The sequence below is a fragment of the Gossypium raimondii genome, chromosome 7, assembly GCF_025698545.1.
Source record: "Gossypium raimondii isolate GPD5lz chromosome 7, ASM2569854v1, whole genome shotgun sequence".
Taxonomy (NCBI): Eukaryota; Viridiplantae; Streptophyta; class Magnoliopsida; order Malvales; family Malvaceae; genus Gossypium; species Gossypium raimondii.
In genome coordinates, this window is record NC_068571.1 from 12303636 (window position 1) to 12375724 (window position 72089).

At 31.4% G+C, this 72089-nt stretch overlaps 3 protein-coding genes and 1 long non-coding RNA gene across 4 annotated transcripts in view; 3 read left to right on the forward strand and 1 right to left on the reverse strand.

The window, feature by feature from the left end:
- LOC105801171 (uncharacterized) overlaps positions 1-2427 on the forward strand; it is a 3168-nt gene extending 741 nt beyond the window's left edge. The window contains exons 2-9 of the mRNA XM_012632506.2: positions 120-240; positions 369-469; positions 713-838; positions 919-1039; positions 1137-1221; positions 1631-1744; positions 1841-1880; positions 2068-2427. Of these exons, the coding sequence (XP_012487960.1) occupies positions 120-240; positions 369-469; positions 713-838; positions 919-1039; positions 1137-1221; positions 1631-1744; positions 1841-1880; positions 2068-2220 (861 nt within the window). The 3' untranslated portion in view covers positions 2221-2427. The remainder of the gene's footprint in view (positions 1-119; positions 241-368; positions 470-712; positions 839-918; positions 1040-1136; positions 1222-1630; positions 1745-1840; positions 1881-2067) is intronic.
- Positions 2428-27324: 24897 nt separating this feature from the next.
- LOC105771403 (uncharacterized) lies at positions 27325-28176 on the forward strand. The gene is made up of 2 exons (XR_001126491.2): positions 27325-27510; positions 27740-28176. It is a non-coding gene; the product is annotated as an uncharacterized LOC105771403 (long non-coding RNA).
- A 15728-nt stretch (positions 28177-43904) lies between these two features.
- On the forward strand, positions 43905-46988 carry LOC105801157 (receptor-like protein 7). Its single transcript, XM_012632493.2, has one exon. The coding sequence runs from the start codon at positions 43905-43907 to the stop codon at positions 46986-46988; it is 3084 nt and encodes a 1027-aa protein (XP_012487947.2).
- A 179-nt stretch (positions 46989-47167) lies between these two features.
- On the reverse strand, positions 47168-50127 carry LOC105801163 (glutamine synthetase cytosolic isozyme 1). The gene is made up of 12 exons (XM_012632498.2): positions 49963-50127; positions 49613-49652; positions 49415-49518; positions 49292-49340; positions 49077-49183; positions 48916-49003; positions 48446-48574; positions 48293-48367; positions 48066-48119; positions 47928-47965; positions 47665-47824; positions 47168-47585 (listed from the first exon to the last, which is right to left on the reverse strand). Exons 1-12 carry the CDS (start codon positions 50034-50036, stop codon positions 47433-47435), a joined length of 1071 nt encoding a protein of 356 aa, XP_012487952.1. The 5' UTR covers positions 50037-50127; the 3' UTR covers positions 47168-47432.
- Positions 50128-72089: the final 21962 nt, after the last annotated feature.

A 72089-nucleotide genomic window follows, 5' to 3' on the forward strand; every position in this document is an offset into this window, starting at 1 on the left:
ATTATGTACACTTACAGCTGCTTAATGTCTATCACACTTTAATATGTTTCTCTTTCAACATCTTCTAGTAACATGTTCAATCTATATCTGAAGATTTATGTAACATGTTTCTTGAACAGGATCATGATCTTGTGGTAGAGTCCATGCCATCAAACAAACCATCGCAATCGGCAAAGTCTTCTGCTTCATCCTCAACTTCATCGTCAGCAGTAAATGATGAGGTTCGACCTCGCAATGCAGGTAAAAGATCACTGCTAATGCAACTGAGGCTGGAAAAAGAAACTAAATATTGTAGACCATTTTTCTATTTGCTCTTCCTTATTAAGGAGATGTTTCCTTCATTGAACTCAACTAAAATTTTCGTGTAGGTTCGGCCTCTAGAAGTTCAGGGGCATCAGCAGCTGCTGGTTCAAATAGAACTTCTATGCATTGGGATCGACAAACACTACAGTTTTCTGTCAATGCTTGGGTATAAAGTGATTCTTGATTTCTAATCATGTTTCTTAAATGAGAAAGATGTGTATTTTATGTCCTTTATTCTTGCATTCTGCCTGATAGATACAAGAGTTGAGGGGCTGATTGACTGTTAATGTCTAATTAATAAATTACATTATGAAATATTTTATCAGTTGCAACATCTAGCAACTTAGGTCAATCTTACATTTCCTGCCTATATTTTTGTTAGGTTATTTGCTTATGTTATTTCTTGCAGGTTTTTATTGTTGCTGTGCTAGCCATCTTTCCACTTGTTCCTAGAAGTCTTTCGTACAGGGCTTACCGGCTGTCATTTGTGGGCACTGCTTGTTCCTCTCTATACTCTTTGTATGCACTATATGGGGTAAACCTTATTCCACTTATCATCCATTTGACTTAATATACCGGGGTTCTTTTGTTGAATCTGTTCTATGTGTTATGCAGAGACCAAGGGCGTGGAATTTGCAGGCACTTCAAGTGTATTTTCAGTCAATTATTGCAACTAAAGATTTTATATACTTAATCTACTGCCTTACATTTGTCACTTCACATCTTTTCCTTAAATGTGAGCATTTGTTTCCGCCCCTAATATTTTTAACCATTTTGTTACTAAATTCTTTTTACTATGTAGTACGATGATCTGATTTGGATCTTCATTGTAGTTGCTTTGATTCCTGTTTTATGCCGAACACTTGAGCACATCGCGAAGTTCTTGAGGCGTAATTTCAATCATTCCACCTTGTATAGGTAGATCCTTACTGAGATATATAAACCATCAGCTTTACTACAATGAGCGAGTTCAGTTTTAAATTTACTTAATTGGCATGGTTGTCTGTGGCTTTTCTTTTGAATTAGTTATACCATCAGACCATTAATGTTCGCTAAAAGAAAGTCAGTTAATATGAAATGGCTTAAACCTTCCGGTCTCTTTGTGAATGTTAATAATTAACGATAGGTAATATTCATACTTACCCTGTTCTTCTTTCATCTTAATCAATTTCTAGAAACACAGTAGTTCAATTTGATCTACAACGTTCTTTGATGTCACCTCAAACCTGGGTGATGAAATTCTTGTTTGCATATGCATTTAGATGGCGATGCTTGAAGGTCTATTCATCCCTTCCCTGTTAATACTAACTCCCTTTGTTCTATACAGGAAGTATTTGGAAGATCCTTGTGTGTGGGTAGAGTCAAACACGACTACCATTAACATACTCTCTTCGCATGCTGAGATTGGACTCGGCTTCCTTCTAATTGTTTCCTTGTTCTCGTCAGTTGCTAACTAATATAATTCTCCTATTTTGGTTTATTTTCCTCGCCAGTCCGGCCTTTTTAATTTGCTGAAATTTGGTATCAACTTTTGTAGGTGGCAACGCAATATCATACAAACTTTCATGTACTGGCAGGTCTGTGATGCTTCTTTCTCCCATTATTTTTCTTTCATTAATTAGTTTTTTGTTCAGCAGTCATCTGGAAGTTACTGACAAGCTGATACAGAACTATTTATACAGTTTACATATTTACAAAACAAAAACAAAAACAAAAGAAAACAAGTGGTGAAAAATCCTTCTCTGTTTTTCCCTTTTGTGGCAGCTATTGAAGCTAATGTACCATGCTCCGGTTAGTGCCGGTTACCACCAAAGTGTTTGGGTGAAGATTGGGAGGACAGTTAATCCTCTTGTCCAGCGTTATGCACCATTTTTGAACACTCCGGTTTCTGCAATTCAACGATGGTGGTTCAGATAGTAGTAAAAACATATAGATCATAAACATGAATCAATAGTTGAGATAGTAGTAAAAAATGGATGATATATAGATCATAAACATGAATCATTCTACATTTGCTTTTGTTAAAGAAGACTACTGATTCGGGATATAGATGAAGTAACCGTCTTGAGTGTGGATGGATGGATACATTAATTCAACTAATTAGTCTTTTCTCATTCTTCTCAACTCCACCTTATACGGAAATTTTCATTTCTGTTTTTCTTTTGCCGGGGACGCGGGGGGGCATCTCAAATATTGAAATATATTATTTTTGTGATTAATGGGTATTATTTAATATTTTAAATATTTTCATTTTATTAAAAATTGAAATAATTTAGGTTTTTTTCAAAAAATGAGGTATTTAAATTATCATATTTATTTTTATCAAAAATTATCTAAAATGATATAAAATATTATATTAATAAGATTAAAATTAAAAAATAAACAATCTTTTAAAAGTTAATATTTACTTTTATAAAAAAAACATAAATAGGGTAAACTACCCAATTGGTCACTCAACTATTAGAGCAGTTTCCTTTTTGCCACCCAAAAAGAAATTCTTATAATTTCATCACTCAACATTTAGGGCATTTTCATTTTAATCACTCAAGCATTAAATCTTTAATAGAGGCTAATTATTCACGCCAAATCATGTCCACATCACGTTTACACTTTCATTTTGGTCACAAGAAAAAAATTTAAATCTTGATTCGAGTAAAAAAACTAAGGATTAAAGTGAAAAGATGTAACAACTAAAATAATGCATTAAAATTTGTCAAATTGTACTTGTTTATCTATTGCAAAACTCTAAATTTCTTTTCTTTTTCGATCCTGAAATTTTAAATTTCAAAACATCGAAATCAATTAAATAAATTTTAAAATTTTATAGCTTGATAATATCAACCACTTTTTTATTATAATATTAAAATTAATTTAATTAATTTAAGCTCCTAAATTTTAAAATTTTATTTTATGTTTCCAAAATATTAAAGACAAAATTAATTCAAATAACTCTTATAATGAAAAGAAATTTGGGTTTCATAGATAATTTTTAAAGATGATTTGATTTTAATTTAGAAACATAAAATAAAATTATAAATTTTAAAACGAGATTAAATTAATTAATTCCAATATTATAGTAACAAATCGGTTGACACTATCAAGGATAATTTTTTTTACAATTTATTTAATAGATTTTGAAGTTTTGAAATGTAAAATTTCAATATTGAAAAAGAAAAGAAATTTTGACCCCTAACCCGCCTCTGTTATTGGATTAGGGTCACGAGCATTACTAACCAATCAGAACATTTAATTACAACATAAGCAAAGATGTAAGTTGACTATTAGCATCATATTATATATAGAGCAAAACAAGCTAATTTAATGTTTCCGTATTATTATCTTGAACAGCCGAATGATGAGATATGCTATGCAATGCTAAACTTGATCTTCCACTGTTTACACTTTTATCACCATTTATCCCCTCTTAAAAGTTAGAAGTTGGATACATAACAAGACTATTCCAATTATTAACGTCAGAGTATTGAACTATACTCTGACTACTACCTTCGATGATCTTAGTAGAATGACCTACTTCACCCAATATATGTTCGCCACTTCATTTAAAATTAGTGTAGAAATACTCTTACAGTCCTCAATACGAGTTTATGGGACCCTGAATATAATAAAAAAACAAACAGGGACTAATTTGAAACAATTCAAAAGGGTTTGGAGAAATATTTCAAAAACTTAGAAACAGGGGTCACACGGTCGTGTGGCTTTCGAAGTTAGAACACACGACCGTGTCCCAGCTCGTGTCTCTGCCCGTGTAACTCACTGGCTTGAGACACATGGCTGTGTCCCAGCTCGTGTCTCTGCCTGTGTAACTCTCTGACCTGGGTCACACAGCTGTGTGCTAGACCGTGTTGAAACATGCACTTAAATTAACAAGACGCACGACTGTGTGGTCAGGCCGTGTGTGTCACACGGTCGTGTAACAGACCGTGTCTCAGGCCATGTGTGCCTAAATGTACCTTAAAACTCAAGTTTACCAAATCATGCTTACTAGAACACTAAACAACTCATTTACCAACCATTTAACATACTCAAAACACATTTAAGCATGCTTAAAACATGTCAAAACATCTATCTTAAGTGCCTAACCAATGTACCCTCATTGGTACCACGTTTTATATTTCCAAACACATCAATAAGACATCAACCATCCAAAACATTCATTCATACCAAATGACCATAGTTGAACTAATGTTTAGCTATTTAGGCTACCAAGCTTAAAACTAAAAAACATGCAAAACATTAAGCTTGACTAACATACCAAAACATAGATTTAACCACAACTATATGAACACATAAATACCATTACTCATGGAACTCAAAATAACATCAACCAAAAGACCTCCTAGGTACATACCATTACAAAATAAAACATCCCTACACTTGAGTAACGTTGTTAGATACTGAGCTGATGATACACTGAAAAGTACTTAACTTGTGCATGGAAAATAAAACTGTACGCTGAGTATAACTCAATGGTATTTCTATAATTTGAATATTAAGACAAGATATAAATAAATGAAATGCTCAAACTAAAATTCACTATAAGTTTGAATTATGCAATTTTCATGGCAATACTACTTTACACATTTTGCAACATTAATACATGGCATTTTCAATTATACAAATACCCAATTTCCATTTTGGTTTGTAGTATGCATTTCATTTCTCAAGTCTTGTTATATCAATAGCATCTCATATATCATTCAATATTTAATCATGAAATGACACCATCCTAACCACATTATTGATCCATATTCCAATTGAATATAGTCAATCTACGTTCATGGCTCAACCCAAAATTTCATTCCATTCCAATCCATTTCACATATTACATTTCCATTTCACATATTTAAATTTCATAATTCATATTCATTTCCCTATTGACACGATTCGGACTTGGACGGATACGCGGATCCAACCAACACACCAGTTTGACACCTAGTGCCTCATTGGATAAATCCAAAGTAATACTACGCCCGGCGCTACATAAATTGACACCCAATGTCTCATCAATTAAACCGAAGTACATTGGCACCTAGTGCCTCATCAACTCAAAACTGAAATAATCCCTGAACTCTTCCTATCATATGGCATGCCATCTATATCTAACTTAGCCTGAAACAGTTAATAGGGTTTCATTTTACTTTTCAATACAACCAATGTTTCAATTTCATAAATGTATATTACCACATAAAAGCATATATTCAATTTGATAGCAAATACAATTTCTCAATACATATATTTAATTCAATAGTCACAAAAATACCACATTTCTCGATATCTATAATTGGATAATTTTAATCATCATTTAGTTCAATTCAGTCCAAATGTACAAGAGTTCTCACCTCAAATACTTACCATACACAATCAATTCAATATGCATTAATTCATAATTTAGTTCAGATTATAGAAACACAAACCGTATATTTCGAGCTACTCGACGTTGACCTTGTCTTTCCCCTTCTTACTCGAGGATTACGGATCGACGTTTGCTATGGAATAAAATAATTAAAATAGATTAATAATACACAACTCAATTCTCATTAAATTTCAAATTTTATGCTGCATTTTGTTTAATCTTCAGTTTAGTCCCTAAATCGAGACTAATTTAATCTCCACAATTAACCTTAAATTTTTATACTAATTTCACTCTAAGCTAATTTAGCTCTTTATTTTCAATTCTACCCCTTAATTTCAAATTTTTCAAAATTTAATTCGTACTACTCAAAATCAACAATTATCTTCACTATTTAATCCTTTTCCACTTCTAACTTAAAAATCTATCAATTTAATTTCAAAACTCTAACTAATCAACAATGGTAGTATCTTCAATCTCAACAATACTAAAAATTATAACATGGGTCGGCTAATTCTACGTACCGAAATTCCAAAAACGTAAAAATTACAAGAAAAAGACTAAATTGTACTAACCAATTTTAGTTTTGAACTCCAAACCGTGCGTCACCCTTGCTATGTTCTTTCTTCTTTCTTTTAAGGTTTGCATGTAAAAATAAAAAGAAAGAAATGGCTTTTGTTGCTTATTACCACTATATATTATTATAACTTATATTTTATAATTTAGTTAATAAATATTATGAAAATCAATCCCACCACCGTCCATCACATTTAATTAGTGGTGTACCTTTGTCCCCTTAATTAATATCAATCTATAATTCAACTTTTAACCTTTACGTGATTTAGTTACTTTACCTTAATAGCTCTTAATTTCATAAAAATTACTTATCCAAAATTTAATCCACTACTAAAATAACTCCGTAAATATTTAATAAAAATATATACGGGTTCGGTTTACGAAAACGGAGTTCCAAAACTACACTTTCCGTCACCCCTAACTATCGGGTCATTACATTTAGAACTTTCGGTAAAAGGATAAACAAGTACAATATAACAAAAACCCATTATTTTAGTTTTTACCGATTTTTCACTTTAATATTTATTTATTTTTACCCAAATCAATACTTCGAAAAAATATTTTTTAAGTGATCAAAATGAAAGTGACCTAGAAGTTGGGAGGTCAAAATAAATGTTGAAACATGATGTTGCATATATAGTCAACCGCTATTAGAGATTTGATACTTGGGTGGCTAAAATAAAAATACCCTAAAAATTGAGTGATGAAATTGTAAGAATTTTTTTTTGAATGATCAAAATGAATATTCCCCCAAAAGTTGGGTGATCCTAACTATGTAGTTTACCCTTTTAAATATTTGCTTCGGTTGGATGAGACCATCATGGGTTGAGTTGCAGCCTGTGTTTAACCCAGTCTAGCCCATTGGCTTGTGTTGGGGATCGACCCGATTAAGTAACGAACAAGTAAAAATAGCGGAAGAAATTGAGAAATTGAATACACAAATTTAACGTGAAAAGACCCTCCAAAGAGGATAAGAAACCACGGGTAAAGATAATTTTACTAAAATGGCAAAAGAACGAAGAGTACAAAAGATGGAGATAAAAACTAAACCCCGAAACCTGAAAATAAAGAATCTTTAAAATGTAAACACAAAATTTTCCAAAAGTGTTATGAGTTCTAATCTTTTAATGGGTGTGTTTTCTAAGGTTGTAAAAAACTTATTGATAGGCTAAATTCGTAGGTCAAATAAATTATGTTAATAAATTCTAAATAAATTATACTAATAAATACTAAATCTTCTCAAAAGAAAATATAATTTGTTTAAAGACTTGCAAGCAATCTCTTAAAATTCAGGTCACACAACTCTAATAACTTTAATTTAATATCCACTTATATTAAAATAAAAAATTGTGAATGTATAAATTGAATTCAAAATGAATTGATAATGTCGAAACCACTTTTTGAAAACAAAAATTTGGTTGTCGACTTTAAAAACAAAATAAAACTGGAGTCGCCACCGATCCTTTATTAAGGTGTGACCGGCCCACCTTAAAAATTATTTTGGTCTGCGAATTTTGAAAAGCAGTTCGAGTCGATTCACATACGAGGAAGGGTTAGCACCCTCGAAACGCCCAAAATCGGTACCAAATTGATTATTTGATGTCTTTTGTGTCGAAAGTTAAAAAGATTTTAAAATAAGCTTGAATGATGAAATTTGCAAAAGGATATCCAATTGTTCAAGTCATGTACAGAAATCGAGTCCCAATACGTTAGGGTACAATTCCTCATAATTCCCCAAACTTGAATATCACTTTTATTTTACGAAAATCTTCATTTCGAGAAAGTAACATGCCACACCCAATACGTTAGGGCACAACAAGTTAAGTTCCCAAAAATGATTTTTATGCATTTTGAATAAAAATGTTCTCAGTCATTTAAGATTGACAAAGAAAATCAGAACCCAATACGTTAGGGCTCAATTTTCCTCGAAAATCCCAAACTCCCAAAAATACTTTTATTCAAAAACCCTTTAAATTAAGAAAATAATTTTGATGAATGGTAAAACCAAAATATTTTCAAAAGGGTATGTTAAAAGTTAGTGTATAATATGAGACAAAAACTTTAACCTAAAGCATATATGAATATATATTTACAAAAAAAAATGTATAGGTATATGTACATGGTAAATTGTAAAAAATACGTATATGAATATTGAAACACCTATATATATGTAAAATATGTATATAAATAATAGAGTATACATAGAATAATAAAAATGTTTATAATAACTCGGCAATATAAAAAAATGTATATATATAATATAAAAATGTGTATTTTGAATTATAAAATGTAAATATATATATATAAATGTGTGTACAAAAGTCACGAAAATAAAATATAAAGTATAAATATAAAATAAGTATAATACATTAATAGATTACGGTATATATATATGTGTATATAAAAATGTGAAAATAGAATAAAGCAAAAAAATATAATATATATGTATTTAAAACGTGTAAAATATATATATTGTACATATGCATAATATGAGTATAATAATAATAAATAATAATGTACAACAATAGAAATAATAATAATAATAAATATAACATAATTAATAAAAATAAAACAACGAATTAAGGATTAAATTGAAAATAAACAAATTTTTGAAGCTAAATTTAAAGATGAAAAAAAACCAAATTAAGATGCGCATAATGCAGTTGGAGGATCGAAGGGTAATTTACCCAATTTCCCAAGCGTTATGCAACAAAGATGGACCAAATTAAAACAAGAATAAAACATACGACCAGATTTTAAAGAAATAAAAGATCGATTTAAACACCCTCGTAAAATAGAGGACCAAATGAGCAATTGGCCCATTTAAAAAAAGTGCGCGATCACTGGGATGGTCGGGTCATCACATGGGTCATGGCCCCCATACGGCGTCGTTTTGCAAGTGTTATTTAAAAGGAAAAAACCTAAAGAAAACGTTTGCGGTCCTTAAAAAAACAACAGAGGCCACCCTTTTCTTCTGCTAGGGTTTGACCTAGCCCCTTTTCTTGCCGTTCAAGCGATCCAATCGGTCCAAATCCGGCGCCGATCCCGATCCCGACTCGTAAGTTTTATTTTCTTTCTCCTTTTGTATTTTAAATGAAAATAAATGGAAAAATAAAAAAATGAAAAACTAAAAGCGATTCACCTTGAAAAACTTTTTCAAGATATTTTCTCTTTATCTTTTCTTTACACCGACTTCTCCCCACATTTACTGATTTTTAAAGGCTTTTATAGCCCGAAAAAGAAAAAATATATCAAATATAATGCTATTTCTTTGCTATTTTTCTCCTTGGATTCTTTGAGTCCGTATTCGCAGTGAAAATGGAGAGTTTGGCTCGCGTAGAGGCCAAACGTCTGGCGATCGAGGCGTTAGGCGCGGCGTGAAATGCTCTTGGCTTAAGGCGATCTGCTAGGGTTTTCCTCTTTTGTTTTTGTGTTTTGCTGTATTGATTATTGGGTTTGGGCTGCTTTGTTGGGCTTGTAGAAAACTGGGTTGTGCCCCATTGTTTATTTCACACGGGCCCGGGCTAATTTGGGCCTACTACAGCTGCCCCTCTTTGCTCGTTGTCGTGTAATGGGAACAGAGCAAAGACTACAAGGCCCAATTGTGCCCGGCCCTACTAAGCCTCGATTTCTTCAGTGCTTCTCTTTTTTAGGCAGCCACGTTCCTTCCTGCTGCATCTTCAGAGGTATAGGAACTAGTGCTTCAATCCACTCCACTGCAATGTCAGGGAGATAGGCTTACTGGCTTCAATGTACTCCACTGCAACTTCAGGGAGGTAAAATCTGCCATCCTTGATCTGCTCCACTACTGCTTAGGGAGATAAAATTTGTAATCTTCAATCTATTCCACTGTTGCCCAGGGAGATAGAATTATTGGCTTCAATATACTCCACTGCAACCTCAGGGAGGTAAAATTTGCCATCTTCGATCTGCTTCGCTGTCTATGCAGGAAGGCAAGATCTGCAATCTATAATCTATTCCACTGTTGTCCAGGGAAGTAGAATTACTGGCTTCAATGTACTCCACTGTAACCACGAGGAGGTAAAATTCACCATCTTTGATCTGCTCCGCTGTCTATGCAGGAAGGCAAGATCTGAAATCTTTAATCTATTCCACTCACGACCGGGAAGTAGAATTTACGCTTCAATGTACTCCACTGCAACCTCAGGGAGGTAAAATTCACCATCTTTGATCTGCTCCGCTGTTTATGCAGGAAGGCAAGATCTGAAATCTTTAATTTATTCCACTGCTGCCCAGGGAAGTAGAATTACTGGCTTCAATGTACTCCACTGCAACTTCAGGGAGGTAAAATCTGCCATCTTCGACCTGCCCCACTACTGCTTAGGGAGGCAAGATCTAAAATCTTCAATCTATTCCGCTGCTGCCCAGGGAAGTAGAATTACTGGCGTCAATGTACTCCACTGCAACTTCAGAGAGGTAAAATCCGCCATCTTCGATCTGCTCCACTACTGCTTAGGGAGGCAAGATCTGAAATCTTCACTGATCTGTTCTCTGGGGAATATGACCTGTATAATGAACCTAATTATGTCTAATTATTAGGATGGCATGATCAAAATGAATCAAATGCTCCTAACTAGGCATGTATGAATGACATTTGAATGAATGCAGAATGTCATGAAAATGATATTTTAACGTTTGGGTTATTATTACTCCAAGTTTATTAAGGTTTCATCACTAATGTGTTATAACACCTTCTTGCTCAGTTGGCGTCTCCAAAGAAACACTTAGTCAGATTGCCCCACTGTAACCTTCAAAGTTTAATCCACTGGGATGTAAAAATTTGTACCATCTTTCTCCCGTTGCAAACCAAGATGTGAAAGATTTGGCCTTTTTCTCAATCCTCTGCTATCATAATTCAAGGATACAGGATGTGAAACTCTTTAGTCTCTTACACCATTCCCAAGGTGTTGTACCAAATGCTCAAGCACAAATGAAGAAATTTTCTCCAAGAACAACTTATTCTTGTTATTCGGTGATCATTGCTTGCTTGTTCATTGAAGCTTTGTCACCAACACGACATCTTGCCATTTTGATCAATCGATGTTTTAGACAGCAAAAACTCAAAGGGATAGTCTTTAATTTAGACTCTTCTTTATCAGATTTCCAACTTGGTGCGTTCTGAACAATAGTCCTGTTTAAGGTTCCTATATTATTCAGAGACTTCTAGAGTAATATGCAAAACTTCCCTTGTGAAAATTTTATTAGTCCATTAATCATTGTTCTAATGCAATATGCTTGCAAAAAAGATCATAACAATGGGTAGGAATAGAATTGATTTAGAGCATGGCTCTGAAATGAATAGATTCTCGAAGATAATAAAGATGGATAACAAAGAAAATGATTTAGGAATGCATATCTTGGTAATGAATGAAGTGTTCCAAGAATAACAAAAATGGTATAAGGATTGGGTGCCCCAGATAACGTAGCTTGAACTTCTCTGTACAAACTTGCTGAAGACCTTTCTGGGTTTGACATGTGTTTAGGAGATCTACCATACTCTATAGATGCCCCAAGATGTCACATACCCTTTCCTGCTGATTCTGGTATAGCAAGACCACTGTATATCCCATTTTGATCAGTATTTGAGCTACTCTGATTACTTCATGCCCCATTCTGATCAATATTTGAGCCGCCCTTTTCGAGTTTTCAACTCAAATCCCCTTTGGTCTAAGGCGCCCTTTGCGAGTTTTCACCTTAGCCTCTCCTTTTTTTTTTGACTCAAAGAGCCCCTTTGTAGAGTTTCACCTTGGCCCTTTTTTTTTGACTCAAAGCGCCCTTTGTAGGCTTTCACCTTGGTCCCACCTTTTTTAAGCAGGGTATTTCCTGACTGAATCTGAGTTTACAGGACTTTGTAAATTTTTATCATCCATCTCACTCAAGATCAAAGCTTCTCCAGAAAAGGCTTTCTTTATAACATATGGACCCTTCTAATTTGGCCTCTATCTTCCTCTAAAATCCCTTTTGTATAGGAAGGATCTTTTTCAACACTAGTTCCCTCTTGTGAAATTCTTTGGGACGAACCTTTGGGTCTTCCTCTTAGGATAAAATGTAGAGAAATGACAATTCGACTTCAATGAGTAAAGCTATGATAAGCCAAAGAGGAGGATATTGCCCCAGCAAAGAAAGTTTACTGCATCGTTCATAGCATCGATGTTGAACCTACTGCCCATTTCTGACATCATGTTGTTATTCAGATTACAATCTGGTGCTTAACCCGAGCATATCTGGGTATGACCATGTGAAGACATCATTAAATTCTTGGGGCAGCTCTATAAGGTCCCACCTCGTCTTTGTGGTCATGTCTGTTTTCTCAAGATCGCAGTCTCTACTGTCTCATTTGTTTCTCTTATTGCTTTACCAGCCTCAACAAGTCAGGAGATAAGCTACAATCTATGACATCTTCAAAACCATGAGATCCCTCTAAACACATGTCTCACTCAAAAGGCGATTTTAAGTCTGTAGTAGCGTCACTCATGCCATTGATATTTGGGGACCCATTGTGGGTACCAAAGAATATACAAAAGAATGTATGAGTAATATGAATAAATGAATGAATAATTTGGCAGAAAAAATCTAAAAGAATGAAAAAAACGTAAAGAATGAAAGAACATTTGCTCAAAGATGATTGCAATAATGTATTCATTAAAATAATAATATTCAGACGTGAGCCTATTTCACAAAGAAATTCTTATTGCTTCTAGGCTGAAAACAACAAGTGTGTTTTGAACATTACTCTAATAGACTCTAAATACTTTAGGGGTTTCCTCTGCAGTCCCATTATTTAGAATACTTCTAAGGCGAATATCTAACCATGACCCTTTTAGTTGTGTCTGCTCATATGGCGTCAATGTGAAAATCTCGCCACTTCTCTATACATTGCATTCCCTCCATTATCAATCATGATTGGGTAGCGGATTTCCTGCACTAGACGAGTCACCAAACTTGACAATACCCATGTTGATAAGTCTTTCAACTTGCTTTTTGAAGGCAATGCAATTCTCAATCGAGTGCCCTGTAATTCCTGCGTGGTAGTCACATTGCGCGGTCGCATCATACCACTTAGGATACGGAGGTTGTGGAGGTTTTAAGTAATGGGGAGCAACAATATGCGCATCAAACAAGCTTTGGTACAAATCCTTACATGACATCGGAATTGGTGTGAACTGGAGCTTCTCAGTGCCTGGTTTCACTCCAGATTCCTGTCTCAATGAACTTTGTTGGTTAATAGCCACCTTTCCTGGCTGACTCACAGTAACTGGTTTAGAGTAACTCGTGTTGTTCACCTCATTTTCTCTTCACCTTGAGACTGACCTCTTGTTACTCTCCTCTGCATCAATTTTCCCACTCCTGATGGCATTCTCAATCATCTCGCCATTCATGATTATGTCAGGAAAGCTTTTTGTGGCACTTCCTAGCATATGTGTAATGAACGATGCCTTTAGGGTGTTAATGAACAACATGGTCATTTCCTTTTCCAGGAGCGGTGGCTGAACTTGGACCGCAACATCTCTCCATCTTTGTGCGTACTGCCTGAAGCTTTCACTCGGCTTCTTCTCCATGTTTTGAAGGGTGATTCTGTCAGGAACCATGTCAGTCACATGACTATATTGTTTCATGGACGATTGTGCCAAGTCCTTCCATGAACCAACCGTGGCATGACTCAACCGATTGTACCATTTGGATCTTGCCCAGAAGGTCATCTTGGAAACAATGTATCAAGAGTTGGTCGTTGTTAACATAACACGCCATTCGCTGCAGAACATGATGATGTGAGTCAAGGCGCTTGTCCCATTGTACTTTTCAAATTCGGGCATTTTAAACTTATGAGGAGTACTAGATCTGGCACTAAACTCAGCTCTTTCGCATCAATGCCTCGATAACTCTCAGTCACCTCCATCGCCTTGAACTTCTCTTCGAGCCACTTGCATCTTTCTTCTAATTGTTTCGGTAGCTCTTCCTTTATTTTTTTCTTCTTAGCCACTTCATCAAAGTCAGGAATGGCAGAGTTCACAGGGTTGTTTTCGGGATTAAAACCCGGCCCAGTTTGGAGGTTCAAAATACCAGCTCGAAATTGCTGAGGCATGATGGTGACAGTAGATTTGCGCGGGTATTCAGCTTGAGCTCGCTTATGTGGAGGGGTGAAACCTGGAGGATAGAAAAATTCATCATCATTTCCCTCATCGACATCTGCCATGGGGCCCTTTCCTTTGTCACCTCCTTTAGTTATCAGTCGGGTTAACTTTGCCACGATATCCTCTTGAGATTCCCGCATCTTCTCAGTCATTTCTTGCTTCATCTTGTCTAGCCGCTCCTGCATCTGTAGCTGAAGTCGGTCCTGTATCTTCTTTTGACATTGCTCTAGTTTTTCTAATCTCTGATCCATATCTTTTGTCCCTGCTCGAGTGCCATAACGGTGCTTGGTAGGTTGGTTGGTTTCCAGGTTAACTGAGCAATGATTTTAATTAATTAGGATCATTTAGAGGTGTTTAATGCATATGATGCAATGTAATGCAAATGCATGAAATGAATGCCTAAAGAGATGTTAACTTTGATTCAATTACATTCAAAAAACTTTATTAGAAGACAAATTTCTTTACATAAAGTAGATATATATATACGACTTTGCCCTCATATTCCAGTCGAAGACATCTTCTCCTTCTCTATCCGGATGCTAGGATAAACCTTGCGAATTCTTCAAAAGGAACGTCTCTTCTACCTCTTTTTGCTTGATCCTGGTTGATATGCATCATCTGCCCATCTTCATAATGCTCATCGGCTTCTTTAAGGAAGTTAGATTATCGAAAACTCTTGTATAATCAGCCCGAATCCTCGGGCCATGAAGTAAAGTCACGAACACTTCTATCACCCTTCTTGTGTTTCTTGGAATATACTCAGGCAGCCGTATTATTTTCCACTTTATCAAGAAATCCGTATTCCATGACAAGCTTTCTAAGTTAGTAATCGAATGTGAATCAACACCTCTTTTCTAGAATGCAAATGTAATGTGATTATGATGTCATGCAATCAAAACAAAATAAACCCAAGTCAGTATCAGGTATAAACATTAAATCCAATACAATCAAGAAATAATAAAAACTCCTAGTCAGGTATCTACTGAGGTCTAGAGTACTTCTACCTAGGGTAAGTTCCTAAAGCTCACTATATGAGGCTTAGTTTCTAAAGTAAGGGTACCCGAACTAGCAGATTCCTCGATCCTCACCCATTATAGGCTCATGTGGATCGAGTTCAGTTCAGGGGGATACATTTCCCTATGGCTGCACGGAGATGAAAATCTCACGAAGACATAGGTACGGATGTATCCCGGAAGCGGTCCACTACCCTGTACGGAGGTGAAAACCTCACGAAGGACTAGTTTCTTGCTCCCACTTAAAGGGTAAAATGCAAAATGAAAATACAAAGTTGCCAACACCATGATGAGAAATCGATGAGTGTGAAGGGAACTCATGAATTATTTAAAAACTTTTGATTTTCGACACAAAGACAAATATAATCAGTTTATGGCTCGACTCTCAAATTTCCCCAGCGGAGTCGCCAAGCTGTCGAAACCACTTTTTGAAAACAAAAATTTGGTTGTCGACTTTAAAAACAAAATAAAACTGGAGTCGCCACCGATCCTTTATTAAGGTGTGACCGGCCCACCTTAAAAATTATTCTGGTCTGCGAATTTTGAAAACAGTTCGGAGTCGATTCACATACGAGGAAGGGTTAGCACCCTCGAAACGCCCAAAATCGGTACCAAATTGATTATTTGATGTCTTTTGTGTCGAAAGTTAAAAAGATTTTAAAATAAGCTTGAATGATGAAATTTGCAAAAGGATATCCAATTGTTCAAGTCATGTACAGAAATCGAGTCCCAATACGTTAGGGTACAATTCCTCATAATTCCCCAAACTTGAATATCACTTTTATTTTACACGAAAATCTTCATTTCGAGAAAGTAACATGCCACACCCAATACGTTAGGGCACAACAAGTTAAGTTCCCAAAAATGATTTTTATGCATTTTGAATAAAAATGTTCTCAGTCATTTAAGATTGACAAAGAAAATCAGAACCCAATACGTTAGGGCTCAATTTTCCTCGAAAATCCCAAACTCCCAAAAATACTTTTATTCAAAAAACCCTTTAAATTAAGAAAATAATTTTGATGAATGGTAAAAACCAAAATATTTTCAAAAAGGGTATGTTAAAAGTTAGTGTATAATATGAGACAAAAACTTTAACCTAAAGCATATATGAATATATATTTACAAAAAAAAATGTATAGGTATATGTACATGGTAAATTGTAAAAATACGTATATGAATATTGAAACACCTATATATATGTAAAATATGTATATAAATAATAGAGTATACATAGAATAATAAAAATGTTTATAATAACTCGGCAATATAAAAAATGTATATATATAATATAAAAATGTGTATTTTGAATTATAAAATGTAAATATATATATAAATGTGTGTACAAAAGTCACGAAAATAAAATATAAAGTATAAATATAAAATAAGTATAATACATTAATAGATTATGGGTATATATATATGTGTATATAAAAATGTGAAAATAGAATAAAGCAAAAAAAATATAATATATATGTATTTAAAACGTGTAAAATATATATATTGTACATATGCATAATAAGAGTATAATAATAATAAATAATAATGTACAACAATAGAAATAATAATAATAATAATAAATATAACATAATTAATAAAAAATAAAACAACGAATTAAGGATTAAATTGAAAATAAACAAATTTTGAAGCTAAATTTAAAGATGAAAAAAACCAAATTAAGATGCGAGCAACAGTTGGAGGATCGAAGGGTAATTTACCCAATTTCCCAAACGTTATGCAAGAAGAACATGGGCCAAATTAAACAAGAATAAAACATACGACCAGATTTTAAAGAAATAAAAGATCGATTTAAACACCCTCGTAAAACAGAGGACCAAATGAGCAATTGGCCCATTTAAAAAAAGTCTGCGGATCCAGGGACGGGTCGGGTCACCATGGGGTCATGGCCCCCATACGGCGTCGTTTTGCAAGTGTTATTTAAAAGGAAAAACCTAAAGAAAACATTTGCGGGTCCTTAAAAAAAAACAGAGGGCCACCCTTTTCCTCTGCTAGGGTTTCGCCCTAGCCCCTTTTTTTGCCGCCGTTCAAGCGATCCAATCGGTCCGAAATTGGCGCGATCCCGATCCCGACTCGTAAGTTTTATTTTCTTTCTCCTTTTGTATTTTAAATGAAAATAAATGGAAAAATAAAAAAAACGAGAAAAACTAAAAGCGATTCACCTTGAAAAAACTTTTTCAAGATATTTTCTCTTTATCTTTTCTTTACATGACTTCTCCCCACATTTACTGATTTTAAAGGCTTTTATAGCAGAAAAAGAAAAAATATATCAAATATAATGCTATTTCTTTGCTATTTTTCTCCTTGATTCTTTGAGTCCGTATTCGCAGTGAAAGTGGAGAGTTTGACTCGCGGAGGCCAAACGTCGGCGATCGGGCGTTAGGCGTGGCGTAAAATAATTCTATGGCGCTAAAGCGATCTGCTAGGGTTTTCCTCTTTTGTTTTTGTGTTTTGCTATATTGATTATTGGGTTTGGGCTGCTTTGTTGGGCTTGTAGAAAACTGGGTTGTGCCCCATTGTTTATTTCACACGGGCCCGGGCTAATTTGGGCCTACTACAGATAAATGATAATAATTTGGGTGGGATCAAAATCTCAAAAATTGGCCTTTAATCATGGGTGTTCACCTCACAGCCTATATTGTGAGTTTGACTCTCAAGAATTGTTTACTTGTGATGTGTGTGACAATAATTTATTTTTGAGAAATATAAAATAAAAATCCAAATCGAGAGAATCATTGGATTATGGATTTTAGAGAGAATTATAATGTGCAAATTTATCATTGAGTTGAAAATTTCCTTGGAAGATGATTGAGGGGATCACTACACCAAAACAGGCTTTTAGCGGCGTTTTTCGCGGCGTTTGGATACAAAACGCCGCTAAAGATCTATCATTAGTGGCGCATTATGAAAAATGCCGCTGAAAATAAACATTACCGGCGTTTTCGGGAAAGCGCCGCAAAAAATCTAGCGCAACGACGCCGTTTCAAGAGCATTTGGTGATTTAGCGGCGTTTTTAAGTAAGCGCCGCTAATGCTCAGGTTTTTAGCGGCGTTTTTAAGGAAGCGCCGCTAAAAACCTAAGGCCAACCACGCTGTTTTCTAAGCTTTCGGGGATTTAGCGGCGTTTTTATGAAAGCGCCGCTAATGCTCATGTCTTTTAGCGGCGTTTATGGGAAAGCGCCGCAAAAAAATCTAGCGCAACGACGTCGTCTCGCCAGCTTTCAGGGTTTTAGTGGCGCTTTATATAAAGCGCCGCTAATGCTCAGGTTTTTAGCGGCGTTTTTTGTAAAAGTGCCGCTAAAAACCTAAGCCCAACGACATCGTTTTCTTAGCTTTAGGGGTTTTAGCGGCGTTTTTAAAAAAGCGCCGCTAATGCTCAAGGATTTAAAATAATTTAAAATATTTCTTAAAAATTGAAAAATTAAAAAACTATTATTTAAAATATTTTTAAAGTTTTTTGGATACATTACTGATTTGTTAGTTTATATATTAAATAATTTCTTATATAATCGTAAAAGAGGTAGTATTAAATTAATTATCATTATAGTTTATGGTTTAGAGTTTAAGGAGTAGGTCAGGGTATGAATTTATGGTTTGAGATTTAGGGTTTAGGGTTTAGGGTTTATGCTTTTGGGGTTAGGGGGATTTAAGAGTTAGGATTTAGGGGTTTAGGGGTTTAGGGGTTAGGGATTTGGGGTTTAGAGTTTGAACGGTAAAGTTAGAGGTTAAGTTTAGATTAAATATCTTTTATTAATTTTTATATGAAATATGTTATTTAAGTTAATAAGAAATTTAATATATTTAAATTTAATATAGTTTATATTATTTAAGAGATATATAATAGATAGATGATCGATCACTTTATGCGTGTAGATTGATACATGTATCAAATACTTTTAAATATTACATAATATTTTTAAATAATATTTATTTACGTAAAATTTAAATAGTAAAATTATATAATAAATTTTTTAAGGGGTTTTGCTTTAGGGGTTAGGGAGATTTAGGAGTTTAGGGTTTATGCTTTAAGGGTTAAGGGGGATTTAGGGGTTATGGGTTAGGAATTTGGGAATTAGGAGTTATTAATTTTTATATTAAATACTTCTAAATATTACTTAAAATATGAATAATTATTAATGTAAAATTTAAATTAAATATACAATAGATAAATAAATGAATAATTATTAGCAAATGTTTATTGCATTTTTTTGTGGCGTTTTTCAACAAAACGCCGTAAATTATCTTTAAATTGAAAACGGCGCTGTTTCAGTTAATCATTTGTGGCGTTTTTTATGAAAACGCCAGAAAATTTACTTATATTTTAATAAAATGGCACCGTTTGTTTCTGTACATGAAACTTTAGTGGCGTTTTTTGCTAAAACGCCTCAAATATGAACACAATATCTGCAATTACTTATAAATAAATATAAATAATTTAGTGGCGTTTTGTATAAAACGCCTAAATAGTATTTGAAAAATTGAATAAAAGGAGCCGTTTCATGAAATGAAATTTGTAAGATTTGTATGCGTTTTCTTTAAGCGCCGCTACATGAAATGAAATTACACCGCATATCTCCATCAACCCAATTTAACTTAAAATATAGCATAAATTTAAAATTGTAATACATTATTTGAATAATATCAATAATTTATAAATTGAATGTTGATAAAGTTTGAATATTTATTTACGTAAATTTTAAATAGTAAAATTGTATAATAAAATTATTTAGGGGTTATGCTTTAGGGTTAGGGAGATTTAGGGGTTTAGGGTTTATGCTTTAAAGGTTAAGGGGGATTTAGGGGTTATGGGGTTATTAATTTTTATATTAAATACTTTTAAATATTACTTAAAATATTAATAACTATTAATGTAAAATTTAAATTAAATATACAAGAGATAAATAAATAAATAATAAAATTTATTCAAATTTTAGCAAATATTTATTGCATTTTTTTGTGGCGTTTTTCTACAAACGCCGTAAATTGTCTTTAACTGAAAACGGCGTTGTTTCAGTTAATCGTTTGTGGCGTTTTTTATGAAAACGGCACCGTTTGTTTTTGTACATGAAATTTTAGTGATGTTTTCTACTAAAACGCCGCAAATATGAATAATATCCGCAATTACTTATAAATAAATATAAATAATTTAGTGGCGTTTTTGTAACAAACGCCGCAAATAATATTTGAAAAATTGAATAAAACAGAGCCGTTTCGTGAAATGAAATTAATTTAGTGGCGTTTTTGTAAAAAACGCCGCAAACAATATTTGGAAAATTGAATAAAACGGAGCCGTTTCATGAAATGAAATTTGTAAGATTTGTGGCGTTTTCTTTAAGCGCCGCTAAATGAAATGAAATTATACTGGCATATCTCCATCAACCCAATTTAACTTAAAAATATAGCATAAATTTAAAATTGTAATACATTATTTGAATAATATCAATAATTTATAAATTCTTGATAAAATTTTAATTATACACCCTTTAAGATTTATAAAATTTATTAAATTTTAACAATTAAAATTAATGTATTAAATATGCAATTTTAAATAATATTAATAAAGTCATAACAATGTACCGCTTAAAAATAATGTGATATGAATGTATCAAATTCATAAATATATATCATATAATTTGAAAACTTATAAACTTATTAATATATATTTTAAAAGTGAATAATTAGTGGCGTTTTCCTGAAAAACGCCACACAATCTAAATATTAGTGTCGTTTTGCCAATAAACGCTGCAGATAATATAATATAAATTGAACGAAACAGCGCCGTTTCACTTAACGAATTAAATATTAGTGGCGTTTATTCTCAAAACGCCGTAAATGTTGTAAAATTAGTGGCGTTTGGTTGTAAGCGCCGGAAAAGTTGGAATTGAAAACGGGGCCGTTTTAAACATATTTCAGTTTTGGACTAAATCCCCGCCCCCAGCACCAAATCCCCAATCAGTCGAAATCCCTAAATCTTTTTTCTATCTGCGATTTCTTCTTCAATTGAAAAGCTTCTTACATCCGATTTCTTACATCCGTTGTTCGGTTTCTTGCAAACTTATAAGGATTATTTAGCTTCATTGTTTCGGTTTCTTGCTAACTCACATAACCCAGACAGAGAAGACGGAGAAGGTGGGCAGACATTCGGATTTTGTCATCGGGGGAATCAGTATTTAAGGTTCGATTTCCCGATTCTGTGCATTTAAACATTGGGTTTTATTGTGTTTGTTAATTTTTTTGTTTGTTATTTGTTGATGACCCTGAAATGTCTTGAAATCGTCTTCTCTGTGTATAGGGTTTTCAATCGTTTCATTTTTCTTCATCGTCGCGAAGGTACACTATAGCTTTCACTTCTTTTATACTGGGAATGATTTCATTGGTTTGGAGTAAATGTTATGTTGTTGGTGATGACGGTTTGGAGTATGCATCAAATGCTTTCATTTCTTTTCTGTTGGTGTCGATGAAATCATGTGGTTGTTTTTTTAGATGAAATTTTGCCCGTGTAATTTAGGTTTTACCGAAATTAATTGATAAAAAAAAGTTGTTACAAGTTTATGAGGGGATGACATTTGCAGGTAATGAATTCGATTTTAATGGACCGGTTTTGAATTATAATTGGTTTTTGCAGCTAAGATGGTACCTTCTACTGGTTTTTGCTGTTAATTAACAAATTCCTAATATGGATTGGTTTTTGCTATAATTATAATTCCAAATTCCCAAACGAGATCCTAAAAAAAATGGACTGGTTTTTGCTGCTAAGATGGTACCGCTTCTATTGATTTCTGCTGCTAAATGGGAAATAGCTCATCCATACCATTTACTTTCTCATCATAATCTGGTTTGCACATTATTCATAATCTGGTTTTCCATATCATTTAAGCATATGAGTGTCTTTAAATCACTATTTTTTAATTTAAGAATGTGAGTTAAAATATAATGTTGGGTTCTTATCTATATTCTGGTTTGTATCTTAAATTATAATGTTCTAACTATGACTCATAACTGGATGTAAACTTATTCATAACCACATTTAGACTTTGCTTAAATCACAATTTCTACCTCATGTGTTCGGTTTTCTTTGTTGAAAATCAATTCTTTTACTTGGTAACCTTTCTTTTAGCTTAGAAAGGATTATGAACACAGAATTTTCCCTTTATCATGTTTTTTCTGCAGCAGCTTCGTGCAAAAAACGCAATCATATAATTATTTGAAAAGAACTATGAGTTTTTTAAAAACATAGGACTATGAGATCTCGGTTTTTATTTCACATATGAAAATAACTAATGTTATAAACAATGGGGTAATTTTTATGTAAAATTTGAAGGTTTTTATTTCACCAAAAGATTGCTATAAATAATTAATTTATTAAAGAGTATACCTTATAATTAATTTTTGTTGTCATGTTATCATAAAAGATAAAATAAAATATAAAAAATATGTGGAATATTAAAATATAAAAAATATTGGCTATTGTGACTTAAGACAACAGTGAGATGTTAGATTGAAGCAAATGATATTAGGCAATGAAATATTCTTAATAATAATATTATATTAAAATTATTATTAAATATTGTTAATAATTATATTAGTAATGTTATTAAATTATATATTATTTTATTTTAACAATAATTATGTTAAAATATAATTAAATTATTTATTTTGTTTTATTATTTATTAAAAATATTTAACAATAATCTTATTAAAATGTAATAACAATAACTGACACTTGCACATTACAAAACTTACATAACCTAAATAACCTACATAACTTAAATCTCTTACACAACTTACATAACCTAAATAACCTACATAACTTAAATCTCTTACACAACTTACATAACCTACATAATACATTTAACTTACATAACTTACATAATACATAATAACTTACAACTTACACAATACATTTAACTTACAACTTACATAATACATAATAACTTACAACTTACATAATACACTTAACTTACAACTTACATAATACATTTAACTTACAACTTACATAATACATAATAACTTACATAATACATTTAACTTACAACTTACATAATACATTTAACTTACATAACTTACATAACTTACATAATACATAATAACTTACAACTTACATTACATACATTACTTTCATAACTTACATAACTTACTTAATACATAACTTACTTAACTTATACACGTACATAACTTACATAATTTACTTAATACATAAACATATATCATATGATATACTCACATAACTTATAAAAAGGCGGAGTACGAAGCGATTGCTTCTAGTGATAGTTCGGTTCATCTTGAAGATATTGATAACCGGATTATTACTGAAGTTTTGGGTCCTGAAAGGTATGGTTGGGTTCGATTTCAAGGATCTTTTGTTAGCCCAACCCAGTATTTTGGATCCAGCTTCCACCAATACATGGCTTCGGGGAGTCAGGCTCAAGCTGAAGTTCAGAGGTTAAAAGACCAGATGGCTCAGATGCAAGCGACTACAATTGAGGTTCAAAGGAAATATGAAGAACTCCAGCTACAACTTAAAGCAGAGGAAGCGAGGAAGCGCCAATTGCAATGAGGAAGCGGAGGTGCAGCGAGAGAAGCGGAGCAGAGCAAAAGTATCTGACGAACTTTAGCAAAGACTTGATTATGATGAAGATGTTTAAGTCTCAACTTCCGCCTTCATAGTGTATGACATAAATATTTTTATCATTTTAACATTTAACATTTTTTGCAAAAATAATATGAATTCACTTTTATTTATTGATATTAATATTATTTTATTCCCTTATGTTGAAATATTATATAAATTTATTGCTATTGGTTGCTTTTGAATTGTTGCTACAGGAGGGCCGAAAAAATGAAAAATTTAATATAAAAAAATCACAAAAATAGTGGCGTTTTTGTATAAAAGCGCCGCTAAAGAACATGTTCTTTAGCGGCGCTTGTAAAAAAAACGCCGCTAAAGAACATGTTCTTTAGCGGCATTTAAAAACGCTAAAGAACATGTTCTTTAGCGCGTTTTGTTTTGTAAACGCTGCAAACGTTTGCGACGTTTTCGTTAGCGGCCTTTTTTGCGGCGCTTGAGAAAGCGCCGCAAATACCTTTAGTGGCGTTAAAAAGCGCCGCTAAAGGCCTAAAAAAACGCCGCTAAAAACCTGTTTTGGTGTAGTGGATATAGGTGTGAGTAAAGAAAGTTGTGCAAAAAGAAGATGCTACGGTGGAGCAGACTGTGATTATACGAAAGCTATTTGGCTGTAATGGGTGTATGGATCACATAACAATATTGTAAAAAGAGTTGTAGGACATAATGGTTTGTTGACATTATTTCTTCTCCTCGTACTTGCATAAAATTAGCTGCGAAATAGGGTTATGTTTGAGGAGAGTCTACCATTCTTGTAACCAAATTATTGCTAGTTTTAAGAATTACACCAAACTACATTTGGGCTCATGGGTGTTGATAGGTTTTGGAGGGTTTACGCTTTTCTTTTATTTTTTTCAAGATTATGCAACCTATTTACAATAACTAGTCTCTTTTCAAGTGTTATATGATTGTAAACAATTTATACATTGGGATTGGCTCAATTAAGACATGCTCAAAGGTTGAGATACTCGTTAATAATAAATCTATTAATCTGGCCAATAGCACCAACAATAACATGTTTGATTTTCAACGTTTATAACTTTTGTTACTTTAATCCTAATTCATTTAACAATTTACTCTTAAACTTGTGCTTATATATACACATTATAGTTAGGGGTGAGTGTTCGATCAAATCAGATGAAAAAAATTTAAGTTAATCGAGTTGACGAATCATATCTTATCATCCTAATTCAATTTAAAATTTTCTCGAATCGAGTCGAGTGAGATGGAATTCGAATCAATATATTTTTTCGAGTTAAATTTAAAAAAATGGCATTGGATCCTTGTAGCCACTACCACCCATCATAATCAAATTTGTTATTAACTTTTATCCTCATAATTTATTTACTAATATTTTATATACGAGTTAGCTTCTTTGCTTACTTAGTTGATTCAGTTATCTTCGATTCTTGTCACCATGTATTTTGAAATTAAAAATATATAAAATGTAAAAAATGTGAATTGTTAATAAAAGTTATTTTAAAGATAAAATGTAAAATTGATACCAACAGAAAATTTTAACATAAATATTTTATGACATAATCAATAATTCAATTTTAACAGAAATTGATAAAGATTCAGCATGATTAAATAATTCAATAATATAAATAGCATAATATGTGAAATTTAATTCAATAATATAAATAGTAGATATAAATTCGAAAAAAAAAATTTGGAGTTTGTGAGGAAGTAAAAATTTTGGGGGAAAGATAAGGAAAAAAGTTTTGGGGGGCTTAGGGGGGTTTGGGGAAATTAAAATTTTTGGGTGAAAGTAAAAGGAAAAAAACTTATGATATTTTTTTGGCTTAAGGGTGCAAAAGACCCTCAAACTTTTTCAAAAAAAGCAATTAAGCCCCTGCTTTTTTTTTTGTACTCAATTGGGTATTTGAACTTTCAAAATGCATCAAAAAAGCCCTCAAACCTTTTAAAAAAAAGCAATTAAGCCCCTACCTTTTTTTATCACTCAATTGGGTACTTGAACTTTCAAAATGTGTCAAAAGACCCTCAAACTTTTTCAAAAAAAGCAATTAAGCCCCTTTCTTTTATTAAAGATTAGAAAAATTAAAATTAAAATCAATAAAAGCTATAAACATTATTAAAATTTAATAAAAATCAAATATTAAAAGTTATTAAAATATAAAAATCGTAAAAATATTTAAAATTTTATAAAAATCATAGAAAATTATAAAATATATAGAAATATAAAAAATATAAAATTTTATAAAGTCGTAAGAAAATTATACAAAATGTAAAGAAATATAAATTTAAGTAAAAAATATTTATAAAATTTTTGTTCCAAAAGAAGCATTTTATAATTTTTCTATAACTTTTATTAATTAATTTTATTTTTTATCATTTTCACCACATGTCACGTTGTGTTGCGACACGTGATGATTTTAATTGAAAAAAACTAGGGTCATTAATTTTTTATGATTTTCATAAAATTTTACAATTTTTTATTTTTATGATTTTTATAAAAATTTCTAATTTTAATAAATTTCTAATTTTTTAAAATTTAAATTTTTAAAATTTTTTTATTTTATAATCTTTTCTAATTTTTAGTAAGAACATGGGCTTAAATGTTTTATTGAAAAATTTTGAGGGTCTTTCTTATGCATTTTGAAAGTTCAAGTACCCAATTGAGTAAAAAAATAGGGGCTTAATTGTTTTCTTTTTTCTGAAGAAGTTTAAGGGCTTTTTTTTTATGCATTTTGGAAGTTTAAGTGCTTAATTGAGTGCAAAAAAAAAGAAGTTGCTTTTTTTAGAAAAAAATTTGAAGACTTTTTACACTTTTAAACCTATTTATTTTATTAAAGTATAGAATGATAAACTAGAAACCTTCGAAGTTTTTTTTTTTTCCCTCCTAGAAAAGAAGTTGTTCCAAAATATCTGAAAAGCACAAAGCAACCACAATTATTCCTAGAGGATTTGTTTCAAAGTTGTATAATTGAGGTGAGCAATTACTTTGAGGTTAAATTTAATGTAGCTGTGCTTGGCAACAGAAGACGACAATAAATCTTTCTGATAACGAAAGCAATGGGGTATACTATTTCCATGACAACACCTAGTCTTTCTAAAAGACTCGTCTTGGTCTCCAAAAGTTATTCACAAGATGAACCCTACAAGTACAATGGACACCGACATGATAATTGAAGGCCAAATTCCTACAGTCCTCTACATTTGACTTGGTCTCCATACAAAAAAAAAAAAAAAAAGATGCATGTTAAGTGTAAGGACTTGAGAATTTTTAACTTATAGTTCCCGAGCCGTATCATCACCGTGTATGATTATAAATAGACATGCGAAGCGGTTGAAGTTCAGCACAGTCTAAAACCATCTCTACTTCTCTTTATCCAACTACTGCTCCAAAATATGAAGACCTTTCTTATTATTTGTGTTTTCTGCTTCTTATTCTCTGCTCTGCCTTTCTCTATAGCTCGACAAGTTCATCGAGGTAACAAATTGCCTTCTATTTTCTTCTTTTTCTTCTTCTTCTTTAAGTGTATCGCTTTTATTTATAAAAGTATGATCTCTACCTCTAATTTTCATCCTGCTTTCTACCTCCTTGTTTTGTTTAATATTCACTATCTCTAACAAATTTAACCATATTTTAAACTCTTACTCCACATTGATTAGAAAACATGCATTATTGTTGTTAATAATTAGTTTAATGGTTGCTGCAGTTGAACACAATGGTTATTATGTACCATTTCCACCAGTAAACAAAGTGCCAAGAACAGGTAGCGTAACTACGAGCTGTGTGGGCGGCAAATATGCAGCATGCACCATACCTATACCACCACCTGGAAAAGGATTTCCTAATAGACGAGGACCCATATGCCCTTGCCGCCATTGATCTCAATTATCACCTTTTTTTAGAAAAGGAAAATATTCATCTTTTCTTTGATCTTAATTCTAGTGTGTTGTGAACGAGTTAGATATACGTTGAATGATGTTGTTTTAGTAGATAGCAGCAGCTTTCCTTTCCTAGCGGGTGGGATTAAGGTTTACATATCTTTTATTTCAATTCTATTGTTTTAAGTGTGATTATTCATAATTATTGATTTTGTTTGTTTGCTTCAATTATTTTTATTATAATAAAAGATTTTGATTGAGTTTATACTATTAAATCATGGCATACTTACAAAGTGGAAGAAAAATGATGTAATAAATTTAAAAGTTTTGATATAACAACTAATTATGACTTTTGTTAAATTAGTACAGCAAAACCATTAACAACCATAATGTTTTAGATACGAATGTCATACGTAAATATTTTTCTAGATTTTATATGAAAAGGTAAAATTATTTTCAAAATAATATTTATTATTTTACAAAAATAAGTGGGTTTTAGTAAATTCTCTACTAAATTGAGACCCGTTGAAGGGTGATACCAACTTCATAAGAATTTAAGTATGAAAAATAAAAATAGCAAGATAATTAAATTAAAATAAAAATATAAATTGAAAAAAATAAAAAGAACTTAACAAAAAACGTGTTATTTAAAATTTAGCATTATAACTTATTTGACCTTCAAATTTTATAAAAAAATCATTGTCTCCCTCTATGTAAATTTTCGTCTCTTTTAGCCTTTAAACTTGCTTTGTTTATCTAATTACCTCAAAATGGATGGTTAACTTTACTGACGTGGCCGTCAAATGTATATGCCATGTTAGCAGTTAATTAATTTTTTAAAATTTAAAATATTATTTTTATATTTTTTTAGTTTTTTAATATTTTAAAAAATAATTAATTGTTGACATGGCTTCCACGTGTATGTCATGCCATCAAAGTTAACATATAATAAATTTTTTATTCATTTTAAGGTGATTTGATAAAGAACACAAATTTAAAGATTAAAAGAGATGAAAAGTTAAATAAAAACTATAATGATTTTTTATAAAATTTAAGGGTCAAATAAATCATATCTTGGAATTTTTATAAAATTATTTATTTCTTAAAAAATATTAACTCACTCCACTAAAACTATTCAGTATGGTAGAACTTGTAACAAACAATCCCATTCTTCTCATAACTATTATTAATTTTTAATATATAAAATAATTTTTTAATTTTTCTTTAAAACGCATATATAGATATTGGCAAGCATAATTGGTTAATAGAAAATGCCATGATTACAAATAGATTTTGCGAAGCATATAGATTTTGGCAAATACACTTCAGGGTTTACGAGAGTCGAGGGCTCATCACACTCGTATCACGGCTGAGCTTCTCTAGCCACGACTTGGATCTGCCATGATGCCTCTTAATCATCATCAACAACCATAGTTAAAAAACAAAACAACAGTAGCAAAACCAACAGACAGCAGACACTTATACCAAATCAAACCTTTTAAAATTTTAAATTAAAGTTCACAAAATCTGTAATTATTGTGTCTTATTTTTAAAAGAAAACATTAATAGGGTATAAGTTTATACATTGTTGTAAACCATATTATCAATAAATTAATAAATAATTTTAAAAATTATTAAAAAATCAACAGCTTAATATGAACTATCAGTGCCCTAACTTTTCCTTTTGGAATTTTTAATGAAAGATAAAAACTATGAAGACTTTTCACGGATGTCTCCTTTGTTACCAAGTATAATAATATATTTATAGTTGAATATAAAATAAAGACTAGTTAATATAAATTTAAACGATGAGTAAAAACTCTTATAAAAAGATAAAATCCCTTTAAATTAAGTGATTTTTTTTATTAAAAATAAATCATAAATAAATAAATAATACTAATTAAATTAATTTATTACTCAAAGTTTTAGAATAATTATTAAAAAGAATAGTCAGCTTCCTCCCATTTTCACGGCAAATTCAAGGGTCCAGGGAAGTCTACTGTACTTGCTTTAGGATTGGGTCCAAGAATCTTTGACGCTATAACCTATAATACATCACATGAATCTGATGATAAACAAGTGTCAAGATTGACGGTTTCAATGCAGCAAAAAGATGTCGGTTCTCAATTATTAATACTTAATATTTAATCAAGTCTGTTAATAAGCGTAGAGACAAAAACTAAATTGATGTAAGAAGTTTAAATCACAAGTTAAAAAGGTAGTATAAATATCAATTTTGAAATTAATTACTATTATATAATTTTAAATTTGAGTGTGGTTTAGAGATTACCATTGAAATTTAATCATTTTACCATATGATGTAAAAAAAAAAAAACAAAATCAAAGTTGACCACGTGTCAACCAAACGCCTAGTCTTTCTAAAAGACGGCCAAAAGACTTTTATTGGTCTTCAACAAAAGATGTTTTATTCATAACATAAAACCTACAAGCTAATGTTTTCCTCCTAAAATCGACACCAAATTCCAAGTCCTCTACATTTGACTTGGTCTCCATCCAAAAAGAACATGCAAGTTAAGTGCAAGTGGTTTAGAATTTTGGGTTAAATATAAAATTAGTATTTAAATTTGTCTACTTATTTCATATTGGTATTTATGGTTTTTTTTTGTTCCAGATTGGTACTCGAACTTTTTTTTCATCCACTATATTGGTACATAAGCCTAACAACATTACTTTTTTATGACATGACAACTTTGGCCAATCTCGCGTTGCTATGCATCACCCTCTTTGACCCGTCCCCTTGAAAAAAAGAAAGACTAAAATCATTTATCTTAAATTAATTAACATCATTTATTAAAATAAAAAAATCAAAATCCATTAAATGTTTTCCACCGATTAGTGAATTGATTGTTGAACAAACCTTACCTCTTCGATTACTAGACCTTTTTTATTATCCTTCAACATCAAAAGCCATCTCTAATTCTTTATTTTATTCACATTGAATCCTTTCACTAGACGTTTCCATCCTTCAACTTTTGTGTAAAAACCCTTTCGATTCCATCCTTCAACCATCTGAGAAACCCTTTCGATTACCCAGTTATCTAAAAAATTCTTCATCATCTCACTGAAAAGGCCTTGTTTCATCATCGATTACTCAGCCTTTCATCTCAGTGAAATGGTATTTGAATCAAGATTACTCTATTTTCATCATTGGTTACTGGTATTTTACTCAGCCTTTTTTAGGTTCTTTTTTATTTCCATTTAAAAAGCATAATTTTTAAAAAAAAATTTATTGGTTTCTCAATGTGCTTTTTATGATGTGTTTTTTATATAAAAAAAATGGAATTTGTTTTTCCACTACTTAGATTTTTATTAGTCCTCAGAAAGTGACAAATTTTTTATTAGGACCATTGGTTTTCTAGTTTAAAGAATGCCTAACAATTTGTAATGGTTTCTTAGTGTTGGTTTAATGTTGAACCAATTTTTAATAGTGCTTAGATTTTTCGTTGTTTAGATATTTTATTTGTATTATAATTTATTTCTATTTTTTTGTTGGTATTATTGTGTATGCAGATAACTCCATATCGAAGGAATTTTTTAAGGTGAAATTGATTGAAATTTGAAAGGTCATCAATTGTATATTATTATGTCTATTATGTATGTATATTAGTATGGATATTTTGTATATTAATGTTTATGTATGTATATTAGTAGGATATTATATATGTTATGTTTATTACTGTTTATATTATGTAACTGACTTTATTATCTAACTGATTTTGCCTATACAGTGTTTTATCATAACTTGGGTTAGTGTTGTAATGAGATTTTGACCTAGATTTTTTGTGTTATTACACTTTGTGTGAGATGGTAGTGGAAAGTTGGGTATAGAGTTATGAAGAACTTTGTATACTGTGAAGGTGGGTTAAATTTTAGTAAGAGACTGAGTGTTTGCTATGATAATTCATTATTCATAGCAATAATTAACCATATTAGAAATATAGGTTTCATACATGTATATGTTGAACACGAGGTAGACACACCTGATGTTATTGGTGATACCATGTTATTGCCTACCACTAATGAAAGGAAATTAAATAGTGGGGTTGAAGAACCAAATTGTAATAAAAAATTAAATTGTAATGAGAGAGTTAATATTAGGGTTAGGGAACCATTTACCGAGTTAGGTGGGGAATCTAATGTAGGACTAGAGTTGGGTGGGAGTAGTGATGCATGTGCTTAGTGGGGAAGAAAGTTCTAAAATAATGGGCGTAGTGATACAGATAGCTCATTGGGCATTGAGGAGTTGTAGGGGAAAATTTTGAGGATGAAGAGGTGAGAAATATCAAATATCAAGGCTTGGTATATAAATTATAAATGAAATAAAAAGAGCCAAACAAAAGCAACAAATAGGGTTAATAGTAAGGGTGTAAATGTAGTGAAAGGAGAGAGAAAAATGATGAAATTTTAGATGAACTGGGTGGGGGAACATATTATGTTGATTCATCATATTTGAGGTATTATAAAAGTGATTCAAATGGTGAGGTAGTATGTAGAAAAAGTTGACATGTATGTTTCGATCCTACTAACCCAATCCTATATTTAGAGCTTGGTATGATGTTTAATGGATTAGAGGAATTCAAGACTGCTTTAGCAAAGTATGCAGTAAGCAAGAAGTTTGATATTGTCTATCTTAGGAATAAAAATGAGAGGATTAGTACTAGATGTACGGAATATGGGTGCCATTTTAGAATATACGATGTTGTAGATAATAGTGATGGGTTTTACAAGATAAAAACCTGTATAGAAACTCATAGAAACCCACGAGTGTTCAATAACTTTTAAAAACAAAAGGGCATTTTATAAGTTTGTTGGAGAACATTTCTTAGGTAAAATCAGAGTGATTCCAAAGGTGAAGTTAATTGAAATGTAGAACCTAGCCAACAGAGAGTTGAAAGTTTATCTATATAGGGGTACATGCAACAGGGCTAGAAGATGGGCACTGGAGGAAATTAATGAAAGAGTAAGCTATAAGTTTAATAGATTATGGGATTATGCAAATGCACTTAGCAAGACAGATTTAGATGACAATATAGAGGTGATGGTAGAAAGAAAAATCTTGTAACACTCAGATTTTTCTTAATTGACCCAAGATTTACAAGAGTTAGGACTAAATTGAAAGAGACTGTAAGCTGACGATCTCTATTGAAAAATCAAGAAAAAATAGTAACTAAACTAGACATGGTTGAAATCTAATTTTGGTTTGGTTAGATTAAAGCCAGGTGATTCTTTAGTGAGAGACAAAATGATTGCTAATGGATGGTTTCTAAACGGTTGAAAATCGTGCGAGAAGGGCTATAAACAGTTGGAAAAATGACTTACTAGTGATGACTCAACTCCATTATGTATCATTTCCCTCTTTTCTTCATCCTTTTCCTTAAAGGCTCCGAGAAGAGATGGTTACAAGAAAGCTTTGTATGAGGCGACGGTCATAAGGTTCAAGTAGAAAAGGAGGATCCAACAAACTGGTAAGATACTAAGACCTTTGGTGGTTGTAAGTTAAGGAATAAAGTTGAGGATTTCCTAAACCATTTTAGGAGTGTTGCATGTTGTTGGAAAATTGGGGTTTAAGTTAAACGTACTAAGTTTAACCCATGATTTTGGTTAAAGATAATGGAAGCTCTAGCGTTCAAAAAAGTTAAGCGGAGGAGGCAAAGAAGTGTCAGGTGAGTTTCTGCACTCTACCCCTGAGACAATAAGCATATGAGAATCCACCACTCTAGTTCAATATGCATAAACTGACTATGAATCAATGACATTCTATTTGTGGAATGCATACATCGCATGTTTAAATAATGGAACATGGAAGAGAATCATTAATGGGATTAGATAAAGTTAGGATGAGAAAAATGGTGATTTTGTTAGATACCACCATAAGGTATTGTTGTGTGCAACTGTGATGGTGAAGCTCTAGGCCTTGCAGAAATGACACTACGGTGTTCAAGCATCAAAAATAGGATGGTGAAATGGAGGAATAGGTGGAGGAATAGGAGAAATCAAAAATTCGTTAACATTCTGTCATCTAGGATTGTTGAGAGCAAACCGTGATATGCGAAGCTCTGAGTAAACATGAGGAATATACGGTTAAGACCATGGTTGGACTATGGCAACCAAGATAGTCTGCCATAACAGTAAACCCGATAAATATACAGTATAATACCATTGTTGGACAATGGCAACCAGGATAGTTCACCGGGACAGTAAACATAATGAATATATGGTGTAAGACTATGGTTGGATTATAGCAACCTGGATAGTTCACCAGGACAGTAAACACGAGGAATATACAGTGTAAGACCATGGTTAGACTATGACAACCAGGATAGTCTGCCAGGACAACAAACAAGGGGAATATACTATGTAAGAACATGGTTGGACTATGAAAACTAGGTTAGTCCACCGAGATAGTAAACATAGGGATTTTGAGGTATAAGACCATGGCTTGGCTATGGCAACTAGGTTAGTTCATCAGGATAGTAAAACAGGGATTTCGAGGTATAAGCCATGGCTCAGCTATGACAACCAATAGAGTCTGCGAAGACAATAAACATGGGATTATACTATGTAAGATCGCAATTTGGCTACGTTAGTATGAATAGTCCACCGAGACATTAAACATGAGAAAATCTGTCAGGATGTGAAGTATAGATTCATAAGGTGTATGACCCTGGTTTGGTCAAAATGGCACAGAGAAGTCCACCAAGATGATAATTACAATGATATATTGAGTAAAACTGTATCTCGTTAAGGTAATGCATGATAAATCGTCAGAACCATAAATACAAAGTAGTCCACTAGGACATCAAAACGAGATAGACTACCAAGAGGTAAGTATGGAAAATTCACGAACACAAAAAAAGGGGGGTTGAGGGAAACGTCAATTTTGGCAATTATAGTTAACAAATGAATTTTAAGGAAATTTGTTAGACAAGGTAAAGGTAGTAGAAATTAGAATAGTCCGCCAAATCAATATTCAGAAAAGCTGTGGGACTTTTGGGAGGTAACCCAACATAATCCAAACATGGGGAAAGAATTGTCAGTAGTGCCTGACGTATAGACAAATAAAGAAGATTTATTTAAGGTCAACATATAATGATCCATCATTATGATCTACCAGAAGGTGATCGGAGGAACTTAGAATGTTAGAGGTATTATTAAGGACGGCATAAGTGACAGATTTGTCTACCAAGACTATTCCTCTTTGAGGAGAAACTATTAAATAAGTATCAGCCACATGGCTAGTATTGTAGGGAACCATCATGTAAGAGAAATCATGAGCTTGGATGGTCGTTCAGACGAAAGTAAGCAAAGTATTGTAGGGCAAGTTATAAGGGGGTAACCCAAACAACATTGCAAACTAGATGTAGGACGAAAAAAGATCTAGTTTGCCAAACAGGGTGGGACTACTTTAGCTAAACCCACTAGCGAAGTGTCAATAAGTCCGTCTAGACTGATGTAAGAAAATAGAGTTTGTCTAGGACGAGCTAGGGAGGTTATGTTTGACAAGAAAGGTTAAAACCGAAAAGGTTATTAAGGTGATAACCAGGATGTCTATCATATAAGCGAAAGAGGGAGGTGGGGAAAATCTTTAAGAATGATCCGGAAAGAAGTTGGATAAAGGAAAGAGACATACGTAAGGAAATGATAGAGTCTGCGGTTATGGCGAGACATCAGAAATGTTGCCGAGACTGTTAAAAAAATGGGTTTGGAAAATGCAACCGAAAATAAATTTAGAGAAAAACTAGATTTTAAATTGTTTTTCCAAAACAAGATCTTGGTTGTGATATTTAAAGTAATAAACAATATTCGTCTAGGATGAGCGCTTTTCGACTAAGTAGTCTTCTCCTCTATCTTCACGCTCACGTCTGTCGAGTGTGGGTTGGCTTCAAATCAGAAAATTTTTCACAAAGATTACTAGTAGGGTAATTTTGTAATTTCTCTAAACTTTTGGGTCAAGTTGTAAATTAGAAAAATAGTTCTAGAAATTTTCTAGAATAATCTCTTTAGAGAATTTTCTCTTTACAAATTTCTCTTAAATTCAAGTGTGTGTTAAAATAATGACCCAAGACTCTCTTTATATAGGAAGAGTTTAGAGAGTTCAACCATGATTAAATTTAATCACTTTAATATTAAATTTAATCGAATATTTATTTTGATAAATATTAGATTAAATTTAATATTTAATCTTAATAAAATAATAGAATGTTTATCTACAAGATAAACATTAAATTAAATTTAATATTAAGATAATCATTTTAATATTAAATTAATAAAATACTATTTAGATAAGTATTAAATTAAACATTAAATTATTAAAATAATATTATTTTTGAAATAATTAATCTGAAATCAAATTCTCTGATGGAATTCTAGTATGAATGTAACTCTTCCACTGCTCAACCACCAACGACCAACCGTCGCCGGCCACCGGGATGCCCTCTTCATAGCCATTGGCACTGCAGTATCTAGTGATGCAGGTGTGACACCTTTACAACACCCCAAGCCGATTCGGCTACTGCCGGTCTGGTCTGGGTCAACGAGGATCCGACCGGTCTAGTCTTGCCACCAGTTGGACCATTGGCCAGTTTCACATACCAAGCCCGGTTCGACCAGTTTTTGGGTTTTGGTCTTTATTTTGGGCTCACAGGCATAATTTACGATGTCAGATCCAACTTTCAAGTTCAATTACACATTGGGCCAGTTGTCTGATTTGAAAATTAAATTCCAAAAATATCATATTAATTTTAATTAATTTGATTAATTTAATTTTACTTGATCAAAATTAATTTTTCTAAAAATTACTTAGATTTTTCAAATTAATTTTTCAAGAAAATTCTTTAACTCTAGTTGAACAATTCTTACGACCACCTAATTTAATTCCACATCGAAAAATCGGCTCAATTAAATTATTCCCAAAGTCGTAGAATTTTCTTATAATTCAAGTGTAGTCCGATTGAGTTTTTGTTGAGCTAGCAGGGGGACTAATCAGACATATACAATTAGTCTTTAGTGATTGCAATTATGTCTAGATGCATCGGTCCAGTAATTTGCAATTAGTTAATCATGGAGTCAATCCAAATTGTAAGAAAAAATAAAACTTTCTTCTCTAACCCTCTCACTCATGTTGGAACATGGAAGGATGATGTTTTCTCTTCATTTTTCCTCCCTTTTTATACTAAAATTTTCATAATAAAATATTACTATTATAATATTTATCTAATTATTTAATTAAAAATATCATTAAAATATCTCTTGTGTCATCATTACACTCTAGAATTCTCTCTCATTCTAATTGATCATTTTGTCCTTTATAATCCTTAAAATTTCATCCTTGAATTATCACTTAATTTGGTAAAATTATGATTTAGTCCCTCATAGTTCTCCATTTATTCAATTTAGTCCTTATTCTTATTTTCTAGACTCTGTCACCTTTAAGATATTTGTATTATTGACCTTTCAACTTTTTCATATCTATAGTTTAACCCTCACATGTTAAATATTTACACTTAGACCACATACCTTGTCATATTTTTATGATTTAGTCTCTAGCTCAAATTAATATTTCACAACATATTTCTTATTTTATTTTTCTCTAACATCCCTTATCATTTACTTTTTATATCTTATTTCACTTAAAATCTATCTCATATTATTTTCGACTAAGGAATTTTGAGGATGTTATAGAAAAGCTATACTTTAGGAATTAAAGTGTGCATTAAACCTAAAAATACAAATAATAATAGTAATAATTTGTTTTATTATATTTTTACGTTCATTTTATGGACTATGTTCAAAGTTAAAGGATTAAGGCTACACCGACAATTTACTCTCTAATATTCAAGCTTATATTTTCTTCTTTAAAATGTAATGCGCTAACATTGCACCCAAGTTCTAACATTACACTAGAGTGATTTTTTTCTTTTCTCACTTTTTGGCAAAAATAAATTAATTTTCTGGACCAAGTCTTTTACTGTTGAAATTGTTAGTAACACCTAGCAAAACAATTTTGAGATGGATCCCAACAATATCTATAACATCTATACAAAATTATGTTTATGTTATAAAATAAAAGATGAAAGTAAAGAACAAAGAAAATAAGAGAGCAAAAGAGAAAGTGTATTTTATTGATCAATTGGAATGTTTACAAAGCTTCTCTAAAGTCTCTATTTATAGGCATAAGAAGTATAAATGAAGTAGAGATCTAATTCTAATGACTATTAGAATTTAAAGTACATAAAAACTTATCTTGATCTTGATTGACATCCACTTAATAAGATATTCATAACACTCCCCCTTGGATGTCCATTGGTAAATAATGTGCCTCGTTGAAACCTTATTAGGAAAAACCCTGTGGATAAAAACCTAATGAAGGAAAAAGAGTATACAATCTTCTATTTCAAATTTCCTCGTTAAGGAAAAAGGGTTACAGCGCGTATTTACTCCCCTTCATGAAAATATAACATAATATCACATATTCTACGTATTCAATCTTGAATACTAGATTTTCAAATTTATATCATCATTCTTTTAAAAGTCATGACTTAGAGAAAATTTGGGGAACATATTTTGATCTTTTCATGAGTTTCAACAATAATTATAGCAAATTATAATCATGATTCTTCTATAAAAACACAAATAGGTATTTTGGATCATTCTATAATCCTCCTTCAACTATTATTCACTAAGTCAAATTTACCACATATGTCCAATTATTTCAATTCATATAAATGAACAATTTCCGATAATATCAATATGCTTCTAGCATTCTAGATCCTTTAAGGATTTTAATGTAAACTTTACTATATAGTGATTCATAAAAGGTTGTAACAACAACCATTAGACATAAATTAATTTTTTATGAACTACCGGTTTAATAATATATCTAAAAGTTATTGCATCCACCATAAAAGAATATTATATCTTTTAATAATCAATGACAAGACTTAGCTAAAACTTCATATTTTTATTCTGTTTTTTGCAAAACTACTTCATTTGTACCCTCACTAGCTTTATACCTTTAGATATTTGGACTGCTGGTCTAAAAACTCCACGAATTTGAGTTGAGTCTTTCTATTTTGACCAATCTATTCCATATCTATATTTCTCAATAGATTTATTCAAGATCCTCCTTTAATTTCATTATTTCATTATTTCAACAATAAAATTACAAGCAAAACCATTGTCGACCATTTTTATTATTGGTTCGACATTTTCTCAAATGACATAACTTATCGAGATATTTTATTTTCACTATTTTAATCTTTAGTTTCAGGTACCTGAATCTTTTCGGAGGTTTTACTTATTAGTTATGTCTTGGGTCTCTTCTGGAGCATCCGTCTTCATTATATGACCATCTAGATTTATTATTTTCTTTTATGAGAATTTTCATATTTGGAACTTGTAATAAGTTATCCTTGTTGAACTTTTGGTTCAAATTACTCTCCCCTAACTCATTACAAGTTATTATTTCTCTCCCCCTAATATCGGGAAAACTATCAAATCAAAATAGTAATCACAAATCATGTCATAATTGAATCTCTAATACATTTAAAACATATAATAATACAAGGAGACTCGTAATTAATATATATTCCCAACTTTCTTTGAGTATTCACTCATCTTTCTTGTGGAAATTAGAACATATACACACATACAAAAATTAAAGATGAGAAATATTTAGCTCTTAACCAAAAATCAATTGTAATGGTGAGTAGTTATAACTCATTGGCTTGATGCATACAGACATAAATTAACATAATCTCATGTTGAAATAAGAAGTTTAGTTCTCATAAGTAATGTTTTAGATATTAATCGAGGTGTTCAATCAATAATTTCTCTAAATCATTATGCACATAAATAACAAACTTTTACAAAAAAAAAACTCAATCAATAAAAGACTGAGATATAAACTCATCAAGTATTAGTAAGATGAATTGTTTTAATTGCATGATATGAAATTAATTATTTAAACAATAAATCTTGCAAATGACAAAGTTACAAGTTAATAACACATATGTGATTAATTTGTAAATGCATCTACCAAAATCATATAATTTTAAAATCATCCACATGGTGGATGAATGGGTCCATATTTAATTCGAAATGTAAGACATTAAATCTCAACCTTAGCTAGTAAGTTTCTAATAAGTAATTTTCATTGAGAACAAGAAACAAATGAAAATTAATTAAATTAAAGAATCTTCGGTTCTTTAATGAATGTCAATATTAATTCTCAATTAATTCTCGCATGTATGATCTAGGATGGTCTAACTGGTCAAGCCAAGTAGTAAATGTATTTGTATCAAGAAACTTCTAGTTTACTTTAACACGCATTTCAATTGTACGAATAGTGTCAATATAAATTGTGACAAATTGATAATTTTATTGACATTTCTTTTACTTTGTATCTACTTATAAGTACTATTGTGACATTTACTATTGGAAATGTCTAAATCAATCTAAAGTCTATCATATCACTAAGTCAATAAAATAAATATAAATTTCAAATAATTATATGCAATATTTGCTTTAGGATTATGCCAAAATCTTTTTTTCTACGTTTAGTCTTGACGATTTTATCAATAAGTAAGCAAATTAAACTCAAGTATTAGACTTTGAATCCAATTAAAATCTATTAATAGGAAACTTTGAGAGTGAATCTTATTTTCCAGGTGTACAATAGATATATAACCAATGACTTTTCATACATAAGTTTTCTCTCTTGCAAGTTCTCATCAATAACAGTTTTCGACGTAATTTTTGTTGAGAACTTATTTTGAATACTGTAGAGTTATACTCATAGTTTTTTTTTTAAAAAATTGCAACTTCAAGTGCATCCAACCATAACGAGCTTTAGATAGAATTATCATATTCTATTACTCATAAGTAGATCTTTCTCATTCAAATATTTTACTTTCAACCCTTAATGGAGATGATGACAAAAGATATCACAAAGATAATCATAATCAATTCAATTTAATAACAAGAGTAATCAATAATTCAATCCTCTTTTGATTCATATGAGATATAATATTTTTCTCATTCACAATCTCAATATGAGATCCATTATGAATATATTTTAAAACCAATGGATTAACCATCACAAGATATTAATATATTAGCTCTTCTAGAGCTTTCAACTAATTTTGTACTACTAAATATTGAAATAATATTGGTTTTTATTTTCTTTTATGATTGTGTTCACTTCGGGGAAAATGCAATAGATTTACTAGGACGAACTTATAAATGTCCCAATGGATTTTTTTTATTTCATAATCACCATCGCTAGGGGTGAGCATTCGATCGAATCGAATTGAATCAAAAATTTTTGAGTTAATCGAGTTTTCGAATCTCATTTTATCATCCTAATTTTATTTGAAGTTTTCTCAAATCGAGTCGAGTGAGATGGAATTCGAATCGAATCGAATCGAATATATTTGTTCGAGTTAAATTTTAAAAAATAATTTTGGGTCCTTGTAACCATTGTCACCCATCGTAATAAAATTTGTCCACCTTAATCAAATTTTTTATTAACTTTCATCACTTCCTAATTTATTTATTAATTTTTTATATATTGGTTAGCTTCTTTGCTTGCTTAGTTGTTTCAATTATCTTGATTCTTGTCACTATGTATTTTAGAATTAAAAATATATTAAGCGTAAAAATATGATTTTTAATAAAAGTTATTTTAAAAATAAAATGTGAAATTGATACCAATTTAAAATTTTAACACGAATATTTTATGGCATAATTAATAATTCAATTTTAATATAAATATTCAATATGACTAAACAATTCAATAATATAAATAATATAAAATGTGAAATTTAATTTAATAATATAAATAGTAGATATAAATAAAATTATTACTATTTATGTTTAGTGATTTTTTTTGGATAATTTTGATTTTTTATTTGAGAGTAAAGGGTGAGAAGTAAAAGTTTAGGGGAAAAATAAAAAGTTTTGGGAATAAAAGTTTGAGGGAAAGTAAATAGGGGGGAGTAAAATTTTGGAGGGAAAATATTAAAAAAAAATTGGAGGGGGAGGGTTTGGGATAGATGGGAGGTGGGATGGGAAGGAAATAAAAGTTTTAGGGGAAAAGTGGGAGACAGTAAAAATTTTGGGGAAAAATAAAACGTTTTGAGGGTTTTTGGGAGTAAAATTTTGAGAAAAAATAAATAGGAGAGTAAAATTTTGGTGGGAAATGGATTTTGGGTAGATTGGGGGGTTGGGAGGGGAGGGGAGTAAAAGTTTTGGGGGGAAAGTGGGAAGGAGTAAAAGTTTTGAGGGAAAAGTAAAAAGGTTTGGGAGTTCGGGGTAAAAATGTAAAATATTATAGTTTGATATTCGAATTATTCGAGTTATTCAAATTCGAAAACTCAACTCGGTTCGAACTCGAAATTCGAAAAAAATATTCGAGTTGATTCGAATAACTCGATTAACTCGAATAACTCGATTCGTTTAACTCGAAATTCGAATTTTTTTTCGATTTTTTCGAGTCGAATCGAGTTTTGCTCACCCCTAACTATCGCAAATATACGTGGATTTCAAATCAGGATTTATCTATTCATGTTGTCATGATTAGTCTCCAAAAATAATAAACATGATATAATAAATAAATCATAGTAAAATATACCTAAAGATATTTAACATTATTGTCATCACCCTGGCTATTATCACTAGCACTGAGTGGTTAAAGGCTCTAATGATTACCCATAGTGCGCAGGCCTTAATTGAACACTAAAATTGTAATAGCTCTAGAAGGTAATTGACAACAACTTGAGCAACATATTTAGAGTGTCCGTATTATAAAATAAAAGAGAATCGTGCTGATAACATGTTCTAAAATAAAAGATGAAAGTAAAGAACAAAGAAAATGGGAGAGAAAAGAGAGAGTATATTTTATTGATCAATCGAATATTTATAAATCTTCTCAAAGTCTCTATTTATAGGCATAAGAAGTATAAATGAAATAGAGATCAACTTCTAATGACTATTAGATTTTAAAGTATATAAAAAATTATCTTTATCTTGATGGGTATCCACTTAATAAGACATTCATAATGTTTAATTATTTGTATTTATTTTTAATTTTTTAAAAGCATATATATTTTGCTAAGCAAAATTCATTAATAGAAAATGACATCATTACAAATAGATTTTGGTAAACAACATTTTTCCTTAAATAACTAAATATTATTAATTAAATTAATTTATTATTAACTCATTAAAGTTTTAGAATAATTATAATAATAATAAAGTAGGCATCTTCCTCCCATTTTCACGGCAAATCCAAGGGTCCACGTAATCTACTGTATTTGCTTCAAGATTGGGTCCAAAGATTCTTTGCCACCATAACCTATAATACATCACAGACAGACACTATATTTAACAAATATAATTTTTACAGATTGATGGTTTCAATACAGCAAAAAGATGTCGGACCTCAATTATTTATACTTAATATTTAATCAAATATGTTTATACATCCACTATACGTGGCAACTTTTTGATATATAATTCTATTTATATCAAATTATATTAAAAATTAATATATATATGTGTAGCATAGAGATTAAAATTAAAATTTAATTATTATTATGTAATTTTAAATTTGGGTGTGGTCTAGAAATTAAAATCGAAATTTGACCAATGCAAAAAAAAAAAAAAAAATTGACTAAGTCTATTGTGGTTAAAATGAATAGTGATCAGCAAAAGTTGTTTAAACGTGTAACATGCTAAAGTGAACAACTTGATTTGAATTGATAGGAATATGATACGATCTTAAGGTGTTTGGTAGGCATGGCAACTACACAGTGTCACAACCTTTTTGGAATTTTGACATGGTCCATCGACAAACAAATTTAAGACTCTAAGCATAGTCTTCACGTATCCAAGTCGTGGAACCAATTCGATTCTCAATAAATAGTCAGTAACCAACTCATTTTCATGGCAAATCCATTCACTTTTTTTACTATGGGCTCAGCTTTTCACCTCATCCTGCTTGCTTTACTCCTATTGTTTTCTCTAGTTTGTTCAGTAAAGCCCTTGTGTCACCCTGATGAGCGCTCAGCTTTGTTGCATTTCAAGCAAAGCTTTATCATCAAACATTCTGCCTCAAGCAGTCCCGATGCCTATCCGAAAACCGAATACTGGAATGTGGAGGACCCAAGTGTTGATTGTTGTTCATGGAATGGGGTGGAGTGCGACAACATCACCGGTCATGTAGTCGTCCTCGAACTTAGTAGCAGTTATCTTTATGGTTCAATCAATTCCAACACCACCCTCTTCCGTCTTCGTCACCTGCAACGCCTTAGTCTTGCTGACAATGTCTTCATTAACTCTGAAATCCCTTCAGGGATCAACAACCTCTCAAACCTGACGTATCTGGACCTTTCTTTCTCCAACTTTTCTGGTCAAGTCCCATTGGAAATCCTAGAGCTATCAAAACTAGAGCTTCTTAGTCTTTCGGGAAACTCATTGAAGCTTTGGAAACCAGGGTTGAGGTCTCTGCTTCACAACTTAACCAATCTCAGACAACTTTATCTCGCTGATGTCACACTTTCTTCCTCAGTACCTAATATGTTAGCAAATTTTTATTCATTGACAGCTTTGATACTATCAAACTGTGACTTGCGTGGTAAGTTTCCCACTGCAGTTTTTGAGTTACCAAATCTTGAGTGTATCAGCCTGGAGTCCAATCAGGAACTTAGTGGATCTTTACCTAATGTTAGGGAAAATCATTCTCTTTTGATATTAAGGTTAGCAAACACGAGGTTTTCAGGACAGCTGCCGGAGTCAATCGGGAACTTCAAGTCCTTGGAATATTTGGACATTAGCCACTGCCATTTTTTTGGGAAGCTACCGTACTCACTTGGTGGCCTTACTCAACTCAAATATCTTGATTTTTCTTATAACAACTTTTCCCAACCTATTCCTTCTTCAATTGGACACCTAAATCAACTGCATACTTTGGATTTGTCTGATAATAAATTTTCGGGGCAGATCCCTTCTTCCTTATCCAACCTTACTCAGCTTTTTTATCTGTCCCTTGCCACCAACAGTTTCGTCCAGGGAAACTTGTCTTGGATTGGTACACAAACCAATCTCACATACTTGGACTTGTCCAAAGCCAATTTAACTGGTCAAATCCCACCGTCTCTCCAAAATTTGACCCAAATCACTTGGTTATATCTTTATGACAATGGACTAGATGGTCAGATCCCACCCTGGATTGGAAGCCTCACCAAGCTAACTAGGATAAAATTCCAGGACAATGATCTGGGTGGTCCCATACCAGAATCAATCTTCAACCTCCAGAATCTTGAGCTTCTTTATCTGCATACAAATCATCTAAATGGAACTCTCAAGTTGCAGTCCTTTCTTGAGCTTAAAGCTCTCACCAGACTCCAACTTTCAGGTAACTACTTGTCCTTGCTCACCAATGTCAGCATCAATGTCGCTCCTCCAAAGTTGAAGCTCCTAGGATTGGCTTCATGCAACTTATCTGAGTTCCCAAGTTTTCTACGTAGTCAAGATGAGTTGGAGGTTTTGGAACTTGCTGAGAACAAAATTCATGGCCAAATCCCAAATTGGTTCTGGGGCGTGGGAAAACAAAATCTCCAGTACTTAAATTTGGGCTTCAATTCTCTGACAGGATATATATTTCAGAAGCTTCCTGCAGTTCTTCCATGGAGTAACTTGAAGGATTTCAACCTTGAATCCAACATGTTGCAAGGATCATTGCCCCATCCACCGCCTTCCATCAGATCCTATAAAGTCTCAAATAACATGCTGTCGGGAGAAATCGAACCAATGTTCTGCAATCTTCCTTCTCTAGTTGTCTTGGATTTGTCCAATAACAATATGACTGGGACTCTGCCGCCATGCTTGGCCAATCTGACTAACTCTCTTGAAGTTCTCAGCCTTCAAAGTAACCACTTCATCAGTGCTATTCCTCCAACATATACCAAGAACTGCAGGTTAAGAATGATGGACTTGAGCCAAAATCAATTGCAAGGGAAAATTCCAAGATCACTAGCCCATTGTACGCAATTAGAGGAACTAATTCTTGGGAACAATCTGATAAATGATAGCTTTCCTCATTGGTTAGGTGGTCTTCCAAAACTCAAGGTTCTCACCTTGAAATCCAACAGATTGCATGGTGTGATAGGGAAACCTCAGACCAAATCAGACTTCTCCAAATTGCAAGTAATTGACCTCTCCAACAATCATTTAAGAGGTAAGTTGCCGTCTGACTACTTCAATATTTGGAATGCCATGAAAGTTCACAGTACCAACTTGTTGTCACCCTACATGTTGGCAAACACAAGCTTCCAGAACAGAGAATATGTGTGGTATGATTATTACAATTACGCAGTTACATTGGCAATGAAAGGCCGGAACCTGAAATATGAGAACGTTCCAGATTCCATCTCAGCTATTGATTTGTCAAGCAACGAGTTGGAAGGTGAAATCCCAGAAGCCATTGGTGAGTTGAAGCTGATTCGTATGCTTAACTTGTCAAACAACAAACTCAGTGGTAGAATTCCATTATCTTTGGGGGAACTTTCGAACCTTGAATCTTTGGACCTTTCTCGAAATAAGCTGTGGGGAAAAATCCCTCCCCAGCTATCCAAACTTAACTTCCTTGTAGTCTTCAACGTGTCTTATAACAAGCTTGAAGGGGCAGTACCTCAAGGAGCACAGTTTAATACATTTAACAACGATTCATATGAAGGAAATTCAGGATTGTGTGGGTACCCTTTGACAGAAACCTGTGGAAATCCTGAGGTTCCAGCATCGACTCATTTGGGTTGGGATGAAGCCGAAGATGAAGGAATGTGGAGCGTGATAAAGTTTGGATGGAAAATAGTATTGACAGGATATGGAGGTGGACTGATACTTGGAATGTCACTAGGATGGAACTTCAACGCATGGAAATACGGCTGGCTCAGGAGGGTGTTGGGGACGTGGGTAGTGAGTAATAGTTGGAATGGATCTAATTGGTACGGCTTCTCCTGGATTTCTGTTTGGAAAAAGGTTCCCTGGAACTATTGAATTTACTACCTCATAGTTCTTCCTTCCTATGCTTTTAACTTCCTTATTTTTCATTTTGGGTTTATACAATTTTATGTTTGTTGAAGATAATTCTTCAAGTTTTATACATTGAAAATTTTATACTTAGTTTTTGTTTCTTAAATTAGTGTAATAAAACAAAGAGAAACAAATAGGTGATATTGAAACTCAAAATCTAGCCCTTCATTAATAATAATAATAATAATAAAAGCATTCTCATTTATTTAACACAAGATTAACCGTAATTGCAAGAAAGCAGTAGAAACAACCCTTTCTACCTCAATTCCAAGCAAGGGCAACCATGACCTGACCTAATTACTAAGTGCAATGAAATGAGTGTATCCTACTGGAGGGGAACAAAACAAACACTTTGGCTCTTTCCTTTCTTTCTACCATGGAAACAGCATCCCAAACATGGGCTTCCCCTCATGGTTTCCACAGGATGGTGGTTTCTGCAATCATGGACGTGACAACATACGGATCCATGTTCGATGCTGGCCTCCTGTCTTCGAAATACCCTTTTCCGGCTTTCTCTGTGTCTCGCCCAACACGAATTGATGCCCCACGGTTTGCAACACCCTATTGGATGTAAACAATCCAGAGAAATCAGATATTATGATGTTATATAGAAGATGTCAAAGGTGTTTCATTTTTTTACCCATAAGAAAGTGTTGATGTCGGCGGTCTCGTGCCGGCCGGTGAGACGACGCTCATTGCCTTCTCCATAGGCAGCAATGTGTTCTTTGTGCCTTAGCCCAAGCTTTTCAATTGCTTTCTTGATAACCTCGTAGCCTCCATCACTTCTCATGGACTTCGTACTAAAACATCATATGAACTTCACAATTAGGAAATAACGATAATAAAAAGTACTTAATTAATCAGTTTCTTCCATGAACTTCTCAAAGTAAATTCAAATGGTACCTGTAATTTGTGTGAGCGCCGGCACCATTCCAGTCTCCCTGGGATCAAACAACATTCAAAAAAAAAAAAAAACTGTAAGACTAAGACCGCTTGTTGATATGGAGCAAAAGAAAAGCTAATGGAACCAACAAGTCCAACCTGAATTGGCTTAGGATCAAAGGAGAGCACCACTCCAGCAGTCTCTGTAATCCTCTGTAATTCACAAACATAGATCAAATTAACTTAAAAGAGTTGAAGCAAACCTCTTGATAACTATGTCACTCTGATTTTTCATTTTTCTTCAAGTATTTGTGTCCAACACTCGTGTGGATGTGATGACCAAGGACGCGGGTTTGAGTAATCTTAACTCAAGCATGCTAGATTACCTCCAAAATGTAACGTGCAACCCACAACTCATCTCCGGCAGAAATGCCAACCGCCGGACCAACTTGAAATTCCCACTGTTAAAAAGATGAAGACAGATTAAGCTTAAACATAATAACTGAGAAACATAGCAGAGTATTATGCAATCATTCTACCTGTCCGGGCATCACTTCTCCATTGATGCCACTGATATTAATCCCAGCATATAAACATGCTTTGTAATGAGAATCCACAATGTCACGCCCATAGGCTTTGTCCACACCAACACCGCAATAGTAAGGACCCTGTCAACAAAATAACCCAAAAAACAAAATCATACCCAAGATTTTTATCTTTCTTAAAACATACATGTTCAAGGCAAGTAAAAAAGAGCAATCACGTGCTAGTAATATCATCCGTCCACATGGTGACATTTGAAAGTAAATTTGTATGTCGTTTCTGAAGGGGAATCTGTACCAACTTGACATCTGTAAACTTACATAAATCCTCTAAAAATAACCTTTGAAGCACGATGGATTGAATCAACAACTAAAAGTCGTCTAAGTTCAACATACATCATTCCAACAGTTTGACTTTCAGGGGAGATTTCTGAACATTGCTTTGAATGAAAGAAAGAAAAGAGTACCTGAGGTCCAGGGTAGCCACCAAGAGGCCATCCAATTGGCCACTTAACATCTTTCTGCAACAGGGTGTACTCTTGCTCAATTCCATACCTGTTTCAAAGCAAATCAACATTAACTCGCACAGCTGGAAAATAGTTTAACCTGTCATTGGAAATAGGACTACCAGGGCTCTTCCGCAGCAACATCGGGATGGCTAAATATCTTGGCAGCGTTGCATCTCTTGTTTGTGGGGATGGGCTCACCAGCTGGTGTGTAAGCATCGCACATAACCTGACTCAATCATTAGAGTTCAAAGAAAATCAATTCCATGATATATGCAAATCATCACTCCAAAAATTTCATTTTTTTTTTAGCCCAAAAGATGAAACAGAAACTTACAAGAATATTGTTGCCCCTCCTGAATGGGTCTTTGAAGATAGCTTGAGGACTTGATGATAAAAATAATAAAATCAATAAACAGGAGAAATATAAGAGAAAGCCAAAGAAGCAAAGAAAACATACTATAGGATCACTTCACTATCTTCACCAGGGGCTTGACCTGTGCTGGAACCGTCATAATTCCATTTGGGTAGCTTTGAAGGGTCGCTTACAGGACCAGAAAGTGTCTTTAAATAACCAAAAAAAAATAAAAACTTGATATATTATTAGAAAGTAATGAAAACCAAAAGCTTCCAAAAGAAGAGGCAAAAAATCAATTACCCTTGCTTTGCTTCTGAGGTCCATCCCAGATCCACCGATCCTATTCAACAAACATAAAATAAACATATAAGAAAAAAAAACAATAGTTTCCAGAGAAAGCTGAAACGATAACAAAAGTTACCAAAACATAACCATCTTTTAGATGATCAAAAGCTAATATTTTGAACTCTTCTAAGTTACAAATATATTCACGAAAAGACACAGTTATTAACTTAGAAACTGGAACATTCTTGAAACAGAGAATGAACAAAAGAAACTAGAAACCAAAAAGAGAAACATCCATTGACGGTAACATTAAGTTAAGCATATTAATGAGATATTTGAAGTGATTTTTTTGCTTGGAGACTGACCATATGTATTCAGCAATGATTTTGTCAGTGCAGTCGGAGAGATTAAGGTTAACAAGATCTGTAAGAAGCGACATATTAGCAAATAAGGGATTGAAACAAAGAGAGTTTTCTCAATACTCTGTGGCAAACAAAGAAGAAGATGAAGACAGTGGGAAGAAGGTTGCTTCGTACATTGCCTTTTATAGTGCGGTTGGCAGCTGCGACTGTTGAATGTGTTGCTTTACAATTTCTTTTTTACACTTTGTTTTTTTTTTTGGTAAGTAATTAATTTCGTGAATATATTTTTCAATAAAGAAAAGGAATTAAAATATTTTAGATTCTTTTTATAGTATTAAAAAAAATTGGGTACAAATCGTAATTATCGCTGTGGAAAGGAATCTTGTAACTAGTCAGAAAAATCCAGCTTCTTAGAGGTTAATTTACCGTCTAATCCCTTTCCTTTTACGAATTCTAATTAATTTTTAATATTTATATTTTTTATCCATTTGGCTTTTATGTTTTTAACTCAGTTCATTTGTACATCATTTTAATAAATAATTTAAAATTTTAAAAATTTAAAAATTATATAAAATAAATGTGAATTATCATGCGGGTTATTAAATTTAAAGTTTAATGGTTTAATCAGTATTTTCGTTAAAAATTCTCATTCAATTTTTTTAAAAGATTAGTTGTCAAATTTAACTATTTTTAAAAATTGATCATCAAATTTAACTAAAATAATAATAGCCAAATTGAAAATAAAAAATTTTTGAATCCTTAAATCTATCATCATATCATTAAATCAAAATTGAATCCTTTATTTATTTATTTATTCTCTAATTTCGTTTTCATAAGCTTGCCTCCTTTGGTTATCTTCATGACTCTCTATGGACGCGGAGAGACGAAGGAAATAAATAATGGTGAACAAAATCTATAAATTTATTAATGTGAACATATTATAATTAATTAGGTTTACTTAAATTATTCAATTTCAATTCAACAATAATTAAATAAAATATAAAAACCATAACTCTTCCATTCATAAAAATTGTATATCTCTTATCATACAGTTTAAATTCGACGAATCACTGATTCTCATTTTAATTGATTAATTTATTTTAATTTTGACAACACTATACTTTAATCAATAATATATATTATTAATAGAGTCAATTTCTAAATTTCAATAATAGAGATTTGTCAACAATATAAAAGAGTATTAGTTAAATTTTTAACGCATAATGATTTATTTGGGTTTTCTATCTTTATAAAAGTCATTTTAGCCTTCCATTTAATTTTTTATTAGCCTTTAAACTTGTATTTTTTGTCAAATTACCTCAAAATAGATGGAAAAATTAATTTTTTAAGCTTTGCTGATGTAGCATACACGTGAATTGCACATGGATGGCATGTCAACATTTAATTAATTTTTTAAAATTTAAAAAAAAAATTATACTTTTTAATAAATTTAATGATTTTTATTTTTTAAAAATAATTTTTATATATTTTTAAAATTTTTAAATTTAAAAAATAATTAAATGCTTGCATGCCATCCACGTGTATGCCACATCAGCAAAATTTAAAAAACATTAGTTTTTCCATTCATTTTGGGATGATTTGACATAAAACGTAAGTTAATGGCTAAAAAATATGAAAAATTAAACGGAAGGTTAAAATGATTATTTTATAAATTTATCAATTTTTTATTGAGATCTCAATGACCAAGTGATCTAATCCCCTCCTGACTTTGTAATAAAATAAATAAAAATATAATCCTTTAATATCGAGGTTAGTACCAATAAATGCTCATTTCCGAAATTATTTATGGAAATGGGCTGTTTCAAAAAATAATAAAGGGTATGGATCGAAAACTCAAAAATACATTAACATGGACGCATTTTTAGGGGAAAACCCAGAAAAATACTTCCACGTCAACGCTGTTTTTCCTTGTGTCAGTTAAAAGCACGCTGACGAGGGCGCGATTTTGGTTGTGTAATCTGCACTGGGTTATTTGCAAATTAGGACCTAGGTTTAGGGTTTTTGAGTTTGATTAGGGTTTGGAAAAAGTTAAATTAGGGAATTATGTTTTTACTTGTTTAGAGTTTTAGGGTTCGATAGAGATTAAGAAAAATTAAATTAGGGTATTAGGTTTTTAATTGTTTAGGGTTTTAGGGTTTAATTTTTTTAATTGCTAAGCATTGTTATGGGAAAAATAATTTTGACAATATGTATTTTGAAAAATAAATTTGACATGATGTGTTCGAAAAATTATTTTGACAAGATGAATTTTTTAAAAAACGCTTTAAGTAGGATACATAGTCAATAATATATTTACAAAATATTCAAAAAACTTCTATTTTATTAAATGAAATAATATAAAAATAAGTTGTATAAAAATATTCAAAATAACTTTTATTTTATTAAATAAAACCATATAAAAATAATTTGTACAAAAATATTCAAAAGAACTTCCATTTTATTTAATGAAACAATATAAAAATAATTTGTACAAAAATATTCAAAAATAAATCAATGCATGTACTAATCAGAACCAGTGCCACATGGGATGGTTGACGGTTATGCTTTGAATTTCTTCTTGGTTCAGCTTCCGACCGGGATTGTGGTTGTCTGGGATTAGCTTCTGGTTTTGGGTGTTGGGAAGATGACCCATCTTGATAGAACAAAGATCGCGGAGGTGTTTGCATCACCCACGGCGAATGAGCGTAACCGGCTTGAATCTCATAAGGCAATGGGGATTGGAAATGACTTGAGCTCCCCGACGGTGCCTCGTGTGGTCCATCCTGCGACGGTGGCCTATATATCGTTGATTGACTCAAAGTCATCAAGAAATGAGATGCATCGGGTCATACATTCCAACCTAGCATAAGAATGGAAAAATGATACACATAAGGGTTAGGATACACACCTTGCATAATCTGAAAGGATGTGGTGTGGGCATCGTCACTTGCTCCATTGGGGCCGTTGATTGCGTGGATGCTGTTGATGGGCGCGCCTCGCCATCTCTTATATTTGGATTTAAAGGGCCCCGTCGTTCCCTTTCGACATGGATTTCATGACGTCTCTCCTATTCCAAAAGCAAATGTGGCTTGCCATAGATCCTAAACCATGACATGTAATCTGGATCGCATGCTAACTCTGGAACGATAATTGGTTCGCAAGTAGGTATATTATCGTATAGATTTTTCCATATTTAAATATATTCTTAGTAGAAGAGCGACCTATGCGTATCCAATCGCTGTAAGTCAATTTTGTGCTATCATCGAGCACCTCAGGTGCCACGGGAATCGGTTGTCGGAATCTGAATTGCCACAACATTCTATCCGTCTGATGCATCTCGACAGTAGCATAGTTGACCAATGGGACTCTAACGTGTTAGATGTTCGGATTCTGTAGGAATTTATCTAGAATTGCTGCTTGAAGTACCGGATCCTTGTATGGTGTCTATTGAAACTATTTGAACGTGATAAAAATATTAGTTATATACATAATACTAAATACGAAATACGAATCTACTATGTTATGTATATATAGTTCAAAATGAAACAAATACTTACATGCGCTTCCGACTGTTGGTCTAATAGAAGTTGTATATCTTCAAGAGCGGTAGGTATTCCCCTATAACTCGGCGAATGGTTCCACCTATTTAAATAAAATTTTAGCATAATATTTTATTTTAAATCTATTTAATAATTGTAAAATCTAATACAAATTTTACCTTGTTACAAGTGGGAATGTATACAAGTGGTCCACTCGAGGACGTAAAAATTGAAAGCGAAACCAAGCTCATGATTGTAGTAGTGAGAGGCAACCTCCGATTTTGATTTTATTTCGTTGCGTCGCCCAACACATCTCCCAATATAATGTCGCCAACACGGCAAACCCCCAACTGAGTTCACCAGCCGCTCTAAAATTGATGAGTTTCAACAGCCACTTCAAATGTACGAGGCTTCATGACTTGTCCGACATCAGATAACCTTCGAGAATTTGAAGGATGTACACCCGTGCGTATCGTACTCTTTGCACTTCAACCGAATCATCCCCCAACACCGAGAATGTCTCTTGTAACTAGCCCATATCGATTTGGCCTCCGTAAATAATATCCGGAATCACACCCAAAATATCGTAACATATGGCTCCCCAATCAGCAGATTGAGCGGACCTGGTGAGTACGGACCCATCCACCGGTAACCCCACATGTAACTGCACGTCCTCCAAAGTGATGTACACTCCCCACATGGAAGATAGAATGTGTGTGTCTCGGGTATCCACCTCTCCACAAACACGCTGATGAGTTTCGGGTCCAACTTACACCCCCGGCCTATATTGGCCACGTGCTAAAAACCCACTTCCCTCAAGTAATTTTCAATCAACGGTGATGGAAGACCAGGTAGATTACGAATAAAACATTGTAACACTCGATCTACCGACTATAATAAAAAATTATAAAAAATATTAATTAAATTATAAAAATTAAATAATATTAAAAAAATGAAATTAACCCTTACCATTTGCATTTGGTCGACGGAGATATGTTTATCATCGAGACGAATTAATTACCGGGTCATTGCTAACACAATCAAATTTCTTAGAAATTATAAAAAAAATACTAATTCAAACAAAAATAAAAAATTAGAGAGCTTTGAGAGCTTTTTTGAGAAATTTAGAGAGAAAGTTGGAAGAATAATAAAATTGGTGTGAAAAAATGGGTTGGGGGGATTTTATACTTTTTTTTTTTACCGTTGGGCCCAACGATTAGATTTTTAAACGGCCGTTGGAGGTGACTGTTGGGGGATTGCACGGCCAAAAGCGCGTCCTCGTCAACGCTTTTTACTAAAGCGCGTTCACGTCAGCGCGTTTTTGGGTTTTCGATATATACCCGTTATTATTTTTTGAAGCGGTTCATTTTCGTAAATAATTTCGAAAATGAACCTGTATTGATACTAAACCCTTTAATATCAGTAAATATAATAATATTTATTCTCAAATTAAAATTAAATTATGTACATAACCTAACTTAAAGGATCAAATGATTTAATTGATTGTTTTATTAAAGAAATCAAATGATTTAAAGAATAGTAACTAACAAGAAATGAAAATGAGTCATCTATTCTCTTATTACATAAATTTACGATTGTATACTTTGATATGGCAATTACTTAATATACCTTTCTTGGTTAGTCTTGTAATTTAAGAATATTTGCGATTTATGGATGGAATGAGTGATGAATAACGTTAGTTTACTATTATTAGAGTTTTAATTGATTTCTCACCGACACCTAGTATAATTATGATTAAGCAATTTTCAGTTTCTGTAAATGTTTTTATTTTATAAATAAGAGAATGTATCGTATCGCCTTAGATCAGTTTATTCTTATATAATAACATTAAATTTATCTTCTAAAAGTAAATTCTAAACATGAAATATAGGAGTATCAAGAATATGTAAATTAACATCAGTTAATGGATATGTTCTATATATTTATAAATGTTTTACTATTTATGAATACGATATTATTGAGAAAAATAATTACCATCTTCAAGACATCATTAATAAGATAACCTCAAGTAAATCAATAAAAAATTTAAAAATAAATAACAACACACAAAATACAAATATATATAATTGAACCGTGACATAAAATTATGCTTAAGCCTTCATTGACACTAGTTTTAAATTAAATTACAAGCGCTTTACAAATATTTATCTATCACATGAATTTAAGTGTAAATTAACGCTTTTTAATTTTGCTGACGTGTCATATACATAGATGACATGTTAGCATTTAATTAATTTTAAAAAATTAAAAATTATAAAAGAATGTTTTAAAAATTTAAAATTATTAAAATTATTTAAATACTTACATGTCATTTATGTGTGTATACCACCACATCAGTAAAATTATCAAACGTATTTATGTTTTTCATGAAGGTTATTTGATATGAATTTTTGCACCTATCATTAGACATTCGCTAATAAACTAATAATAAAAGAGTAAAACTCCTTTGGGAATAGTCTTTAAATGCTTTACGTATAAGGAAACTTTGTGGTATTTGTTTCCATGATGCCTATAGGCTTAGGTTATACGCATCTCCAATTTGACTACCCAACAAAATCACTTAATAACTTAATGTCCCTTCTATCAATGCTTTAGTAGCGGCCCCTCACTTCTTAAATATGATAATACAACTAATCAAACTCCAATCATTTTCACCTATAGGGAAATTACTTCATTATTTTCCAATATAATTTAGAAAAAAAACAAACAAATGATAAACATTCGTATTGATAGTGAAAGATAAATCCTATCAATATTAACAAATGCTTCAGCCTTAACAACAATAAAATAATACTTTATTGATAATTGATTTTTGCACGACTTAAGTATAACATACTTGGATAATTGTAAGCACTTATCATAATAAATGAATTAGCCCTAGAGGATCTAAATTGGTAGGTAAAATCATTAAGATAATCGAGTATCTACCAAACTGAAGAGGATAACAACAAATCTATCCTAAAAACACTTGCATAAACAACAACAAAACTTGTAGAAGACAAGACAAAAACTTCAATTGAACTTTGAGTACGGATAAATTTACCATTCAACTATTATGTGATTGAATTGTTTCATCGAACTTTAAATTCCATTGAATTTTACCACTATATTTTATTTATTTTATTATTTTTCCCACTCAATATTGATTTTAATAATATGGAAATAAAATCTATCAATAAACATATTATTTCAAATATTTTATTTTAATAATTAATAATAATTTAAATTACAAAAATATTAATACATTAACTTATAATTCTAATTTAATGGAAGGAACACTTAGAATTTTGAAAAATCAAAAGAAAAATAACTCAATTAATTTTGTGCAGCAAAATTTAAACAAAAATCATACTTTAGTACCAAAATTCAATTAAATAAAAGTAAAAATGTAAAATTTAATATAGAGTAAAATATAATGGCAAATATCAATTAAAGTAAAATATAGTGACAAATTTCAAAATATAGTGACAAATTTTCACATTAACCTTTTAATTTAATCGATCATTATAAACATTAAATTAAATAAACAACTCATCTCAAATTAATTTAACCGATTTATATTAATGGAATTCAAAATTTAGTACCTAAAGCTTGTCATTCTAGTGAAAGTCTCGGTGGCAGAGTATTGATTATTAAATGGCATAATGACTTATTTTCCCCTCTAACTTGATAAAAACAAGTTACTTTAACTTTCTATTTAATTTTTTTTGCTTCTTTTAGCTCTTGAACTTGCATTGCTTGACAAATTATCCCAAAATGGATGGAAAAGTTAATGTTTGCTAACTTTATTGGCATGACATACACGTGTATGCCATGTTAGTAATTAAATAAATTTTTTAAATATAAAAATTGTTGGAAAACTGTAATTTTTTGGAAACTTTGAGGCATATTCTCGACTGGTAAAAGTGGAGAGTTCAATCATAAAATTATGGTTTTATATTCTACTCCATGAGACCTTTACAGCGATATATCATATGCTCAAAATGGTTAAGTGATGAATGAGAAATTGATGCTCAAAGTAAGCTACTTGTGAATATTTGTTGAGGAAAAGAAAAACTTAGATCCCACATTGGTTAAATACCAAGTGTGAGATGTGTATATATTTGAGAACCCACTTGAATGGTTATTGAATGACTAAGCTTGAAATCTTACTTTTTGCGTAAGGGAATGCAAATCTAAACCCATCAGGGTTAGGGCGCACCCGCATGACGTGGGCAATGCAAAATGTCTGGACATATATCCTGATTTTATTTTATTCCAATCAAATTGATTTAATTACTCATTTAATGTAGATTTTGTATTCTTATTCACGGATATTTCCAAAATTCTTTCATATTGAATGTCTATAAAAGGCTAATAATTCTTCAGAATTTTTTACAATCACACTCTCTCAAACCAAGTTTATTTTGCTCTTCAAAATTTTTCTCTTTTCTTCTCCATATTTTCCAACGTTTCGGTGATAGAAAAAGACAACGTTTGTTCGTTGATTGCTGCAGAGGTGTTACTGCAGAGGTGTTACTGCTTTGATCATCGTATTGTTGTATCCTGGAAGACAGTCGCCCAACGTTTCTCCAAGTATCGTAGGAGCGGCCGAATCTGTCTTAAGGAAACTGTGTAAAACATGCATCAACATATTGTAAAACTCGATTCTTCTTTTTGATTTCTGGTTTTCGTTATGTTATTTGTTAGTTTTTCTTATATGATAATTTAAATATAATTTATTCAATTTATTTTATTTTATATATAAATATTTGTTTATTTATATTTATATGTTTGTTCACTAACGTGTTTTGTCCAACAATTTTAAAACAGATCCTTTGTCATTTTTGCAATTTTCTAATCCGAGATGAACGAGAAACCAAAGCGAAAAAATATTTTTTATTTGAAAATAAAATAAATATTGAATAAAATCTGCTTTAGGATTTATTCACGTCGTTCAACATATTTTATTTCATTTTTGACTTTGTTTCAAAACGAATATTAAAATTAAATAAAATCATTTTAGGATTTATTCCGTCATTCAACATATTTTATTCCATTTTTATTTTGTTTCCAAACGAGAATTTAAAATTAAATAAAATCATTTTGGGATTTATTCACGGTGTTTAATAGATTTGATTTGATTTTAATTTTGTTTCCAAAATAGAATTAAATTGAGTAATCTATTTTGGGATTTATTCTCGCCGTTTAATGATTTTATTTTGATTTTGTTTCCGAAAAGATCTAATTAAATAATTTTGTTTCGTATTTAATCTTGTCGTTCAACATAATTGATTTTGATTTTATTTTATAATTTTAATTCTAACGTTTAGCAAAATCAAAGAGAAATTTTTCTGTTTATTTTGGTCTTAATTGTGTCTTTAATTGTGAAAACTTAAATTGTAGCTTCAAAATTGTGACATCAAATGAAAAGAAATTTATCAATGGTGAATTAAAAAGACAATATGAGAGTGCATGTTTAGGATTGGTTCTTTGAAAAACTTGGTATTGAAGCGTGCTGAGTGCACCACCTCTCTTTTAGGGTTACTTTCCTAGTGCATTGTATTATTGTATTTTTATTAGACAGTATAAACTTTTGTTTCAAGTTTTATTAGATTCTTGTCATCTAATAAAAGTTGATAATTTTTCTAATTCTGGTTTTGTTTCTTAACATAAAATGGAAACTCCTATCAATGTTGTGGAAGATATGGACTTATGTGTTGTGATTTCTGAAGTTAACATGGTTGACTCAAATCCAAGAGAATGATGGCTTAATACTAGTGCCAAACGTCATATCTACTGTGACAAAGGCTCCTTTTCTGAGTTGGAACCTTGTGAAAATAGGGAGAAGCTCTATATGGGCAATGCTGCGACTTCCAAAATCAAGGGGAAGGGTACTATCATCTTGAAGATGGCTTCTGGCAAAGAACTAAAGCTTCAAAATGTATTGTATGTGCCTAACATACGTAAGAACCTTGTTTTTGGGACACTCCTTAGTGTACACAACTTTAAGATAGTGTTTGAATCCTAGAAGCTAGTTTTGTCTAAGAGGGGAATGTTTGTGGGAAAGGGATATGTATTAAATAACATGTGGAAACTTAATGCAATTTTTGTAAAAGCAAAGACAATGAATAAGAATGTTGCATCTTTCTCTGTTTATATGCTTGAGTCATTTGATTTATGGCATGATAGGTTCGGACATGTTAATTATGATACTTTACGTATATTAATTAATTTAGAGCACATTCCTTCATTTCACATTAATCATGAACATAAATGTGAAACTTGTGTTGATGAAAAATTAACAAGGTCTTCATTTCAAACTGTTGAAAGAAGCACATAACCACTTGATCTAATACATAGTGATGTTTGTGACTTAAAGTTTGTTCAAACGAGAGGAGAGAATAAATATTTTGTTACCTTCATTTATGACAGCACAAAGTATTGCTACGTGTATTTTCTTAAGAGCAAAGACGAAGCTATAGAAAAATTTATTCTCTATAAACAGGAAGTTAAAAACCAACTTAATAAAAAGATTAAGATGGTAAGAAGTGATCGTAGTGGTGAATATGTTGAACTATTTGGTGAATCATGTGCATAACATGGTATTATTCATGAAGTAGCACCACCATACTCTCCTCAATCAAATGAATAGCTAAGCAAAAAAATCAAACTCTAAAGGAAATGATGAACGCATTGTTAGGAAGCTCAAGGTTATCACAGAACATGTGGAGGAAAGCTATTCTATCAGCTAATTACCTTTTAAATAAGGTTCCACACAATAAAAGGGATAAGACACCATATGAGTTATGGAAAGATAGAAAACCTTCTTACAGCTACTTGAAAGTATGAGAGTGTTTTGCAAAGGTAATGACTTTGTTACCTAAGCAAATGAAAATAGGTTATAAAATGGTGAATTGTATTTTTATTGGCTATGCAGATCATAGCAATACATGTAGGTTTATTGTGTATGAATAAAAGAGTCTTAAAATTTACAAGAATACTGTATTGGAATAAAAAAATGTTTCATTCTTTGAAAATATCTTCCCTTGTAAAGCTAGAAAAGTTGATTCAAGTTCAACTAAACAAAATTCAGAGACTATAGATGAAAATAGTCCAGACGAGGTTGAAACTGAGATAGAGTCAATGAGGAGTAAACAAGCAAAGGTAGAAAAGTCTTTTGGATTGAATTTTCTAACTTTTATGCTAAAGGCCAAACCTCAAATGTATAATGATGCTATATAGTCATTCGAAAGAACATCATGGAAAGATGATATTAAAAGTGAAATTGATTCCATCATGCAAAATCATACATGAGAATTAGTGGATCTTTCTCCAAGAATTAAACCATTAAATTCTAAATGGATTTTCAAACAAAAAATGAAAGAAAATGGAACAATTGATAAGTACAAGGCTATATTGGTTATAAAAGGTTATAAAAAAAGGAAGGCTTTGACTAATTTGATACTTTTTCTCCAGTATCCAAGATAACTTCCATAGGGATGATACTTGCAATTGCTGCCTTGCAGAATCTAGAAGTACATCAAATAGATGTTAAAACAACTTCCCTAAATGGAGATCTTGATGAAAAAATTTACATGGAACAACCTGAGGGTCATTTAGTTCTAGGACAACAAAGGAAAGTTTGTAAATTGGTGAAGTCTTTATATTGACTTAAGCAAGCACCAAAACAATGGCATGAAAGGTTTGATAACGTCACAATGACAAATGCCTTCAAAATTAATGAGTGTGACAAATGTGTGTATGTTAAAATTACCGATATTGGATATATAATCCTATGCTTATATGTTAATGACATACTCATTGTTGGAAGTAACATTGAAATGGTAAAACGTACAAAAGACATGTTAAATTCAAGATTTGACGTGAAAAATATGGGACTAGCTGATGTGATTTTGGGTATCCAAATTAAGAGGTTATCTGAAGGTCTTATATTGACTCAGTCACACTATGTGGACAAGATTCTTGGGAAATTTAGCAAGGATGATTTCGGTATAGCCAGAACTCTAATAGATATGAGCCAACATTTGTCCAAGAACAAAGATGAAAGTGTTAACCAAGTGGAATATGCAAGCGTCATTGACAATCTAATGTACCTTACTAGATACGATATTGCTTTTACCGTGAGTAGTTTAAGCAGATTCACAAACAATCCAAGGGAAAACCATTGGAAAGTAATTGTGAGGATATTGAGATATCTCAGATATACTTGGTACTATAGATTACATTATTCTAGATATCTTGCTGTTTTAGAAGGATTTTTCGATACCAAATGGATAAATGATATTTAAGATACCAAAGGCACAAGTGGATATGCTTTTACATTGGGAGGAAGAGCTATGTCATGGAAATCCAGATCCACAATGGAATCTGAGTTTGTAGCTCTAGACAAATCTGGAGAAGAGGTAGAATGAATTCAAAACTTTTTAAAGGATATTCTTGACTAGCCAAAACTTATGCCCACAATATTCATATATTATAATAACCAAGCAACAATTAGTAGAGCACAAAATGCAATGTATAATGGTAAGTCAAGACATATGCGTTGTCAACACAATACCGTTAGATAACTGATCTCAAACGAAGTTATCTCTATTGATTTTGTAAAATCAAAAGATAACATTGCGGATCCGCTAATTAAAGGCTTAAATCGAGATTAGGTTGATAAAACATCGAAAGAAATGATACTAAAGCCCATGGAAATTAAACGTGCTATGTGAAGGAAAACCTTACCTAGTTGAATGAAGATCCTAAGATCTAGGTTCAAAGGGATAACCTAATTGTATGAACATTGTCAGGTCATTGTGGGGGTACTTATCCCAAGTCCGTTCCTATGATGTAAACAATGACTAAAAATGTGATAGGTTAAGCAATGCTTTTAATGACCATTGTGTGTTTCGGTAAGCCGAACAACATAAGTCACTTATGTGAGAGTGAAATGGGGCTGCTTCAAGGAGACTATTGGGTATAGTTCTCTCAAACTCTTGTAGAACCATGAGATGTTCATGGCTATATGAACATATTTATAAGAACTAAAACCTTGTTAGGGAGGTAGTTGTGTGAGGCATATCATCATTTACACAAATGACAGAACAGTTCAAGGACATCACGTATATTGGTTAGATAGTAAAGTAAATATATTTTCATAAAGGAAGGTTCAAGGGTGGATGCCTACCTATCCTATACAACTATCAATCGTAGATTCTATCACCACATCGAGTCAATGTTTTTCATTAAAACTATCAATTTTCATTCATATAGGGGATTGTTGGAAAAATTGTAATTTTTTGAAAACTTTGAGGCATATTTTCGATTGGTAAAGGTGGAGAGTTCAATAATAAAATTATGGTTTTATATTCTACTCTATGAGACCTTTACAATGATATATCATATGCTCAAAATGTTTGAGTGATGAATGAGAAATTGATGCTCAAAGGAAGCTACTTATGAATATTTGTTGAGGAAAAGAAAAGCTTAAATCCCACATTGGTTAAATAACAAGTATAAAATGTGTATATATTTGAGAACCCATTTGAAGGGTGATTGAATGACTAAGCTTGAAACCCTGCCTCACGCGTAAGAGGTGCAGATCTAAACCCATCGGGGTTGGGGCACACTCGCACAATGTGGGCGACGCGAAATGTCAGGACCGGTCGAGCCCAAAATGGGCCTGTGGATATTTTAGCCCAACACGAATTTTTTTTCTCAACAAATATACATATTTGATTTAAAAGGACATATATCCTGATTTTATTTTATTCCAATCAAATTGATTTAATTGCTCATTTAATGCAGATTTTATATCCTTATTCATGGATATTTTCAAAATTCCTCTATATTGAATGCCTATAAAAGGTTAAGAATTCTTCAGAATTTTTTACAATCACACTCTCTCACACTGAGTTTATTTTACTCTCCAAAATTCTTCTATTTTCTTCTCCATATTTTCCAACGTTTTGGTGATAGAAAAAGGCAACGTTTGTTCGTTGATCACTGCAAAGGTGTCACTGCTTCGATCATCGTGTTGTTGTATCCTGAAAGACAGTCGACCAACGTTTCTCCAAGTACCGTAGGAACGACCGAATCTGTCTTAAGAAAACTGTGTAAAACAGGCCTCAACATCTAGTAAAACTCGATTTTTCTTTTCGATTTCTGGTTTTCGTTATGTTATTTATTGGTTTTTCGTCTTTGATAGTTTAAATATAAATTATTCAATTTATTTATTTTATATATAAATATTTGTTTATTTATATTTATATATTTGTTTGCTAATGTGTTTTGTCCAACAAAATTAAAAACAAAGTATAAATGTTTAAAAATAAAAAAGTATAAAGGTTATAATTTTTTAATTTTTAAAATTAATTAATTATGAACGTGGCATACATTTGGAAAAAACTTAATAGACTTTAATTTTTCCATATATTTTAGGGTGATTTGACAAACAATGTAAGTTCAAATGCTAAAAGAGGCGAAAAATTAAGTAAAGAACTAAAATGATTTTTTTTTGTAAAATTGGAGGCCAAATAACTATACCTTACTAAATAGAAGTAAACAATAAAGATGATCTTATTACTTTTTACTTTATAGAAAATTAAAAGCTTATTTAAATAAAGCAAAGAAAATTATTTGATATATAAATTTTTATATTCTATGGGCGAATTAGAGGTTTGACAAATTTATTACTGGGTATAGTAAAAAATAAAAAACAATTATATAAATAAATGTGATACTTTTCATATTCTCATCCGCTTGTAAAGTTAAAAACTCTATTAATGGTGTATTAAATAAATACCCATAAAATAATACATTTAAAGAATGGATAATTTGGTACCTGTCAATGAATTTTTAACTCTACAAACATAATTGAGATTTTATCATGTGTCATTATATTGTATTTAAAAATAAAAAATAAATAATATATCTCAAAATTCAAAATTCACTCGTAGAGTTCAAAATTCCACCGCCACAAAGTGTGATGGGATAAAGAATTTTAAAAATTTTGAGATTTTAAAATGCTAATATTTTAAATTTCATCAATTCAAAATGCATATAAAATGCTAGGATTTGTAATTACTTTGTTTAGATAAACAAATGATTTAAAAATTAAGTTCTTGCAATTTTAAAAATTATAAAATAATTATAAAATAGGAATAATTATTTTAAAATAAATAATATAAAAATGTTCGGATATCATTATGTTTTTAAAATTTTATAAATATTTTAATAAAATAAATATTATAGTCAAATAAAATAATTATTGAAATTAAAATTTTTATGAAATGATGAGATTATGTGTATTAAATAAAAAAAATATAAATTTGTTCGAAAAATTAATTATTAAGTAGAATGTAAAAAGAAAATTTAACTCTTAAAATCTCTTAAAATTACAGTGATATATCCATTAGCAAAGAATTTTTGTTTAGAAAAAAACAGTGTCTTGGGGTTTGGAAAGTGAAAGTCACCGTTTGAGGCGGTGTAAGTACGCAACGGCAAGCGGTTTGTACGGCAAAAGAGGAAACCGCCACGTGTCCCTTAGCAATGGAAACCGTGATGATCGATCTTTACTGGGCGATCTATTTTCAAACAAAAACCCCTTCACCCACCCACCGGTCCCACCCAATGAATAAAAAATTTTAAGTGGGTTTATTATTATTATTTTTTTAAGGAAGCTCAAAAGTATACCTTCCTCTTTAACTTTTGGATATAGGCATGTTATTTTTCGAAAGCAAATGATAAAAGCGAAAAGCTTTTTCCCACAAATGTCTTCACTCACCGTTAGTTTGGATGGGCGATCGGGTACGGTATAATATATTTAGTTTATTTTTTATTTCATGTTATAGTATCATTACAGTATCTAATCTCATCGCCACTGCTGTTTTTACACTAACCGCAGGTAAACGCACCACCCATCTAAACTCACCCTAAGTAATCTTTCCTCTTTATTTTCAGTCAAATTAAATTATATAAATGATCATTTAAATATTAAAATTCTTTTTATTAAGATATTAGGTTTTTTTTGTGACAAGATATTAAATTTTAAAAGGTTATAAAATGCTTATCTGATTTATCAATTTAAACTTTTTAGTCCAAAACTATTAAAATATTAAAAGTTTGCTGGTTCATCAATTAGTTTAATGATATGTATTTTTCTAACCATTATTTATTTTCCACTTTATTTATATGTTATTTTATAATTAATATAAAAAAATATTAAATCCAAAACACTTAAAAATACACTTCTGGTTCTTTTCTTGTCATGGAATCTAAAAATGCTTTTTTTTCTCTATTCTTCGTCACCATCCTCCCTTGTCACTGCCATTCGACAACTCCCCAGCCAAATCAATTCTTCTCCTTTTTCTAAATTTGGATTCGACTATGGTTCCTCAAAAAACTTCCTCATCACAAGGGATTGTTTGAATTTTTTATAATAAATTTTGAAGTGAAAGATAGTTCGGGTAGAGGATTCGGCGTTACGTGGCGCCGTGGCGGTGGGAGAAGGAGGAGAGGAGTTGAGGAGGTAGAAAATGAAGTTGGCAGGAGTTCTAGTCCACCTAAATAATTTTTTTAAATATTTTATTTAAATATCTTATAATTTATAAAATTTTAAATTAATAATAATAAAATTATATTTTAATCTAGAAAATGGTAAAATTTTATTTAATCTTTTAAAAATTATAAATATATAAATTATTAAAATGTTAAAATTATATTTTTATATCGTAAAGTGAAACGGGATATCGGAAACTATGGAACGTCATCGTTTCCGACAAAAGCCGGAGTTGGGATTGACGAAATTAGCCATTTGAAATTGGGAGGAGGGTCCTTTTGAAATGGAGAGATGGTGGACTGTTTTAAGCTTTAGTTTTTTCAGAGATGAAGATCATTTTCATTCTAATAATAGGAGAAGAAAGCCAAAAAGCAACAATGTTTAAGTTATTGAATGTGAATGGAGTACATTTTGTTGGTAAGGATGGGTCGAGATCTTGAAATTAAAGAAGCTGAAGCTGTTCTTAAAACTCTTAAAACAAGACTGAATTCGGTGATATTGATAAATAAAGCGTTAAACTGGAGAGGGCCAATGAAGTGTTTGGTAGGAGAGCTCTGATTATGGCATTCACAGAAGATGAGTTGGATGCTAGAAAATCTGTTATATATGATCTTCAATAGGCTTGAATTATAGAGTCCATTTTGCGTCAAATATAAAGGGTTACTTCATTGATTATGTCTTGGATCTTATGGGGTTTGGCAAAAGGAGGCATTGATTGTAAGCTGTTTGCTTTTCTGGTGTTCTTGAGCTGGTGAGGTTTTAATCAAAGCAAACGACAGTGATTTTGTAACGGTCTGTTTTGGTGTTTCTTTGTTTATTTGAGGTGTTGTTTGTGTCTTCCTTATCTCTAATAAAGGTTTTTTAGCCGACCAAAAGCAAAAGCAGACGGTGGCCTGAATCTAGGTTTAAAATTGTTTTTTTTTTTCTTTTTACAATATGACATCGAAGTTATATGAAAAAAATAATGTTAAGTTATTTGATGAGTAACCTTTTAAAGATTTTGTATTAAAAATAAATAAATTAAGTGATTATTTTATAATTTTTAAAATTGGATGAGCTAAGATGATATTTACGTAGTGTATCTTTAACTTAAATAAAATAAATATATTTATTGTTATTTAAAATTACTCTTTATATTAACTCTTTTTCTTTTGTTTTCGACAAACATTATTGACGAAAAATTCGACTATAGAACTAAAAAGAAAATTAATTATACAAGTTGATTTATTTAAATCGTTAGGGTTGATGCAGAAGTCAGTCAAGTCTGATAACAAATAGCCAAAATGTCATGTTCTTTCAATTTTACTTTTTCTTACACCTAGCCTCTTTTTTCTTCTTCAACCTACTACCCTATTTATTTGATCATTCAGATATGAAAATCATCCAAGAATATATTTTTTACCTTTTGATCTAAAATATTAATAAATGCACAACCTTCAAGGATTATTACATTATCCCCACTCCTGAGCTTATAAACAAATATGATGGTAAGGTAGGGTAGGTGAAAACAAAAACCACACACCCTATCTTGGACTTCACAAACTACTCTTGTCTTCTTATGTGCAATTACACTTTATTTAATTTTAAGATTCTTTTTCTTTTAAAAATTTATTGTCAAGTTAGAGAAGAAGATATTCTAACCACACAGGTAAAATTAAAAAAAAAAGAAATACAGAACATTATGACTTCAAAGTTCAAATATAGATTCAGTATTCGTGAGTTTAAAGCAAGACTTTTGTATATGGAAAAAAGTGAAAGATATTCCGTTTTTCATTTTTGCATTTTCGACAACCACTCTTTTATTGCTCATGAAAATAGTGTTTATTTTTCTAGAATAAAAGACTGAAGACTCAAATTTGACTTTGTCTTATATAATGTGGTACAGAAAAATAAATAAATTTTGTATAAAAAGAACATTAGGACAATTGTTTAGTAACACAAAAGGCCATTGTTTGATAATGTGAAAAGCCAAGTCCTAATTGTGTCTCTGAAAGGCAAAAGATTATTAAATCTTGGAAATTGAATATTCAAAGAATCTTAAATTTATAATTAAGTTGTTTTGCTCTGTCTAATCCTGGCATCACATATCATGCATCTTTTACTAAACAAAACATATAATTAATAAAATTTATGTCATTTTCATCTTGATTTTTATAATTCAAATAAAGAAACGGAATTTTCCGGATGCAGTGGGTTAACTGAAGCGAGCACTTCTTGTTTTTCTATTGCATATTAAATAAATATTTTAAAAAGGAAATATATATTTACAGATATAAAACTAATCTAATTATATGGTTTAATTATTTTCGGTTATATATCATGACACATTAATAATTTGGGTGAAAATATTTATGTAGCAACTATATTTATAAAAATATACATTAAAAATAAATATTGTTTTGGTTGAAATGATAAGATTATAATATTTTTCTTTTTAATTTTATACAAATATATAAAAGAAAATCCTCCTAATATTAGGACCAATGGGTGACACCAATTATCAACCATTTAATATATTAAATATCTATAGATGAAGCCATCTTTTAACACAGTGCATTTAAATATCTTAGTCTTAAACTGCAATGTATTTGAGGTTTTTCGTTCCAAGTAAATCAAGTATAAATCGTACGTAGGTTTTTTTTCTTCTATATTTCTGATTTAAGTTTTACTGTCATTTTCAAATTTATTTTGATCGAATATATTCTAATTATTAATTTAATAATGCTTTATAATATTAATTTTGATTGTAATTATTTGAATATATTAATTATAATGACATCAATATTCTAACCTGAAAAACTAATCGTGGATTGAAACATGAAGTTACTTTGCATCCCTTTATCAAAAAGTGATGGTGCAGAACTTTGATTTTATAATCAAGAAGTTGTAATCATCTCAAATAGTAAATATATATCTTGGCGTCACAAATATATGTAAACTAATAGCAACTAGCTTCTCATATTAGATGTATATATTGTTTTTGATGGAAACTATCTATGATTAAGACATTACTCAAAAACATTTTATAAACCTTTATTTTAGTGAGAAAGAGGGAGGGAAACAATGTGCTGGATTCGATTAGATTTAGCCAAGTGAGGTTTCATAAATTCGGGCTTGATGTATGGGCATTTCTAGATTAAAGTAAATTAACAAGTTAAGTGCATTGAGTTTGTTATATGTATCGAAATTATTAATTATTCATTAAAATAAGGAAGGCAAGTGGGAATTGGAATGAATGGAGAAGAGTGTTGAAGCAGGCATTGTTCTTTCTTCCCTCCAATTTAATAAAAAGGATAGCATTGTTGAATTGCCTTGTTTGTGGAAGACGATGTAAAGCTAGAAACTGTTGTCGTACAAAATATGCGATAGTTGGCCATTTTTGATCAATAATTGTCCTACTTGTCTTTATCTTGAATACAAGTTCAAAGGTATCTGCTGCCAAATATAGCAGCCTTTCTTTATCAACCATTGGTGTGGATGGATGATATTTACAAGAACCAAGTTCCGCATCATTTCTTGGAATTTATTCCCATCTTTGTGGATATGATAACAATGTGGTTTCTTCCGGAAGCAATTCTTGTTTCTTTTCAAATGTCCTACAATTAGAGGTATTTACAAAGTCAAGTTACACAAGGGTTTGAATAAAATTCTTGTTTATGTAAAAAGGATTGATTGTAGTTTGCGATACCATGCTTTTGTTGGGGTCATAAGTGAGGAGCTTTATTTAAATGTAACGAGTGCAAGGTGTGTCAATTAAATTAGCATTTACGAGAGAATGCATATATAAAACCCGAGATATTAAGACAAACAATATATAAGTCACGAGATATTAATATTACACAAAAGACTACGATTGATATTACTTCTTGCTCTACCCAAAACATCAGTGTATTCCCGGAAGGTATGCTGTAAACAACTTCAAGGGGATCTCATCAACAAAGTCATGCAATCATGAATGAGGGAAACAAGTAAAACATTACCATTTGTTGAGTTTTTAATGATATCAATAACAACCAGTTCAACAATAATATGGGTGATATTCATTTTTTATTAATGAAAAGTCTTTTTAATAATGTCGGAAACAGTGGTTTTGGGACCACAATATCGACAAGAGAGTCCGTAGATATATTTAATTAATATTTATAATTTAAATATGATATAATAGTGAATCATGATTTGACAGATTTTATTAATTGGTTAGTTAGTCAAGATACAAGTGGTGCATACCAAAAGTTAGTGGTGCCGAAAAATGAGGTATCGGGACCTCATTTTCATAAATCAAGCTTGGAAATATTTTTATTAAATATTTATCGAGTGATTATATAGGCGAGTTGAATTGTGCATAGATAATTTTGCCAAATTAGTGACTAGTTAAGATACAAAGATTAAATTGTAAAAGTGGTAAAAATTAATCTCGATAGAATCTTAATTAATTGGAGGACTAAATGAGTAATTAGACTATTGGTAAATGGTCAAACGGTGGTGATAGCCAACTATCATCCACCAAAGTGCTAATTAAGGTTAATGTTAGTAAATTAGTGATTGATTAAACTAATTATAATTAATTAATAAGTTAATCATAGTATATAAGTTAAAATTAAAAGAAAACAAACATTCTTTCATCTTTTTATTCTCAAAGGCAGAATGTAAGAAGAAGGGAGAAAACTCTTGGTCACGTCAAAGCTTAAGTAACTCAATTGGTAAGTTCAATTTAGTCATTTTTCTTGTAATTTTTATGTTTTTGGAATACCAGAAATTTGATTTAACTAGCCCAGAGATTATTTTGGGAAACTATTAAAGTTAACTAAAGTTTCCATTGATGTATTCATGAAGCTTTATAGTTAGTTGGTTAGTTTTAAAGCTTAGACATGTTAATGAACTAGCTTGTAAAGTAAAAATTGCTAGTTTCGAACTTAGGGACTAAAATACAATAAATTCGAAAGTTGCATGGAAAATTCTATAATTATAGGTTTTAGTAACTATAGGAGGATAGAATTGAGATCAATTTCAAAATCGAAGTTCAAATTTGAAAGTTATGGTATTTTTTATTTTAGGGACTAAATTGAAATAAATGAAAAACTTGAAGAATTGTTGTATAGATGAAATTGAGCTGTTATTTAACTCCAATATAATGTTGAAAAATATTTAGAATAGATGATTGAGTTGAATTATGGTTTAGATAAAAAAAATTATAACAATCATAAGACTTACGAGGGAAAAGGGAAAACTGTCAAATAGCCCTTGTTATCTAAGTGTCACCGTTTTGTCAGGTAAGTTCATACAGTATAATCAAATTCCTATTGTTTTTATATTATGCTTAATTATGTAACGGAGTTTTACTAATAGAATGAATTGTTATACAAATTGAAATTGTAAATTGATTGAAATGAATAGATACAAATTAGAAATGTTGAGGTTAAATCTCGATGAACTTAGTAAAAGTCTCGTATACGAGGTTACGAGTTGATGCGCGATGGGATCAAGCTCCAACATTTGTTGTAGACTTGAGGATACATGTATATTAATCCTTGGCCAAGCTATTCACTGTAGCACGCCAAACTCGACCTGATAATTGGATCTGAGTATGATGTGTCACAACTAAAATCAGACTAACTTCAAAGCATTTGGCGAAAACTTTACAAAACTTTACAAGGTTATAGATATAAAACATATAATAGCTATTGCTTACTATAGTTTGATTGCCATCATTGGTAGTTTAAGATAACATATAAACAACTTAGCGTATAAGTTTTTAATAAGTAAATTTCATTGAACAAAATATAATAATTCAAATCCAAACATTGATATTTAAATAAGATCTCGTAAAAACAAAATATTGTCAAAATAGTAGTTCTTAATACAAATCATTTTCAAAATAAAAATATACACCACCCCAAGAGTCATGCATGATACAAAATAAAACTATCAGCTCACAATAGCAGCAACACTCTGGCGTAGTCCTTCTAACAAACAGTCTTCCTTCAGTCAGCAAGCCTAAGAAGGAAAAGATAACAGAGTAAGTT

Bases quoted from the DNA above. Each gene is read 5' to 3' on its own strand.
- LOC105801157 (XM_012632493.2), top strand. From the start codon at position 43,905: ATGGGCTCAGCTTTTCACCTCATCCTGCTTGCTTTACTCCTATTGTTT.
- LOC105801163 (XM_012632498.2), bottom strand. From the start codon at position 50,036: ATGTCGCTTCTTACAGATCTTGTTAACCTTAATCTCTCCGACTGCACT. The intron at 49,341-49,414 runs GTATGTTTTCTT...TTTATCATCAAG, and splicing joins GATAGTGAAGTGATCCTATA to TCCTCAAGCTATCTTCAAAG. The intron at 47,586-47,664 runs GTAAAAAAATGA...TACATCCAATAG, and splicing joins ACATCAACACTTTCTTATGG to GGTGTTGCAAACCGTGGGGC.